The sequence below is a fragment of the Rhinopithecus bieti genome, unplaced genomic scaffold (genome assembly GCF_001698545.2).
Source record: "Rhinopithecus bieti isolate Rb0 unplaced genomic scaffold, ASM169854v2 scaffold_26871, whole genome shotgun sequence".
NCBI classification, from domain to species: Eukaryota; Metazoa; Chordata; class Mammalia; order Primates; family Cercopithecidae; genus Rhinopithecus; species Rhinopithecus bieti.
Genome location: NW_016812402.1, coordinates 582,843 through 654,931, shown reverse-complemented (window position 1 = coordinate 654,931; position 72,089 = coordinate 582,843). Strand labels below are relative to the sequence as shown.

Here is a 72,089-nt window from a genome sequence, read left to right as displayed (position 1 = left end):
TAAGCAAAGAAATGGCCGGTTATACTGTTCTATAGAGGAATCCGCGAAGTGTATGTTGATTTAATACCTATTGGCTAAAATTCCCCTTAGTATCTAAACCCTGTCAGAGCGACTGATTTTTATTGTTTGTGAGACTTACTTCATTCCATTTTGTTTAAAGGTTTCACTGGAAGCCAGCAGTGATTTCTTTAGTTTAAGACTCTAAAAATAATCAAATCTGTTTTCTTTTCTTGTTAGGCCCTAGCGGATTATAAATAAGAAGAAAAGGAATAAAAATCTCAAAGTATATTGATCAGAGTGCTGAATAGTACTTCCATTCTTCAAGGTGGGTATTAGCCCTGTTTTTCCAGATAAGGAAACTTGTTTGCTCTTGCAATCAGCTAGTAAGAAATAGTTATGTTTCAAACCCAGGTTTATCTGATTACTATGCCCATATTTTTCCCTGTACACATTCAAAAAAAGTTTTAATGAAAAGAAAAAAAAAAAGCCTTCATGGTTGGCCAATGTTCACAGCTCTTTCGCTGTGATCAACATTTCAGAGGCTGCTCTCTGCCTAGGATAAGCAAACCAATCCATTGAGTCAGAGGAAGAATGGAAGATAATATCTAGGCCACAAAGCAATATTATCTAATAGTTAAGAAGATGGATGAGGAAATTTCTTCAACCTTACTTATGTCAGTTATTCTCTGTTTCGCTTTTCTTGGTTTCAGTTATCTGTGGTGAACCATGGTCCGAAAATATTAAATGGAAAATTTCAGAAATAAACAATGTGTAAGTTGTCAATTGCACACTATTCTGAGTAGTGTGATGAAATCTCTCTCTTACCCAGGATATGAATCATCCCTTGTCCAACATATCCACACTGTATATGCCACCCACCATTAGTCACTTAGTAGCCCTCTCTCTTATCAGATCAAAAAAAAAAAAGCATAGTATATATAGGATTGAGTACTATCTGAGGTTTTAGGCATCCACTGGGGATCTTGGGAGATATCCCCTGAGGAAATCTCAGACAAAAGACAAATAGTTTGTTGCTGGAATGCATCTAAGAAACCATTTGTTCACCCTTCAGTGCAGAGGAGGAAATAGAGGCTGGGAGAAATTTTATAACTTGTCCAAGATCATATGTGACTGCATTGAAATGTCTCCATTTTTTATTTTGAGGTGTAGAATTGTCTTAAGGTCTTTTAAAAATTCGTTCATGACATTTTTTTCGTTTCAACTTTTCAACTCGTTTTAACTTACTTTGACTTTTGTATTCTTCCCCTTGAATACCCTAATCAGTTCAGCTTATGTATTCTGTCTTGGCTGTGTCAAATAATATTCCACAGTAATTACACACAGATTTTGAAAATTAATCGTTTTATTTGTATTTAAACCTCTAGTCAATATGATTTACCACCTACACTCTTACCAGCCCTCACGTAGTCCATTTATATTTCACAACAGCTTCTAGTTTTTGCTTTTGTCTTGTTTTAGTCCCTTTGGGATGCCATAACAAAAATATCATAGCCTGGGTGACTTAACAACAAACATTTACCAAGATCAGGGCACCAGCAAATTCAGCGTCTGGTGAGGGACAATATTCTGGCTTATAGACAGCCATCTTGCTGTGTCCTCATCTGGCAAAGGGGGTAAGAGAGCTCTCTGGGTCTCTCTCTCTCTTTTTTTTTTTTTTTTTTTTTTTTTTTTTTTTTTTTGAGACAGAGTCTTGCTCTGTCACCCAGGCTGGAGTGCAGTGGTGCGATCCCAGCTCACTGCAACCTCCACCTCCCAGGTTCAAGCGATTCTCCTGCCTCAGCTTCCCAAGTAGCTGGGATTACAGGCACATGCCACCACACTTGGCTAATTTTTGTATTTTTTGTAGAAGAGACCACATTTCACCACCTTGGCCAGGCTGGCCTCAAACTCCTGACCTCAAATGATCTGCCTGCCTCAGCCTCCCAAAGTGCTGGGATTATAGGCGTGAGCTACCACGCCTGGCCTGGGGTCCCTTTTATGAAGGTACTAATCCCATTTAGGAGGGTTCCACCTTCATGACTTAATCATTTCCCGAATCATCTTCCCTCTCCCATCTGACAAAGGCCTAATGTTCAGAATTTATAACTTAAATGAAGAAACAAGCAAGAAACAAATAACCCCATTAAAAAGTGGGCAAAGGACATGAACAGACACTTCTCAAAAGAAGACATACAGGTGGCCAACAAACATGAAAAAATGCTCATCATCCCTAACCATCAGAGAAATGCAAATCAAAACCATAATGAGATGCTCTCTCACACCTGATACCATCACAATGGGCAGTAGGATTTCAACATACCAATTTTTCAGAGGAAATAAATGTTCATTCCATAACAACTTTTAAATTGTGTGACATATAAATATAGGAAATAATCATTAAAATACTATTTTTTAAATTACTTCCTCCTTCATTGTCAATATAGCGTCGAGTCCAAGCTCCTTTTTTTATAGAACAGTCACCTCTATTATATTATCCCTAGTGATGGCTGAGTGTATTTCCCAAGAGTTGCTAGGTTTTTAATTTATAAGCTGTCACAATGCATAAACATACTTATTGAAAATCTCGGCTTCTACAGCATTACTTTGCTTATGTTGAGTTTAAATTTCATCTATCATTGTGTTATTCCAAAATCCTGACAGAGCAATCTGGAATTCTTTCAGTTTCCCTTTAACCTTCACTAACAAATAATTATGTCCTCATAAAAATGCCAAAATCTAGTGTATACTTTTCCATAATTTTCTCACAAAGAAACGCTAAAGATATAGCTTCACAAAATATTCATAAAATATCTAAATATTCATCTAAATTTGTTGTTTGTTCTGCCCTTAGTTTTCTGGTGTTTAAAAGCCATATCAAGGTGTTGCTTCCTTCTTCCCTCCCACTGCCCGCCCACTCTTCGACAGTTATACCAGAGACAGTGAGTAAAGTGTTGGCATCTAAATCAAATCATGTCTTTAGTTTTTATCCCTTTTATTCCTTGCATTTAAAAAAATTACTGCTTTTAAAAGTACCAACTCTTATCTAGACTCTCATTGGCTACAATAACATTCTCATAAGATTGTCAGTGAGGGCACCTGAGAATACAGCTTTTTGAGGTTTCCAACTGGCAATCTCCTGCTCTCAGAACTGCCCTGGGGGAGTGCAGAAGAGCTCTGGAGTCTTACAGCATAGTTACTGTCTTCTTATATGCCCTTCTTCTCTCTAGGTACTCATCTAGCTCATCTAAATGCATATGCATAATCCCATCTATGAAAACCCATACATATCCCTCCATAGGACATAAGCTTAGGATAGTTTGTTTTCCCATAAACCGGCATACCCTAACAACCTAGATGTGCTTTAAGAAGCACAAATAAAGCTTCCTAACCATAGGGTTCACTGGCAACTCACTAGTCAGTCAAGCATGCTGATATCATGTCTACTGGGGGTCTGATGGCCTCCCATGCCCACTGCAGCGGACTTCCACAGGGCTACTCTTTCATTTCCCCAAATTTTTCAGTCTCTCACATTTGTACCCCATTTTCTCACTCAACTAAACTAATTATCTGGGTGTCCCTTTCCCCCAGAATTGGGTGAGAAAAGACTAGGAAAACTAGAATGCTTAGACAGTGTAGCACTAAGAGTATTGTATATAAATATCCAGATACTACCCTGTGGCCATTATTGGGACTACAGATCACTAACACAGAGACAGAACACACATGCTAGAGACAAGGACTCAAATCCATCAACACAGACATTTTTGAGGCCCAGTTAGGATAAAAGCAGTTTGTCTGGGACACCTGAATATCTCCTTCTCAGTGACAGTACCCCTTGCCATAGTTAATGTCATTCTTTCTAGGGTTTTAAAGCACTTTTAAGTTATCTTTATTATAGTATGTACTGTTGCATTATGCTTCATATTTCCATGACATCTTCCCCATTAGACTGTGAACTCACCAAAGCGATATTTCCTTACTCCTGCCATACACTAGGTGTCCAATAAACATTGAACTGAGTGTAGAATAATGCCTGTAACCAAGAATCATTCATGTTTCAAGGTAATTGTTCAGCCTAAAAATGAATCATGAGTTTTATTTTAAGTTAGACGTACTAAAAAAAAGTACATTTTTCTTTGATTTTTTCCATTTAGAAAATTTTCATTCTATTTACAAAATAAATGTAATCTTTAAAAAATTTCCGCCAAACAAGGTAAATAGAAAATCCAGACAACAGCTACATCCAAGAGCCCTTATTTATTTTATTAATTACTCAATTTTTCTTAACCAGGACTATTTTCAAAATATAAGTGGTGCATGCATACCCCCTAGTGGGGAATCTATTCTGCAATGCAAATTCCACAAAGAGACAACTTTCATGGAAAGTTTTTATCAATGAACAAATTTGACATTGTCAGCTTCCAATCCTTCCTGAAAGATTTCTAATGAGAAGAAAATTTAAATTCCTCAATTAAAAAATTGATTAAAGTAGCAACAATTCATTGAGTCAACATTAATTAAGGAGTGTCTATTGCAAACCAGGTATTGTTTTAGGAGCTCTGTTTTAAAAGGACACATTAAGTTTGAGATGCTATTGGATTATTCAAGTGGAGATGTCAGCTGTGCAGATATAATTTCAGGGGAAAATCTCCCAAGAGGAAAAGTAGTTACAGAAGAGTCCTGAGGATTTAGCCGTGGGATGCACCAACATCCGGAGATCTTGGAGAGGAAAAGAAACCAACAAAGACTGAGAATGAGGGGGCAGTCAAGCAGGAGAAGAACTAAGAGAAATTGGATATTTAAAGTCAAGGGAAGAAAATGTTTCAAGGGGGGTAGAAATTAACTGAATTAAGTGCAAAGTAAGGCAAGAACTGTTTCAGTGGAATGGTAGGGTAAAGCAGATTGGAATGGATTCAAGAGATCAGAAGAGAGAACATAGCAATTCAGAAGGTGGACAACTTTTGGAGTAGTTTTACTCAAAAGGATAACCAGTAATTTGGGCAAAATCTAGAGAGATTTGTGGTATTTCAAGATAATCAAAATAGAAGTAAGGCTTTCATTGAAGTAGTGATAGGATACATCTTATTCTATAGTTTCTTTAGAATTTTGTGAATCCTTCTATATTCAACAAAATGATATCTTAATGTAAAATTACCATCATGGTCATATCCCATGTCTAGGAAAAACTATGCCTAATCCATTATTTTATTTTATTTGTTGAGACTTTTTTTTCTCGAGATGGAGTCTCACTCTGTCGCCCAGGTGGGAGTACAATGGCGCAATCTTGGCTCACTGAAACCTTTGCCTCCCGGGCTCAAGCACCTCTCCCTGCCTCTGCCTCTTGAGATGCTGGGATTACAGGCCCCTGCCGCCACACCTGGCTAATTTTTGTATTTGTAAGTAGAGACTGGGTTTCGCCATGTTGGCCAGGCTGGTCTTGAACCATTGACCTCAGGTGATCCACCTGCCTTGACCTCCCAAAGTGTTGGTATTACAAGTGTGAGCCACCGCACCCAGCCTGATCCATTCTTTTAGTCATTCAATAACCATGTCCTAGCTACATATTAATAGGCACTGTGCTAAGTGCTGGTGTCGATAAATAAGGCAGGTTCTCTGCTCTGCAGATGTTCATTGGTAGAAGAGACAAACAAGTAAATAATTACAGTACAATGTGAAAGTCTCCTCTAATATAGGTATGAACCAAAGGTATGAGAGCCCAGAGGAAAGAGATATTAGCTCTGCTTGGAAAGACCAAAGAATTCACAGAGCTAACATATTAGCTCAAGTAGAAAGTTCATTAGAAGACTGGAGGAAAGGAGAATGCAATGCTGACAGGGTCCATAAACACATGGAAGACTTGTCATAGTGGTGGAAAATGGCAAGGGTAGACTTGTTGGGGCAGATCATAAAGAAACCTGTGTGCCATGCAAGGTAGGTATGAGTTTTACTCTGCGCAAGAAGGGTCACATTATTTTTCTAAAATAAGTTGTTGACTGACACTAATTGTTCAATAACACATTTAAATGTTTTCCAAATACTTAAAATCTAAAATGATTCTTAGCTTGCAAGGCATACAAAAACAGGTGGCAGACCAGATTTCACCCATGGACCATAGTCTGCTAATCTCCAGTTTAGACTAACTACTGGCAAGATATTTGTAAAATTCTAGTGTTCCACTATTATCATTTTAAGTTCTCAATACAATGCACTGCTGTTCAAAAACTTCCTTTTGTAATTTTTATTCACACTAGCAGTAGCAATTGAAAAAGGCAAATTAAGCAATATTATCATCAAGTCTAAGGGTTTAAATCAGAGTGTCTTTTTTGAATCACAGTCTTCAACTTCACAATTTGGTGCTGCAATATAGGGTTATTCCATAATTTTCATATCTAGAAACCAGTTTCGGTGCAAAAAAATGGGCTAGATCACTCCTACCTATATGAGCTTCCCAAAGATATAATTTTGTTATATATGAATAAATCTGTTTGTATGCTTTTTTTAAGGGACAAGGGTTATATCATCAATCACAAGAACCAAATCTTGGATTCAGCCATCACTGGTGAGCCAAGATGGATATTTTAACCTTGATGACATTAATAAGTAATTTCTTTCAGCAGCTCAAAATTGAGTTCTCAACATCCACTATAGCTATTTAGGGGATGAACTGTGTGTGGCCCATGGTTAATGCCTTAGCTATTATTTGTATGGCTTTTAAATTTAGAGCTCAAAGTGGTTTCTTGTTAATGGTACAATAAATTGGCTTAAATTCTGTGTCTTGACAAAATCTTGTCACGTTGTGCTTATATTTCATAAGTCTGATGGTAACACTGACCCCTACTGGAGTCCCATCTGTAGCCATGGTTACCAATTCTGAAAAGTGTACTTTAAAATTCTAAAAAAAAAACCTCTTCTCCATACACAAAATAAGCCACTTCCTAATGTGCCTTTTGAAGCACCATTTCCAAAAAAAAATTTTAGTCATTTCAAAATACTCTCCAACACAAATAGCTTTTAGGTTTCTATACACTTATCAGCTGCAATGAAAAAATGCCAGAAATAACTTAGGTTTTTTCATATAACTTGTCTTGCAAGCGCTAAGCCATATTTACAACATACTGAGCAGTAAAAGCTACAGATATTACATTTGTAAATGTTAGTTTCTGTTTAGGACTTGTGCTTTCTTTTGCTTCCAATAAACTTTCTTTTTAAACTTGCCTTTTATGCAAAGTTTTTGTTGCCTGAGCAGTTTTTTTTTTTCACTTAATATGCAACCATTTCTAGACAGCATCACTGTGAAAGTTAATTTTATGTTTCAACTTGACTGGGTCATGAGGTGCACAGATATTTGGTCAAACATTATTCTGGGTGTGTTTGCGAGCATGTTTCTGGAGGAGATTGACATTTGAATAGGTAGACTGAGAAAAGCAGATTGTCCTCCCTAATGTGAGTGGGCCTCATCCAATCAGTTGAAGGCCTGAACAAAAAGCTGACTGTCTCCTGAGAAAGGGAAGATTCCTTTTGCCTGACTACCTTGGATCTGGAACATCAGCTTTTCCCTGCCTTTGGACTCAAATTGAAATGTCAGCTCTTTCTTGAGCCAGCCTACCTGGAACTACACCATCAGCAATCCTGGTTCTCAGGCCTGTAGACTCAGACCGGAACTACGCCATCAGCTGCCTTGGATCTCCAGCTTGCTGACTGCAGATCTTAGGACTTGTTAGCCTCCATAATCACTTAAGTTAATTCCTTAAAATAAGTCTCTCTCTCTTGCTGTCACTTTACACACACACACAAACACACGTTGATTCCTTTTCTCTGGAGAATCCTAATACCATCATTTATTCTATTTGTATTTTTAAAATCCTGTTGAAATTTCAGTCCTCTTCTTTACATTTATTAAGTCTATCATCATGCATCTTTTCCCTATACCAGTCATAGTTCTTCCTTTGATTTCTTTCATAATGGCTCCTGAAAATGTATTTTTTTAAAAATCAGGCACACTGTGCATCTTAAAGAGGTAGGACTACCTTTATTTTCACAATCAAGCATGTTCTTATGCTAATTTTTGTAAATACAAGCCTACATCTGTCTCATTTTCCAATTTTTAATAGAAACATGGGTATAAAAAATATTTCACTTTCATTTAACTGCACTTGAAAGCTAATATTGCAAGCAGGGGCAGATTACCCCAGCACAGAAAGTGGACAAATTTTTATGATATCAGGTCAGTAACGAGTTTCTGGGGAAAGGTAAGAAGATGAGGAAGGAATTACTGTGAGCTGTGAGCAGCTCCCTGGATTGGTGATGTCCTATGGAGTGCCACTAGAGTTCTAGGTTTAGCAATTAACCCCTCTGATCTGCTTTATGAGGGCTTCTGGGAAAGACTGGGCAGATGGTTCACTGCACAAACTTCCCAGATATGTAATGAATAGGGCAACTGTATTGTCAGCCTAGAGTTAAGGCATCTTTTAATCTCCCAAGAGCTCGTATAAGTGTCCCATCATGTGGGACATAGAGGATGGTTCTGTTTCAGTTGCTGGTGTATCATACTAGTGCACCATGTGCATAGTTCAGTGAATTTCTGGCCATGTGATTAAATAATACATCCAAAAGTGCTACAATTCTGTTGATGTGGGAACGAAGTCGAACAAGAGGCCATGAGTTCATTTATTCAATCAGTTACTTTTGGCTGAGTACCACCTACTTTATGCCAGCTCTGGATATACTCTCAACACCCTAGATCTCTGCCTCATGTATGTTCCTCTTCCACTTTCATGTGTCAAAATTTAATTCAAGCATTACTTACTCAAGGAAACTGCCCTTTTTCCTCTTAGGATCTCCCAAACTTACCCCCTCAATTTGGGAGATAAATCTCTGCTTTGTGCTCCCAATACATCTGGCTAAATCATTTTATAATATGGATTTCTTGCCTGGCTCCCCCTCAGCCTTAAGCTGCAAGAGAACAGGTTTGGGTGGAGCATTTTTCAGTTCACTCGGGAGGGGTGAATGAAATAAAAGTAGGATAAGGCCAAAGTCTAATCAAGCACACACCCAAGCCCACACACAGCCCAAAAAAGAGAGCTCTTCTGGGAGGATGAGAAGGGCCCAATGATTGCGTTGGATGTGAAAAATCATCCTCTTTTTCTAGGCTTCCCGCAGAGGAAGAAATGACTCCAGCCATCCTATCTCAGCCCAGGACTTCTACTTGATATAATGGAAATAACAATATCTCTCTCATTGGCTATTACAAGGATCAAATCAGATAACTGGTGTAAAATGCTTAGCATAATTATACAATACTTTTTTTTTATTAAACAGAGTTTCCCTCTTGTTGCCCAAGCTGGAGTGCAATGGTGTGATCTCTGCTCACTGCAACCTCTGCCTCCCAGGTTCAAGAAATTCTCCTGCCTCAGCCTCCCAAGCAGCTGGGATTTTTAAGAGACAGGTCTCATTCTGTCACCCACACCGGGGTGCAGTGGTGCAATCCATAGCTCATTGTATAATAACATCGAACTCCTGGGCTCAAGGGATCCTCCCACCTCAGCCTCCCAAGCAGTTCGGACTACAGGTGTGTGCCACCACTTCTGGCTAATTTTTTTTTTATTTTTTGTAAAGACAGGGTCTCACTTTGTTGCCCACGCTAGTCTTGAACTGGCTTTAAGCAATTCTCCTGCCTCAGCCTCCCAAAGTGCTGGGATTACAGGTATGAGTCACTGCTCCCAGTCTTATACAGTACTATCATCTTCCAGTCAGAAATGTCTATGGTCTTCTTCAAGCTGCAGATTCTTGCTGCCACAGCCATCCCTTCAGATCAACTTCTGACCCCTCTTCCCTATTCATCTCCCCTATTCTGTCTTGTCCTTTTCTTCTTCACACTTCTCTCTCCCCTCTTCCACTTCTTTCCTATCCTTCCTTCTCCCTTCCTACTTCTCCTTTCCTCCACTCTCCTTCTGTCCTCTCTAGTCTCCCTTCTCTTCTTCTCCTCCTCCCTCCCCAACAACTCTAGTCTCTGCTTGCTTTGCTCAGGAAGCAGTACACTAGGCAAGAACTGAAACAAATTGCCTCCATCCACATGTAGTTCTACCACTACTGATGCCTTAGATTTCTCAGATATAAAATGAATATTGATTTTAAAATAAAATAACAAAAAGTAAAAAACAGTACTTCTGCAAGTCTAGATCTGAAAACAGTAATAAAACAAAAATAAAAAACAGCACTTAACACACAGCTGCTTTGAAAATAAGATACATACATAAGTACTTAGCAAGTTTGCTGACCCTCAGTATAGTGCTAAATACTGATTGTTATCTATTCCTATTCTTTCTTACCTTTTCTATTCCTCTTCACCTAGGCTTAGGGTGCAAAGAAGAAAAGAAGTGTATATGGTACAGTCCACAGCAAAAGTTCTGTGACTTTCAAAGAAGCCCACTTTAGTCTCATACTAGCATCAGATAATTAAACCATCTCCTATCCAAAGCAATTAGGCAAGAAAAAGAAGTAAAAGGCATCCAAATTGGAAAGGAGGAACTCAAATCATTCCTGTTTGCAGACAACATGATCTTATACATGGAAAACCCTAAAGGCTCCACCAAAATACTCCACCATTTAAAACTAGCAAGTAAATGAAGTGAAGTTGCATGATACAAAATTGACATACAAAAAATCAGTAGCATTCTGTATGCTAATAGCAAACTATCTTTAAAAATCAAGAAAACAATTCCATTTACAATAGCTACAAAAAATATACCTAGGAATAAACTTAACCAAGAAGGTGAAAGATCTCTACAATAAAAACTATAAAATATTAAGGAAATAAAGATGACACAAATAAGTGGAAAGATATCCCATGTTCATGAACTGAAATAATTAATATTGTTGAAGTAGACATTCTATCCAGAATGATCTACAGATTCCATGCAATCCCTATCAAAATACCAATGACATTCCTCACAGAAATATCTTTTAAAATCCTGAAGTTTGTGTGAAACCACAAAAGTCCTCAAACAACAAGAGCAGTCCTGAGCAAAAAGAACAAAACTGGGGACATCACAAAGCCTGAGTTAAAAATATGCTGCAAAGCTATAGTACCCAAAACAGCATGGTACTGGCAGAAAAACAGACACATAGACCAGTGATGTAACAGAATAGAGAGACCAGAAATAAATTAATGCACCTATCACCAACTGATTTTTTTAAAAACAGATGCCCAAAACACACATTGGGGAATAGACAGTCTCTTTAATGAGTCATGCTGGGAAATTGGATATTCACATGCAGAAGAATGAGACTAGACTCCTACCCCTCATCATATTAAAAAATCAACTCCAAACAGATCAAAGGCTTAAATGTAGGAACTGAAACTATAATACTACTATAAGAAAACAGAAGTGCTTCAAGACAAGCATTGGGCTGGGCAAATATTTTTTAAATAACACTTCAAAAGCACAGTCAGCAAAAGCAAAAATAGACAAATGGGATTAAATCAAACTAAAAAGTCTCTGCACAACAAAGGAAAACTTTAACAGTGTGAACAGACAATGATGATATTTGGAAACTATGCATCTTACAAGGGCTTAATATCCAGAATATATAAGGAACTGAAATAACAACACCAAAAAACTAAAATAAATAACTCATGAAAAATGGGCAACTTGGCCAGGCATGATGGCTCACACCTGTAATATCAGCACTTCAGGAGGCTGAGGTGGGAGGATTGCTTGAGGCCAGGAGTTTAAGACCAGTCTCAGCAACATAGCAAGACTATTGCTATAAAAGGAAGTTTTAAAAATTATCTGGGCATGCATATAGCTAAGACAATCCTAAGTGAAAAAAGCAAAGCTAGAGACATCACTCTACCCAACCTCAAACTATACTACAAGGCTACAGTAACCAAAACAGCATGGTATTGGTACAAAAACAGACATGCAGACCAACAGAACAGAATAGAGATCTCAGAAATAAGACTGCACATCTACAACCATCTGATCTTCGAGAAACCTGACAAAAGCAAGCATAGGGAAAGAATTCCCTATTTAATGAATAGTGCTGGGAAAACTGGCTAAGCCATACACAGAAAATTGAAACTGGATCCCTTCCTTACACCTCACACAAAAATTAACTCGCTTGTTTGTTTGTTTATTAAAATTAACTCATTTGGATTAAAGACTTAAATGTAAAAGCAAAACTATAAAACCCTAGAAGAAAATCTAGGCAATACCATTCAAGACATAGACACAGGCAAAGATTTCATGATGAAAACGTCAAAAGCAATTGCAACAAAAGCAAACATTGACAAATGGGATCTAATTAAACTAAAGAGTTTATGCACAGCAAAAGAAACTATTATCAGAGTGAACAGGCAACCTACAGAATGGGAGAAAATTTTTGCAGTCTATTCATCTAACAAAGGTCTGATACCCAGAATCCACAAGGAGCTTAAACAAATTTATAAGAAAAAACCCCATTAAAAAGTGAGCAAAGGACATGAACAGACACTTCTCAATAGAAGACATTTATGCAGCCAACAAATGTATGAAAAAAAGTTCAACATCATGGATCATTAGAGAAATGCAAATCAAAACCACAGTGAGATACCATCTCACGACAGAATGGTAATTACTAAAAAGTCAGGAAACAACAGATGCTCGTGAGGCTGAGGAGAAATAGGAAGGCTTTTACACTGTTGGTGGAATGTAAATTAGTTCAACCATTGTGGAAGAAAATGTGGCGATTCCTCAAAGACCTAGAAGCAGAAATACCATTTGACCCAGCAATCCCATTACTGGGTATAAACCCAAAGGAATATAAAGCATTCTATTATAAAGATACATGCACACATATGTTCATTGCAGCACTATTCACAATAGCAAAGTCATGAAATCAACCCAAATGCCCATCAATGATAGACTGGATAAACAAAATGTTGTACATATACACCACAGGATACTATGCAGCCATAAAATGTAATGAGATCACGTTCTTTGCAGGGACATGAATGGAGCTGCAAGCCATTATCCTCAGCAAACTAACACAGGAACAGAAAACTAAATACTGCGTGTTCTCACTTATAAGTGGGAGCTAAACAATGAGAACACATGGACCAGGGAGGGAAACAACACACACTGGGACCTGTTGGAGTTGCAGGGGGAGGAAGAGCATCAGGATAAATAGCTAATGCATGCTGGGCTTAATACCTAAGTGATGGGTTGATAAGACTTTGATAGGCATTTCTCAAAAGAAGTCATACAAATGGCCAACAGGTATATGAAAAAATCAAAAAATCATCAGCCTCACTAATCATAAAGGAAATGCAAATCAAAACCACAATGAGATACCACCTCACTCCAGTTACAATGACTATTATCAAAACAATAAATGAAAATAAGTGTTGGTGAGGATGTAGAGAAAAAGGAACACTTACTGTTGGTAGAAATGTAAACTAGTATAGCCATTATGAAAAACAGTAGATGTTCCTCAAAAAATTAAAATAGAACTATCATATAACGTGAAAGTTGCACTACTGGGTGTATAATCCAAAGAGAGTGAAATCAGTATGTCAAAGAGATATCTGCACTCCATGTTTACTGCAACGCTATTCACAATAGCCAATATTTGGAATCAACCTACATGTCTGACAACAAATGAATGGATAAAGAAAATGTGGTATACACATAATGACATACTATTAAGCCATTTAAAAAGTATGAAATCCTGTCATTTGGGATAACATGGATGACACTATCTTAAGTGAAATAAGCTAGACACAGAAAGACAAATACTGCATAATCTCACTCGTATGTGAAATCTGAAAAAAATAATTTTATAGAAGTCTAGAAAGTAAATAGTAGAACAATGGTTAACAGAGTAGGGAGGGATTGGGGGAGGGAGGATGGGGAGAGGTTGCTCAACAAGTACAAAGTTAGGAGGAATAAGTTCTGATGTATTGCACAGAAGGTGACTATGGTCAACAGTAAGGTATTGTTTATATATCACAAAACAGCTAGAAGAGAGTTTTTTGTTTGTTTGTTTTTGTTTTTTTGTTTTTGTTTTGTTTTTTTTTATTATTATACTTTAAGTTCTAGGGTACATGTGCATAATGTGCAGGTTTGTTACATATGTATACTTGTGCCATGTTGGTGTGCTGCACCCATCAACTCGTCAGCACCCATCAATTCGTCATTTATATCAGGTATAACTCCCAATGCAATCCCTCCCCCCTCCCCCCTCCCCCCTCCCCATGATAGGCCCCGATGTGTGATGTTCCCCTAGAAGAGAGTGTTTTTAATGTTATCACCAAAAATACATGAGGTGATGACTACGCTAATTACCTTGATCTGTTCATTGTACAACATATACATATATCAGAACATGAAATTGTACCCTATAAATACATATAATTACAATGTGTCAACTAAAAATGAAAAAATAATTGAACTATCACTTTATTCACCTTCGCCACACATTGGTCATATTTCTGACTAATCTAGATTGTTATGGTCATGGGTGAAGATGCCTGTGTGACCCTGCAAAATTAACACTCGATATTCTCATGAAAAACAAAGGGTTTGCTTCATATGACCTTATTCTATTTGCAGAAGTAGTGTTCTCTTCTACTCCTACTTAGGAAATATCAAGTACTGGAAAAGGCAAAATATCTCTTCTTTACAAAAGTTAACCAAGAAGAGAATTGCATGCTACTGCATGGAACATATCCCTCCTCCCTTCTGAGAACGACAAGAAAATCGCATAAAGGAGTACTAGTTAAGGTGTGGTCCATAGACGAGAGACTGTCTGTGAATTGTTTGTGATCAATAAATAGAGAAATTGATGGGTGGGGCACGGGGGTGGGCGCGTGTGAATCACAGCTAGGAGAGAGGACTGCTTGCGTTAGAGTCCATCCTGGTCAATAACGAGGTGCTCTCTCTAAAAACAAAACAAAACGAAACGAAGACTCAGCAGGCCACCAACCGGGACACTCCCCAGGTCAAATGACCGAGCCTCTAATTCTGTGATTGTTGTTGCTGTGCTCACGTTATTAAAACAAACAAACAAAAAGTGAAGATGTTTAGAACGTTTACAGTACTTTGGCATTGTCCTGATATCCGAGCTCCTGATCAGCAAACTCTATTCAGCCAGGTATAGGGCAGTTCGAGTGTTGTCAAATTTGTGATTCCCATGAGGCCAGGCTGCTTACCGGTGATGCATAAAGGACCACATCCTGGTTCGCGAAGAATTTGGAGGTAGGGGAGAAGGAGGGAGAAACTGGTCCTTTATCACAGGTGGGTTGAGAGCACTGATGTAAACTATCGTCACACTTTTGTAGTATAATTTGCTATTAATCCTCAATAGATCATTTACACTAAGTCGGAAAAAAGTGGAAACATCAGATATGTGGGATATGCGTCACCTTGTACATTTCTCAGCTGGAAAAGTGTAAAACATCTCCATTTTGCACCTCGCTTTTCAAACGTGTCTTTGGCTAAATCAATGTTGGCTGTAACCGCTCGTCCTCGAGCGAGCCCTGCCATCTTGTGGTTGAAGGTGTTGACTGCAACAGAGATTAGCGGTCTTTGACATCAACAGTTCTGAATGGGTAAAAGGACCCTCGTCTTGGGGTAGTTCTCTTTTGAAGTCCTAGAGTCAGTCATACACAAATGCCTTCTTCCCGGAAAGTCCATTGTAAACAACGGAATGGACTTTAGGGAAAGGAAAGGAAAACGTGTTATTTAGGACTCTTTAAATAGCATTCACCCATTAGCAGAATTCTCTGATTCATGAGCAGCGCTAAATAGATACCGTGTGCGTGAATGTTGAACGAATTCATTTCTACACTATTTTACAGGAGTACTGAATAGTGGGGAATTGGAACCCCTCCAGGGGGAACCAAACATTGTCATTCAGAAGAAGACAAAGAGGGACTGAAATGAAGCTGTTGATTTCAACACAAATTCTGGTGGTAGTTGAAGGCAAAGTAAGTTTCTCCGAATCCCTCAACTGGAGGTAGAGACGGACTGCGCAGGTTAACTACAGCTCCCAGCATGCCTGAGGGGCGGGCTCAGCGGCTGCGCAGACTGGCGCGCGCGGGCGGTCATGGGACTTCAGCATGGCGGTGTTTGCAGATTTGGACGTGCGGGCGGGTTCTGACCTGAAGGCTCTGCGCGGACTTGTGGAGACAGCGGCTCATCGTGAGTTGCCCCGGCTTCGCGGGCCGCAGCGCCTGCCCAACCTCATGCCACCCTGACCATCGGGCCCCTCTCGGGAGGAACTGTTTCCTGATGGGTCTCGGTCAGGTCTTCCAGAGTCTCTGGGATGTCCCTGGAATGTCCCTGGAGGCTGATGCCTGCCAAGGTGTTGGTCTGATTCCTAGCGCGGGAAACTCGACGGTTCTGGGGGTTGTTACCTGGTTCAGCTCCTTTCCTGCAATGAGGAAACTGAGGCCCAACGAGGGCGAGGGATTCGCGTAGGGGCCTACAGCTGATAGATGACAGAAACCGGAGCTGGACTCCAAGTGTACAATCTTCTAAGCTTCTAAGTTACTATCAGCCCTTCCTGACTCTCACGACAGTGTCTAAACAAATGCTAGAATTTGGGGGCACGGACAGGAAGCGCCGTGGAGGCTCGGATTAAGAGGAGAATGTGGGAGTGTTGGAACAATATTATCCCGACAGAGAGAGGGTAGGTGGGGACAGAGGATATACACGGCGGAGTGGAGGTGGAGGAGGAGGACAGCATGGCCCAAATCGAAGGGAAGCGAAATCCTTGAGAGACTAGAACGTGTTTTAACTATTGGAGTTAGTCGTGGGTTCTGTATTCCTTAGACTGTAAAGTGTGGGGATAGAGATATTAAAAAGAATCAAGAGGTTCGTGCAGTAACATCTGCTCCTCAGAGGCAGTTTTCAGCTCATTGTGAGTTCTGATTACTGATACTGTTCAGAGGTGGTGCTAGAAGTGACAACCACTTCTTGGCAAAATGAATCACACCATTTTTTAAATTGTCCTCTTTATGAAGTATCCTTGGCGAAATGACTTTGCCTTTCCACTGCTGCCACTAAATGAATGTTATCTCTGTGGTACTTTACTCATCAGCACGAAGAGGAAAGTAGACAAGATGATCTGGGCCATTTAGTGCTAATGTTCTTTGATCCTGTAAAATAAATTTTCCTGGGTGTAGCTCGTCACAATTATTACCTCCTCAATGAGGCTTTTCCTGATGCCATCCCATTTTTAAATAAATCATGAGCTTCTTAAGAGAATTGCCATGTCTTATCCTTTTATTTACTGTGCTTAACATACTCACTTTGCAAGCACTAGTGCATGGCAGTTACTCAGTTAATGCTTGTGGAATAAACTGAACACATTAAAAAAAATTAATACAAAAAAGAAAAGTTATAATGATTTCTTTAGAGAATTTCCCCCAGTTTAAAATACACTTGAAAGAGATGTGGTAATTATGTACATTGTTAGTGGTTTTTTTTTATAAATTAAATGAAATTCATGGCATATGACAAAGTTGCCTCAACTTACAAGTCAGACAAAGGACTGCTATTTGATGAGTCTGGAAATAAATAGTGGACATTTTCAAAGAATAGGGAAGACAGAGCCCTGGTTCTTAGTTTCTAACGTGATATAAGAAACCAATAATAAGCTTCAGAAATACACTGCATAAATTAAAATACCTTAAAGCCTGATTAGGGAAGTAAGTACTCCTAAGCTGCCAGATGAGGAGTAGTCTAGGAAAAAGTTTTGTGGAGAAACAGATCCTAGTTGACATTTCTGTAGAATGGTAGGGACATTGTTTAGTAGCCAAAAGGATATCCCAAATGGATATAACAAGGAAGTTTAGAGCAGATTTGGGAGTGTGGTAAAGAAGAATAGGGAGAAGGTGTGACTGGTTGATTTGACTAACTGGGTGCAAGGTGAAGCCCAAGGTACAGGCATACATGTGATTTTTTTGTTTTTAAGGGTGACTTTCTCCAGGGAGGCTTTTGTGACCCCTATACCGGGTTTCATTGTGCTATATACTTCCATAGAAAACTTACTTTTTAAAAAAATGTATTTATATACAATGACTTGCTTAATTGCCTTATTTGCCTTAGTTCTTCAACAGACTGGGCTGTAAATTTCTTGTGGAGAAGGATTGTATTATTTATCCTGTATGCTCAATACCAGTTTAGGGCTTGTCAAGTAATGGATGCTCAGTAAATACTTGAGGGAGGAAGGGAAGAAGGAAGTTGGACAAACTGTTGAGAGTTTGGCATTGATATGTATTTTAATATTAATATTCTTTCATCCCCATTGGTATTTTTAAAAATTAAAGATAAGAATCATGATTTAGATTTTTTTTTTTGGTAGCCCAAATGCCCATAACAGTGCTAACTGTTATGAGGATAATAAAGCAAGCCCTTGACCTCAAGGAGCTCCCAGTCTGTTGCTGGTGTGCAGCTTCAAATGGGAAGTGGGTAGCAGTGGTGTGAGGGAGTCATCACTCCATTTCTCCCTAGGAAAGGAGTCTCTGAAGGAAGTAGAAGGACAAAAAGCAAAAGAATGAGAATAAAAGTGACAGTGATAAAGTAGGAATTTGATGGGTTGAAAATGAATACAGGGACATGAAAGAGAATGACAGTTGAAAAGGAGAAGCACAAAGTTAAGAGTCTTTAGTATCATTTTAATAATAATTCATAATGGTTAAACAAAGACCTATGTGCCAGGCACTGTTCTCAAACACCTCGTGTGTATTATTTCATTTAAATTTCATGACAGGTGTATGAAGTAAGTGTTATTATTTTCACTATTTGACAGATGAAGAACCTGAAACTTCACATTAAGTAACTTGTAAGTGGTAGTGCATAGACTTTAAATCAGGCAGACTGACACTAGAGTTCACATTCATAACCACTCCTTAAATGGCCTCCTACTCTTGACCTCTAGAGTCAGGATGGACCTGTGTTACAGGAAGGAGAGGTTGTTATATTTAACGAAAGTATTCAATTTTTCTTTTTCAGTTGGCTATTCAGTTGTTGCTATCAATCATATCGTTGACTTTAAGGAAAAGAAACAGGTAAAGTAATATTTCTGAAGTTAATAAGTTCATAAATAAGTATTTGTAATTCTGTTTATATTGGTAATTTGGAAGCTACAGATTAGAATATTTCTTAAATGCACCCCTTTGTGCACTATTCCTTTTCTATTTTTATATGTTAACAGTTGAACTGACGCATATTTATATAAACAGTGAAGATTTTTGTGAGATACTATGATATAGTGTTCAGGATTCCTAAAGTTGATTTGAAATTAAGTTACTTTCACTGTTCAAAAAGTGCATTGTTATTGGCTGGACTGTACTTAAAATATTTAGTCCTTTTTATTTTATTGTCGTGGACTTATTAACTAATTTCTCTCTTAAACATTACTAATAAGTATGTATATTTCTCTTCAGGCCAACAACTGTATCCTGTAGATTATTTCAGTCTAAAAATTAGTTTTCATTCTTCCTATTCACTGATGTTTACAGTTGCTTCTCTGTTTAGCTTTCTTTTAAAATAATTTTAAAAGTCTTTTGAATACCACAAATCACCTTGCTTTCTTTTAAAAATAAGTGCATATTTTTTTCTGAGAACCCCTCCTAATTTTTCCATTATGCCTTGTGCTATTGATGTATTCAATCTGCGGTAACTATTTATCATTTGTTGTAGGAAATTGAAAAACCAGTAGCTGTTTCTGAACTCTTCACAACTTTGCCGATTGTACAGGTAGGTGTTTTGTTGCTTAAGAAGCATAATATCTATGTATTCAGTTAAAAGATACCTAATTATGTGTGTATTCTCTAACTTGAGCTGCACCTTACTCTGAGTACCAGTCTTATATTTTCCTCAAGGCTCAGCTCTTCAGGAAACATTCTTTTACTATCAGTTCAATACTGCTTTGATGATCTTCTTTCCTGAAGTCCTACAACTTTTAAATTATCTCATTATGTAGTTTAAGATACATACATCCCTTTCTGTGTCTGTATTGTAAATTCATAGAGAACAAGGACTGGGTTTTACTGATCTTCACTATCCCTTATAGCCAGTACCTTTTAATGAATACTTTCCACTGGTAAACAGGAAAATCAATCGTTGTCTTTTGTGCTCTTTGACATCATGTTTTTTTTTTAAATAGGGAAAATCAAGAACAATTAAAATTTTAACTAGATTGACAATTATTGTCTCAGATCCATCTCACTGCAATGTTTTGGTAAGTTAATTAATTTTCTTCTCTCCTTTTGGCCTTGTAAGTTGTATTGATTAATGTTGAACAATGTTGCACTTTGTCTTCCCCCTTTTACATTTTCCCTCGCCCCCCCCAAACCATGACACCTGCCTGCTCTCCTTGTCCTCAGAATTCACACAGTGTCATATGTCTGTTCTATTTACTCATGGCACATATGTAGTGATACCACAATTAAAGAATCGCTTGGCAACTGTCATTCTGAACTCATGTGCACCAGACTTGAGGTGGGTGCTGGGGGGTATTGCCATGAATAATATGAGCACAATCCTTGAACTTATAAAGCTTAGAGTTTACTTGGCAAGACAAGCACTGAACAAATAATAATTACAAATGTAAGGAATGTTCCAAGGTAAGGAAGTAGTAAATAAAGGATGCTCCAGGAGTATGTAACCTGAGTAAGTTGATATTCAAGCTGGGAGATGGATGAGTCAGTAAATGTTATATAGGTGACAAGCAGGGAGCTGGTGTTCCCAGATAGGATGGATTATGCATAGGTCCTGAAGCTAAGGAAAACATGGTATTTTCTGGGAAGTGAAACCAAACAATAGGGCTAAGCCTAGCGAGCCAGTTACATGGGATGAGGTTAGAGATATAAACTTGGGTGAGGATTCCAAGAGCAGTTGGAAGCCCTTGAAGGTTTTAACTAAGGGAGTGAAATTATGAGGTTTGAATTACAGATAATGGATTAGAGAAAGTTAAGGAGGGGACTTAAGAGGCATCCAGGAGGGAGAATTGAAAGGATTTGTTGGTTAATTGGATGTAGGATGATTACTCCCTAGGCCTGAGGGAGTGGCCTGAGCAGCCAGGTAGGTAATGGTACCATTTCCTGAGATGGACCATACAAAAAAGCAGGTTTGGGGGCATCCTGATGAGTTACTGTGAGAGTTTCAAAAGAGCCTGTCAAAAAAGATGTGCACGGTGGCTCACGCCCATAATCCCAACATTTTGGGAGGCCTAGGTGGGCAGATCACTTGAGGTCAGGAGTTAAAGACCAGCCTGGCGAACGTGGTGAAACCCCATCTCTACTAAAAATCCAAAAATTAGCAGGGCGTGGTGGTGGGCACCTCTAATCCCAGCTACTACAGAGTCTGAGGCGGGAGAATCGCTTGAGCCAGAGAAGCAGAAGTTGCAGTGAGATCACACCAGTGCACTCTAACTTGGGCAGCAGAGCCAGACTTCATTTCAAAAAAAGAAAAAAAAGATGTGGCCTTCAGAAGAGTGATCCCAATTAAAGATGGTGCTTTGGAAGTGTTCACCTGCAGTGAGTAATTGAAATCATGGGAATGCATGAGACTTCCTGGCCAACGTGCATTGTGGGAAGAAGAAGTTTAGTACAGAGTCCTAAGGAACTTCACTATTTAATGGTATAAAAGAGGATGAGCTAGAATTGGAGACTGAGAAGGGACTACCCTAGAAGTAGAAAGACAACAAGCAAAGGGAAAACAGAAAAGGAAGAATGAAAGGTCAGCAGGGTCACTGTGTAGTCAAGCAGAAAGGCAAAAAAAAAAAGTCTGTCAGATTTATTGATATGACTGTCCTTGGCTGCCTTAGCAACAAACATTTCAATGGATATGATAGAGATGTGAGAAAATACAGACTCTGCTGCTGACTTTGCTTAAGAAATTTGACTCCATAGGAGAATGGGAGGCATAGGGTGGTTGGTGGATAAGAATCTGCTACATAAAGAGATTTTGTTCTTAAATGAGAGAGGTTTGGGTATGCCTGCTATCAGGGGAGAGAGAAAGTGAGATTCTCTGAGAAGGTGAACTGTTTCATCTTTAGCTGGGATAGACATCTCTATCATAGAATAGAAGTAATTAAGGAAAGACCCCCTTTATAACAGTTACTGTTGCTAAAGAAATTGTGAAAAACCAACTTTTGGTGTCTTATACACCTGCAAGGCAGCATTCTGGTTCCTTAGGCCCAGGTAGACATAAATGGAGCTGACTTTTGATAGATGTAAAGACTTTCATTTACTCTTGTTACCAGGAACATCTTGGTGGTTCCTTTTTGTATCCTTCACAAGTGGGAGTGGGCAGGTGAAGGACAGCAAATCCCAGATCCTGGCTATTTCTGAGACCTGGACCTTGCCCTATCTCAGCACAGGTCTTGCCTAGCAGGCCCTCTTACCTGCTCAAGCACAGCACCTGCTGCTTCTCTTATACCCTTCTAACTTTTATTATACTTCTTACAAAATAAGAGATTGCAAAATTTTAGAAGATGCCAACAAGCAGAGAAGAAATATGACACTTTATTCCATAATTGAGAGATTGTATGTTTGTGTAGAAATATATTTTTTTCTAGTCTTTTCATATACAGACTCACACAATTTAGGTTTGAAATGAGATTTTCTTTCTTCTCCTTTTTTTTTTTTTTTTTTTTTTTGAGACGGAGTCTCACTTTGTTGTCCAGGCTTGAATGCAGTGGCATGAATGTGACTCACTGCAGCCTTAACCTATGGGATTCACGTGACCCTTCTGCCTCAGGCCCCCCGAGTGTCTAGGACATAAGTGCCTACCACCACACCCAGCTAATTTTGTAATTTTTTTGTAGTGATGGGTTCTCACAATGTTTCCCAGGCTAGTCTCAAACTCCTGGGCTCAAGCAATCGTCCCACGTCGGCCTCCCAAAGTACTGGGTTTATTTTTACATCTCAAACACAATGTTTGGTACGTGGTTAAAGTATAACCAATGTAGGAAGGAAGGAGAAGAATGATTAGTGAGATGGATATATGTATCTAAATTCTCATGTGCTTAGGTCTTTTCTGCCAACATACACAGCAAAGCAGAAATGTCAGTAGTATATTAGAAGTGTTCCATGATTGAAATATAAGTGTGAGTCAGTCACTAGACAGAATTTCATGTGTACAGATTTTGTTATTATATGATAACATTCTTTTTGTATTCCTAGAGAGCAACTTCTTCAAGGGCCCGGCTCTATGATGTTGTTGCAGTTTTCCAAAGACAGAAAAGCTTTTCATGTGAGTAACAAATAAGTAAAAGAAAGTAGTATTTATATGTTATGTAAGAAGTCTGATGTTCTGATTTTGTAGATGACCTGTTTTGACTCATCTGGAAACCTTTAGGATTTGTTATTTATACTTGGAGTTTCTAGAACCCCATAAGGGTATATATAACTGGAATTTGTGTTTTTTGTTTTGTTTTGTTTTATTCATCCTGCTATCATTTGATGGGCTCAGTTTGAAAGAGCCTGTCTTCCTCTGTTTCTTTATCTGCTTCATTCATTCAAAACTTCTCTTAGGTAAGTGTTTCTAAAATCACTTGTTTCTACCTTCTTACCATTTGCTGCTCCTTGAGAGGGAAAGGAGCAAGGTTCTATTATATAGCATAAAAGTTTCCACCTCTGTTTCAGATTCCTCCTTTGCATGCTCTGAGGTATAGCCCATATGCCAGCATGATTGTCTCAGCTTTTAGTCTTTCAGAAATTCTTCAAAATCAGCCATCTGCTAGCATAATCCCTCTTTTCATCTTGAGAGCCTTTATGAATTGAATTTCTTTTGTACTTTTAAAATTGCCATTTCATTGCCTTTGTAGAAGGGAAAGGAGCTTACCATGTGTGCTTGTTTGTCACCTTGAGACAGAACACCCTGGGCATTTTAAATGATTACAGTAGGGAAAAAACATCAACTGTAGTGCATTTTACTGTGTAAAATGAGGTATAGCTACTTTTAGAAAGTTGGAAAGTTGCTTTTATCTGGGTTCACTAAAGTGTCCATCTGCCAAAAGTATAAAATGAGGTATAGCTACTTTTAGAAACTTCTGAAAGGTGCCTTTTCTAGGTTCACTAAAGTGTCCATTGCCAAAATATAACCACCAAAGGTACTACTCTTTGATTTTTTTTTTAAAAACTAATCAAGTGCCCTATTAAGAAGAGGGGAAAGAGTAGAACAAGGAGTTCAATTTGTAACTGACTGTGAATAGTCAAGGTAACTGACTGTGAACAGTCAATTAAGATAACTGACTACCTTCAGACCAGCCTGGTGTTTGAGATTTTAATGTTACTTCAGTTTTGTTTTTTTTTTTTTTTAGCAAAATTTGTTCTAAAATTGCAGAAAGATGTTTTGCTAGATGTATCCAGTAGATGGAGCTATTAACTAAGGATGCTAATGTGTGTGGTAAAATTAATAGTTTTAAGACATACTATCAATTCTTAATTATTTATATTAACAGAGGGAAACAGCACAAATTATTATGAGTGCCTACTCTTTTTTTTTTTTTTTTTTTTACTTACTTTAAAAAATGCAGTTGTAGCCCGGGCACAGTGGCTCATGCCTGTGATCTTAGCACTTTGGGAGGCCAAGGTGGGTGGATCACTTGAGGTCAGGAGTTCAAGACGAGCCTGGCCAATATCGTGAAACCCCGTCTCTACTAAAAATGCAAAAATTATCCAGGCATGGTGGCACGTGCCTGTAATCCCAGTTACTTGGGAGACTGAAGCACAAGAATTGCTTAAACCCAGGAGGCAGAGGTTGCAGTGAGCTGAGACTGCGCCACTGCACTCCAGCCTGGGCAACAGAGTAAGACTCTGTCTCAGAAAAAAAATTTTAAATGCAATTATAGATATTCTCAAGAATTTTGTTTTAGTTAAAGGGGTAAGTAGAAGCAAGTGATTTTTAGTCATAAAATACACCTGTAGAACTTTTTAAAATCAGGCACATTAGTCTTCACCACTGGAGACTCTGGTCCAATAGATTTGGGGTTGATTCTGGGTATTTGTGTTTTCATGTTCTGTAAGAAAGTATAATTCAGTGCTGAAACCACTAGTGTTTAATAGAAGGCAGACCGTGAGCATTTCCAAATTTGTTAAATAACCAGCAGCAACTTAGTTTTGTTATTAAATAATAGCAACTCAGTTGTGATTTAGAATAAAAGTTGCTGATGCACCAAGCATTTTGTTGTACATTTGGTTTCTGGATTAATTTTGAGGATCATGCAACTTACATTTCCATATCCCTTTACTGATGATTAGAGAAACAACAGAAGGTATACATTTGTAAAACCTTTCAAAAGCTTTTACATATTTATTTCCTTTAACTTTTATAACAATCCTGTAGGATAATTGGGACAGATATTTATTACTATCCCCATTTTATAGAGGAGAAAACTGAGACTCAGGCTGAGCGATTTGTTCTAAATCTCCCAGCAAGTATGTTCTAAAGATAGGACTTTGGGTTTTAGACTATATTGTAATTTCATATAATAGTTTTATTTGTTTATCTTACTGTTTTTCTCAGACTTAAAGTTTGAATTTACTGAACACATGCTTGATGATAGTAGATGGGCCTGTCAAAAATACTTTGGAAGATGGAAGAAAGCACAAAGTATTGACTTTACACATATACTCAAAAGTTATATGAAAATGCAGTTTTAAAATTGGAACATCTTCCTCTTCTCTATCCAAATATTACCCATTCCTTAAGATTAAATTGAAATTAGAGTTCTCCCTGTTTTCTATAGGAAATCAATTTTAACAGACATCTCTTTTAAAGCTTTTATAAGTATATTGTGGTTTGGAATCAGGTCAAATGCAAGCAGTTTGTTTCTTAAGTTACTTTTTTTTTTTTTTTTTTTTTTTTGAGACGGAGTCTTGCTCTGGCCCAGGTTGGAGTGTAGTGGCCCGGATTCCCGATCGCTCACTGCAAGCTCCGCCTCCGGGGTTCCCGCCATTCTCCCGCCTCAGCCTCCCAGTAGCTGGGACTACAGGCGCCGCCGCCAGGCCCGGCTAGTTTTTTTTGTATTTTAGTAGAGACGGGGTTTCACCGTGTTAGCCAGGATGGTCTCGATCTCCTGACCTCGTGATCCACCCGCCTCGGCCTCCCAAAGTGCTGGGATTACAGGCTTGAGCCACCGCGCCCAGCCTTAAGTTACATTCTATAAGTCATTTTATTTGTTTTGTTTGTAAGTTGATTATCTAGAATTCTAACAGCTATCTATCTCTATAGGTATGGTATTCTAAAACTAAGTTAGGTCTCCAAGATGAGTCATCAAGCATACACACACACAGACACACGTTTATGTCAATAGTATAAAATCTAACCACATTAAATAGCATCATTTCCATAGGACATAACATACCATTATATTTTCTACTCAGAGTATCTGGAAGATTTCTCACAGAAACTCCCTCCCCATAACTACTGAAGGAGATAAGGCAGAGGTTAAAGATTTTGAGGGTGTCCATTGGTTAGGGCTCCTTGAAATGTGGGACAGTTGTGGAATATGACACAGAGAAAGAGTTGCATAGAAGCTTCAGGAGCATCTGGACCAATTATTCCCATTTAGGATTTAAAGCAGCTGAGCAGGTTGAGGAGAATTCAGGTTATTTAATCCAGTGGTCTCTAATCTGCTTTGATTGTGCACCCTATCAGTTTAAAAATTTTTTGAGCCTGCTTCCAAATATATATATGTTTTTTATAAATTATTTGCATCTCTTATTATACCGGTGTGCCTTACAAAAACTACATACACACAAAACAAATCTTAAGATAGTGAATTAAAAATTTAGTAAATGGGCCAGGCGTGGTGGCTTGCGCCTGTAATCCCACCACTTTGGGAGGCTGAGGCAGGCAGATCATGAGATCGGGAGATCAAGGCCATCCTGGCTAACACGATGAAACCCCATCTTCACTAAAAATGCAAAAAATTAGCCAGGCGTGGTGGCAGGTGCCTGTAGTCCCAGCTACTCAGGAAGCTGAGACAGAAGAATGATGTGAACCCGGGAGGCGAAGCTTGCAGTGAGCCGAGACCGCGCCACTGCACTCCAACCTGGGCAACAGAGCGAGACTCTGTCTCAAAAAAAAAAAAAGTAAATGGAGGCTGGATCCAGTGCTTTGTGCCTGTAATTCCAGCACTTTGGGAGGCTGAGGCAGGATGACCACTTGAGACTAGGAGTTCGAGACCAACCTGGGCAACATAGTGAGACCCTGTCTCTATTTTTAAAAAATAAAAGTAAATGGAAATAAAAGTTTTATTTTCTTCCTGCTCCTGAAATTCATGCCTTTCCTTTGCAGAGCACTGTTGTAGAGTATCTTGAGGAAGGGAGTGTCCTGGTGTTTCTTGGAGTATGAGGTCTGGCTCCACTGGCTTTAGAATTACCTGGGATATTTATTAAAGTGCGGATCATTAGGCCATACTTAATGAATCAATGGAGGTAGGGCCTGGTTGTCACCATTTTTGATACATTCTTTAGGGGAGTTTTATACACACTAAAGTTGACCGCCACTGTTGATGGGCATCTCTCTTTTTCCTTGGTAAGTCTGATTGTCTCTTCACAATTTATCAACCTGATATCTTTGAAAGGGATTCAGGGAGGAATATGGACCCCTGCAGTCCTATTCCTTTTGTGCCATAGAGGCAAAGATGTGTATATACGTGTGCATGTTAATGGGAATACGTTTTCTTTAAATTGTCAGGGGAGTCGCTGGCCGAAAAAAAAAATGGTATGGACAACTGATGTGAATTCATATGTAACCTACCAGTTTTCAGAGAAAACCATGATCAGATTCTTAACCCCAAGGCTCTATTGGGCATAATTTAATCTTTTAAAATGATATAGAAAGCGTTTCATTGTAGTGTGAACATTAACTCTTATTTTGTGGTTATCTAAAAGTATCAATTAGACATTTTGGTTAATAGAAAACTAAATAACAAAATAATTCAGTTTGGGGCATTCTAAGGTTGAAGTGTCAGAGGGAGCCATGTGGAGCTGTCCCTTGTAACTAAAAGTTTATGTTAGTTCATGTATTTGCACATACTTAAACCAACATAGAGCCATTGTTTAATTGGCCACTCTTATATAGGAGAAGGGAAGAAAGGAACAATATGTATGTAAAAAGTAACCTAATTTAGCTTCATTCTGGGGAGAATGTTTAACAGGCTTTTCAAGAATTAATCAGCTTTTTAAACTAAAGAAATAATTTATATTCATGATGATTAAGTTAAACATTACAAAGGTACTGAAAAGTATGCCTTACTTCCACCTAAAACTCCCTCCCCATTTTTTCCAGAAGCAACCACTCATAATAGTTTTGTGTATCTTTTAGAAATATTATTTACCTCATCTTTTTTTCTTTGTTCTCCCCCTTTCTCCTTTCCTCTTTCCTTCCTACCTAACACCATGCTTCTTTTACCTTACAGTTTCTTAGAGGTTGTTCCATAATATCCATTAGAGATATACGTCATTCCCTTTAACGAGTTGGCATATTCTCTCATATAAAGGGATCATAATTTATTTAAGTAAAATTGAGGGATGTTTAATTGTGTCTAGTCTTTCATGATTGGTATTGCAATAACTGTCATTTTACTAATGTCCCCTGAGCCTTTGTAGGGTATATAGCTACATAATATATTTCTAGAGTCTCTACACTTACAGAGACTTCTCTATAGAAGACTTCACTTATACCTACTACATACCTATAAGTAGAACTGCTGGTGTGTGCGTTTAAAATTTTGGTAGCCGTTGCTAAAATGTTTTTCAAGACCTTATACTGATTTAAAGACCTTGTGAGTGCCTGTTTATTCATTCTCATGTCAGCAAGGTAGTACCAGACTTTTTTATCTTTGCCAGTATGATAGATAAAAAATGGTGAACAGAGCTGAATTTGTTTCAGCTATCATTCAGAGCTTTCCTTCATCCACTCTTATTAAATTTTCAATGACTCTTTTATGAGTTGGACAGCTGTGGCAGTTGGGATGGGGCAGATTCTTTATGAGCCAATTATTTCTACCAAAACAACATTGCCTCCCAGGCTTACTAAGTTACTATGACTGTTTTAAAGCTAGCCAGCCTCTGATCTCTACTTGCTTCCTAAAGCCCTGGGGTTGGAGTAGGAGTGACTGACGTGGGGATTCTGAAGAAAAAGGGCAAGATACGGTATTCCTGTCATTGCTGAAGGTTGACACCAATCCTACAGGTCGTTATTGCTCCCTCTTCTCTGCTCTTCCTTACTCTGCCCTTTCCCCTGGTACGTGCCACTGATGTTGTTTTGTCAGCATAGCCATCCTGGAATTTTGAATTTGTCTGTCAAGCCTGTACACACTAGCATTGTCAGTACGCTTTATTTTTAATGTAATGTATAACAGCCAAATATTTTATCACTATAAATCAAATAATGGCAGAATCAGAGCCAGGTGTATTTCTTCCAGCAGTGTCTTCTGGCTTGCCCTCTACGCTTGTAACCTTTTCCCAGCTTTATTTTTCTTCCCTGATTTTCCATTTATCCTGATTTTCTTATCTGTTTATTTTATCTTGTATGTGGTTTTTATAAGCAGTTTCCAATCTCTTTGAGAAGAAAATGCAGAGTATTACTCAACAAGTCATAGCAAAAATTAAAACAACGGAAAGGGAAATTAAAAGTTGAGAAAATGCATTCATTATCATTTGACTTGTAATAGCTCTGCTTTAACTATTTATGTAGATTCCTTCTATTAGTTTTTGAACAAATGTCATGAGGTGCTGTGTTCATACTTCTTTAGCTGCTCATTAGACTTGATAGGAGCCACAGCCCTGGGACAATTCTTGGCACAGAGTTGCTCAATAAATAGTTTGTGGGATAAATGGACCATGCATACATTCCATTTGGCTTATTTTTTCCTTGGATTTAGAATAGTCAGTTTCTTCTTTCTGGAACAGTCTGAAGTAATCTTCCAGAAACTGAGCCTCACTCCACAAACCATCCTTATGTAGAAGACCATATGAGTTAGAGAATCTCTAGGCTCTATCTTTTGAGAAAGTCTATGGACATAATCTGCTTTTGCTGGATTACAGTTAAACCATTTAAACCCAACCTAAAAGAGTAGCAAAACAGTTGACTTTGTAAAAGGTAAGATGTATTTCAACACAGAACCATCAAAACACCTATGGAGTGAACCATACTTATATTTCATTATATCGGGTTTGACCCTATCTCCCATTCTTACTTGTGCCAATTTTCCTTTTGGCCTTACCTATTTTTTTCTTCTTTACAGATTGCTTGTACACATTTAGATGTGGATTTAGTCTGCATAACTGTAACAGAGAAACTACCATTTTACTTCAAAAGACCTCCTATTAATGTGGTAAGTGTTATGCTTTCCATCCTGTATTTGAGTCTTAGAAACTTACATTAGCAAATTGGAAAAGAAGCAGAAGAAACCAGTGTTCTTAGAAGGAAAAACAAAGGCTAGGGAATAGGAGGCGGTTTTAGAAAAGAGAATTTTAGTTCTGAAAGCTGAACAAAGGGAAAAAGAAAGTTTAAAATTAAAAAATCCCGTTAATTATTAAGATGTTTTTAAAAGGCTATAGAACCCAAAATTTATGAAGGATATTTCTTAAGAGGATAGCTAATAATCATGGATACTTATAACCTGAACATCGATTATTAAGGGAACAGAGCAGTCAAAAAAGAAGGGGAAGGGAGAAAATAAAAAGCAGAGGATCCTTGAGGCACCAGCAAGCTAAAGAGAGTCAAGAGGGAACAGGGCATGGCATCACATAGACATGGTCTATGCAAAATTAAAATATGCGTTGAAGCATGCTTATTCACAAAGAGCCCGGAGTTACTTTTATATTAACCTAATAGGATGGCCATGTGTTCAGAAAACTTTTTTGTTTCTCCCTCTGCTATAGAATTTTTCTCATTCTCCTTCTACATAGTTTTCTCTTGTTTTCCCATACCCTGCATCTTCCATCTGCCATACCTTCTTCTAAGTCTTAATTTCCTCCCATTTCCATCATAAGGTAATATTATTTCACACCAGTAACTATTTTAGTAGCATAAGGTCAGCACAGCTGTTAACTGTTTGCTTTGCCAATCAGATGCTAGGAAGAGTTGAGATGCTATTTTAGAATAGTGGCTTCCAAAACCCTACTTAGTCTCCTGTTCTCAACAACTGGTATCCAAGAAGAAAAAAAGAGTTTAGCAAATACAGTCCAAATGACGTATCCAATCCTATCAGAGTCAGAAGATTAATTTTGTAAGAAGTTTTCAAAGCAGGATGGTTCCCCTGCTCTTCTGCCTCTGTAGAATCATAACTTTCTCAATTTTAAATCTCTTTGGTGCTAAGGCATTGGCTTGAGAATTAGGGGGAGACAATAGGAGGAGAAAATGGAAAATTGGTATGTGAAAATTCAATGTGGCAATAATAATAATTATATTATAATAATAATAATTATTATTATTATTATTATTATTATTAGAGACAGGGTCTTACTCTGTTGCCCAGGCTAGAGTACAGTGGCATGATCATAGCTCACTGCAGCCTCAACCTTGTGGGGTCAAGTGATCCTCCTACTTCAGCCTCCTGAGTAATTGGGACTACAGGTGCATGCCACCACCCCTGGCTAACTTTTTTATGTTTTGTAAAGTTGGGGTCTCACTGTGTTTCCCAGGCTGGTCTTGAACTCCTGGGCTCAAGCAATCCTCCCACCTCAGCCTCCCAAAGTGCTGAGCTTACAGGCACGAGCCACCACGCCTGACCCACCCAATGTGGAAAAATTTAAGTTAGCTTATGTTCTACCCCTAAAAATATGCTACTCAAACTAAAAATATATAATCATATATTTCAAGGGAAAAACATGAAAGCTCTTGTTGGGTAAATTTTTTTTTGATACAGAGTCTTGCTCTGTCACCCGGGCTAGAGTACAGTGACACGATTTTGGCTCACTGCAACCTCCGCCTCCCGGGTTCAAGCAATTCTCCTGCCCCAGCCTCCCGAGTAGCTGGGATTACAGGCACATGCCACCATGTCCGGCTAATTTTTGTATTTTTTTTTTTTTTTTTTTTTTTAGTAGAGATGGGGTTTCACCATGTTGGCCAGGCTGGTCTCAAATTCCTAACCTTGTGATCTGCCCACCTCAGCCTCCCCAAATGCTGGTATTACAGGCGTGAGCCACCATGCCCGGCCTAGGGTAAATATTGACAGTACTAGTGAACATAACAATATAGGCTAAGCTCAAATCATTGGTTCCTTGTGGTGTTGCCAGTACTTATAAATAAATAAGTAAACAGTGAAAAACCCCTGAATCACCACATTTTCGAGTTGGAAATCTATGTTGTGCAGCAGCTCGTTTGTCAAATGTGGGGAAATGAAAAACTGCAAGAAGTCATTCAGCTCTTTAGTCACACAGGATTAGGAAAGTTGTGATTGGTTATCTGTGAAGATCTCTGATGTGCCCCAGGTACCTATGATAAAAGCCACAAATTAATACAGTACTCAAGGTTATGACAATCTTGTTGGCCTCACATATTGTTTATCTCCAGAGGTAGCAATCTCTGTCTTTAGAAGTTTGCCTAACCTTTTTACTAGCCTCAAACTGCCAATACAGTTTCTATGGAAGTAGCACCCCCAGAGTTGGGCAATATAGCCACTCAGCAAATTGCTAGTGAACTTACAACTTTTTCACCTTTGTCTTCACCTTAATGAACTAGGAAGGTCATTTTCTAGACAGCTTTGCCTGAATAAGCCCACATATGATACTATGACCTTGGTTGGGAGGAGCTAGCATGTGATGCTAAGGCCAAGTCCATGGATTGGACAGCAGTGCACAGCACTTAATTCCTCATGTCTCACGACAGTGGTAAGATTCCCAGTGGCTGCTTCGGTGAGAGCTTTTAATTGGGGTTTTTAGGAACTTGTATTATTGTTTAAACCAGAGTGTGAGCTTCTAGAGAACACTAGCTGTGTCATGGTCCTTTTTAAAGTACTCCACTGTCTTGCCTATAATGAGTCCTCCTTACAGTTTGTTGAGTGAATAAGTACATGTTGAGCTTAGCATCTCAGGGTACAGCATAGGGGATGTGGCCAAATTCTGCTCGTTGTTGGTCACTAGCTGGATGTCCGCATTCAGCAGGAAGTATATACAGTGAGGGAAGTGGGGCAGCGGGGCAACATGAGGAGGACAGTGGCACTCAAGATAGTGACACCAGGACACCCCACCCCCTGATTCCATTGGGAAGTTCAGGAAAGCTACTTTTGTTTGATGGGCATTTTTGGCTTAATTCCTACATTTTCAATTTAAGAATTCTGAAAATAAAAAATTTTGTCAAGTTAGAGGGATATGCAGTTTAACACAGTGTCTGCTTTAAAAAAAATCTGGTGTGAACATTTTACATATGTTGTTTAATAAAAACTAGATGATGGAGTGGAAAGAAAGGCTGCACAAGATTATTTTTAGTCTTCATCTGGTAGAGGAGTAGGCTGCACTGTGAATTGGTCAAGAAGCAGAATTTATTCACTGTTAGTCCCTGTTAATTTATTCACCTATTTTTTATTAAAGTGAGAAAGTTGGAAACATACAGGGTCCAGCTTATTGTTCAGAGTAAATAATAGTTGTGGTATAGGTATGTGCGTATTATTTGTAACACAATATCCAGTCTGGCTGTGGAGCTGTTTGTCTACACAAAGGGTGGAAATGTATACATTGTGAGAGCACAGAACATGGAGTAAGTAGGTGTGGATAATAGTTCAGTCTTCAGTCTTGGTCTTTGCATGTTCCTTTGGCTTTGAGGATAAACCTGTTTTTGGCCTTGAGAAGTTCATAGATTGGCTTTAAAAGGATCACTTTATAAGGATTACTTTTTTTTTTTTTTTTGAGACGGGGTCTTGCTTTATCACCCAGGATGGAGTGCAGTAGTGTGATCTCGGCTCACTACAGCCTCTGCCTCCTCAGTTCAAGCGATTCTCCTGTCTCAGCCTCCCAAGTATCTGGGATTACAAACGTCCGCCACCATACCTGGCTAATTTTTTTTTATTTTTAGTAAAGATGGGGTTTCATCATATTTTCCAGGCTGATTTTGAACTTCTGACCTCAAGTGATCCACCTGCCTCGGCCAGGATTACTTTAAATTAAGCACAGATCTTAATTTTGTTACGATTTGGGCCCTTTTCTTTGCTTGTGGTGAAAAGCAGTATAAGAAAGGTAAGTCATTCATATTTTACCAGTAGGCCAGACGCCATGTGAGGATCTTCAGCTTGGAAGGTTGGGATTGTGAAGGAGGGCCCAGGAGCTCTAGAGCATACCAAACACTCCATTTGTGTACTTTGCAGCTCTTCTCCCTTTTGTCATCTTCACTGCATGCTTAGGGCACCATAATTTCAATTATGCAATTTCCTCTAAAATCTCCCACAAACCTCTTCTGGAGTCTAAGTAACTTGTCATTGCAACTCTATCATGTGATAGATGTGTTTCTAAAAAATTGGATTCCACTCCTCTTCTTGGATAATCACATGACTTCAGATTATTTAGCATTTTATGATGAGCAGTTTGATACCTGCTGTGGCCCAGCAGCTTTGGGATGGGTAGATATTAATTATCTCCATATGCAGGTAATACAGTCTTTCTCAGGTAGTTCATGGTTCACACAGTTAAATGACTCTCTCAAGGGGTTGACTAGGGATTTGTACTCAAGCTTTGATTCCAAATCTGTCATTTCCTACTGGGAAATGCTATTTAAAGTTACTTTACAGCAGTACTCTTTGTTAAGCAGAGTAATTTCATATTTCAGAACATGAGCTTTATGAATTCAGGTTGTGAGAAGAAGGATGATCTTAAAGCCGCACGTATCTCTTTACTTTCCCTTTGATTTTTTTACAGTGTTATTTCCATTTCAATGTTATTGTCATTTAACAGTGACTCCAAGCTTATTGAGTTATTTTAGGGATCTTATATGTTTTACACTCTGATGTTTTCCCCTCAGCCCTTCCTTTACCCTAATCCATTTCTGTCTTTGTGGTCCAGTTACTCCCCACTGAGAGATTTTAGTAAGTAATATCTAAAGCAGTGAGGTAGTTCCATGAATCATGCTGTAAATACTTGATTTGGATGTGAGTGTTCTGTAAACTTTGTTTTATCACACATGAATCTAATGTGTAAAGTACTGTGTCCATTCAGTGCCAGTATTAAAAATTTCTGTGGCAAAAACAACAACAACAACAACGGCAAACAACTCCAGAAACAAAGTTAAAAGACAGATGACAAACTGACGGAAAATTTTCACTCATGTCATAGGCAAAAAGCTTACTCCCTTAACACAGAAAGACCAAAGAGTGCTTAGAAATTAGTAAGTTAAAAAAAAAAAGATGAACAATACAAAAAAAATGGATTAAGAATATGAAAAAGGCATTTCACAGTAAAGGAAATGCAAACAGGCCTTAGACATATGAAAAGATGATTAAATTTATCATAGTAAGAGATTTCAAATTAAAATCACCTGTGTGATTAGAGCTACACTCTGTTGTAAGGCTGCAAGAAAGCAGTCATTCTTATACTTTGCTTGTAACAGTGTAAATTGGAACAATCCCTATGTGGAGGGTGTGTAATTTGGCAACAACTCTTCAAATTACAAATACATTTACTGATTTAAACAACAGTTTTAAACTGTATGATCTCACGGTTCTGAAGCCTGGAAGTCTGAAATCAAGGTGTCAGCATGGACTTGTTCCCCCTGAAATCTGTAGGACCACCTTCCTTGCCTCTTTTTAGCTTTTGGTGATTTTCTGGCAATCTTTGGTAATCCTGGGCTTGCAGCTACATAACTCCAATCTCTGCCTTTGTCTTCAGTGTGTTCTCCCTGTTTGTCTCTGTGTCTTCACATGGCCATCGTCTTATAAGAACACCAGTCATATTGGGTTAGGGGCCTACCCTATTCCATTCTGACTTCATCTTAACTCATTACATCTACAGTGACCCTCTTTCCCAATATAAGATTACATTCTGAGGTACTGAGGTTTAGGGCTTCAACATATCTTTTGTGGATGAGGACATGATTCAACCCATTATGACCAGCAGTCCCACTTCAGTGTTATTCTACAGATACACTGAAACCACCCAAAGGCTATCAGTAGAGGTTTGGTTAAATACATGCTATACCTCTACAATATAATACTGTGCAACTGTAAAACAGGAAGTTATGAGCTGACTTGGAAAAGCTTTCATGTCAGGACAGGAACGTAGCAGACTACCTTTTGTATAAGAAAGAAAAATAGTGTCCATATTTGCTTATAGTTTTATGAAGAAACTCTGGAAGAAGACACAAGAAATTCATGTAAGTGATTATTGGAGGAAGGGATAGGGCAGATAGGATCCGAGATGCAAATAGTACTTTTTATTGTTTTCTTATGTTGCTTTGTGAGTCATGTGGACAGATTACCTATCTTAAACACTGAAAGGGTGTCATTCATTTGAATTGAATAAAGAACTAATTTTTATGACATTAACAGGGAATCAGTATATTGTCCCAGTAATCAGCTCCTTATTTTCTTCTCGTCTTTCTCTAAGTCTTTGCTTAATACTTGGAATTTTAGTGCCGGTGTGTCTTGATTCAACTGTCACACACCTGTCCTTAGTAGCATCTTTATACCATTATTTCTCATTATTAAAAAATCTGATCACCCACCCATGCCAGAACCTTTGGTCAGACATGAGAACAAAAGCTAATCAGGCAGGCACTGTTAAGAAGAGGCTGTTATGAACAGTCATTTGATGAGCTTTAGGCAATTTGCATTAAAATGGTCTTACAGCAAGATCCCAGGTAATGAGTCTGTATTTTATCCATCTAAAATTTAAAATGAGATACTGTGAAAGAAATATTCACAACCTTCAATAGCACATTATTTTAATTTTCTTTTCAAGAATTCCTATAGCAGTTTTAAAGTAAACTTGATTCATGTACCAAGATGAAAATCAGAACTTTTTTCTTAAAAAATAATTATGCTGATAATATCCTTTTTTTCTCCCCTTCCCCTACAAAAGTTGTTTTATTTTGATTTGGTCCCCACAAGGGTCTAGAAATTTAGATTCAGTCAATTAGGAATATTTTGAGATCTAGCCATCCAACTCTATGTATCATTCATCTCTTTCATTTATTTCCCCTCTTCATCATCCTATTGCCTTGTATTGTAGTTCCACAACTAGAAGGATAAGGAAAAGAAATACAGGTCAGCCTCTTCAGCTAATTAATAGTTTTGGTAAAATATATAGCCAAGGAGATGGCTGATAATATGGCTAAAAGGGATGTTTCTGTTTATCTGTGGCTTTTGGTTAGCCAGGTGCATCGAGGTTCCTTTGATGATGGATCGTCTATAATGAACAGCGTTATCACAGGACATCTTCTCCATAAGCTACTATTTATTCACTCAAAATATAAATATACACTTTTTATGTAAAAGGCAGTCTAGCTCTCAAGAAGTGTACAAGCTTGGCAGAGAGAATGAGATACACGTTCAACTATAACAGAAATATTATCTTAACAAATGTCATTCCTAGAAATAATCAACACAGGTAAAGAATTAGAGATGGGGAAAAGTCAAAAAATGAGAGAGGGGAAGGTTGCAGTGTGGAAAATAGCATTTAAATTCTAACCAAACTAGAATCAGACAGACAGGAAAATCTAAAATAAAATCTGGGAGCCTTAAAGCCAGAGGAAGAATTAAGGAAATCTGTGTTCAGGAAGGAAAAGTAGAAGGGGCCTTGAAGTGCAAGTGAATTAAATCAAGAGAGACTGCCAGTTCTAGAAAAAGACAAGTTTCTCCATTCCCTGTAAATGCTCAGGAGTAAACCACAGGAGTCACAGCTGGGCCAGTCTCAACTCGTACTCTGGGCAATCGAAACTCATTTGCCAAGCAGAGACTTGGATCATACTGCCTAGAACATGCCTACCATTCTTTATTCATTCGAAAGAGTACTGCCCCCCAAGTGACTTTTGCAATTGGATAAGAAAGAAAAATAGTATCTATTCATATTTGCTTATAGTTGTATGAAGAAACTCTGGAGGAAGACACAAGAAATTAATAAAAGTGATTATTGGAGGAAGGGATAGGGCATATAGGATCGGAGATGCAAACAGTACTTTTTATTGTTTTCTTATGTTGCTTTGTGAGTCATGTGGACAAATTACCTATCTTAAACACTGAAAGGGTGAGAATCTGCTTATCCTCTCTATGCTGAAAATCCTTCAGATGTTTTCTCCATTAGGAATAATCCTCGTCATCAGCTCTAAAGGCCTGCACAGTTGGCCCTTCCCATCCTCTTTAGCCTGTCTTCCTCATTATTTTTCTCCAGCATTTGACCTTCGCTACGTGCTGCCTTGCTGCAACCTTGGAGACTTTGCCAATGCAAAAGTCTGACCTCCCTATGAAAATGCACCTTCCTCTGCTATTTAACTACTTAATTTCTTCCTCACCCACATCCAAACTTCTACTTGATAGCACTTAACACAGTTGAAGTTTTATATTTTTGTGTGGTTATTGATCGTCTCCCCCACTAAACTGTGAACTTTTAGAAGGGAGGAACCATCTCAGCTTTTGCACGCAGTAGGCTTAAAACATATCTTCTGTGAATGGATGAAGACATTTAGGTGCTCATTAGGAAAGCTGAATAGTATGGTGGTTAATTTCAATCTCATTTCCACTCATCTACTTACCTGTGGATCCCTATGTAGTAAGAGTACATTAAATAAAGAAGTTTCTTTTTCTCATGAAAAAAGCCAGGCTTGTATGGTGAGCTGGGCAAAATCTTCAAGGGCACTTCCATCTTTTTTGCTGTGCAGCTATAAGCCCAGTGAAAAACCAGGGGCTTTATTACTAAAGAAAAAGGAGAGGACAGATATCTGGGCAATTAGCAGTCTTTGCAGTAATGCTTTATAAAGATATTATAGTAAGGATTAAATATTATATATAAGACTCTCTTAGCATATAGTCAGCTCTCAATTAACTATGGCTGTTATTCTCTCTTCAACATATAGGTAATAAATTACTTACCTGAAAGACCTACCCACCCTTGGTTCTTTGGGCTTTTTTCAGCTCTTCATTTCTTTGTCTCTTTGTGCATTCGTAGGTCAGATTACTTGGTTTACTATGTTTGCATACAGTTTACTCTAAATGTAGGGAGTACATTTCTGTTTTCCTTTTGATAGTGCATGGAGTAATAGCCCCTCTCTCACCCCATTGGGACTTTGTTCTTCTTAGCCTCTTCATAATTCCTGTTTATGTAAAGTCAGCTTCCCCACAGCCAAGATAAACTCTTTTGATCAAGTAGAGCCACAGATTTACTTTCTTCTCCTTGTGGGTAGTGCCATTTGAGTGTTAATCTGTCTTTCATAAAGCTGTACCTTGACGTGTAAGGGGTGAGTGGTAGGGAGTGAGGAAGGAGGTGAAGAGAGAATCTGTGAAAATGAAGTAGGCCAGTGCATGCTTATCTCTGACAGTTCTCTTTATTTCCTGTGAAGGCAATTGACCGAGGCCTGGCTTTTGAACTTGTTTATAGCCCTGCTATCAAAGACTCCACAATGAGAAGGTATACAATTTCCAATGCCCTCAATTTGATGCAAATCTGCAAAGGAAAGGTATGGTTCTATAATTTTAGGATGTTTTTCGCGTCTGGCAGTTTATTATTAGTGGTACACTGGAATTGTCAAACTGACTCCTTTCCTTAATGCAGAATGTTCTCAAAGCATAGGAACAGATTCTCCCATTTCAGTGAGCTCTGCTAGTTTTCAGGGAAAGAAAAATACCAAGGGAAGAATAATATAAGGGAGAAAAGATGTGTTGGAAGCCATATCTTTTGATAAAATTTGCAGTTTACATACTGTGAAAGAAAAGTCTAGAATAACAATTGTCCTCACTGAGTTGAATTAAGATTATGTGACCTTTTCCTCTTGTTTTTTAAACTTAATTCATCTGTACTAAGATCTGTTAGGAAAACATATTTTGTTTTTTATTACAGATTGCCTTTAGTTTGACATGAAGTCTTTCATTTTTTTCACCTTAATCATTTACCTTATCTTTAAAAGAAGATGGTATTTGAGCCTTAAATGTTAAAATGTGATTACTGGCTATTTATATTATGAAGCTCTCCTTTTTTTTGCATTTATCTAAGATTAATATTAATCACTTTCTATTTTGTAGAATGTAATTATATCTAGTGCTGCAGAAAGGGTAAGTCTAGCATGAAGTACTTTGTTTTCATCTTTCAGGTTATAAAACTTTGCAGTTTCTAGGAGATAAATTAAAATAGTAAATGAATATTTGTTGCTTTTTTTTCTATTTTAACTGCATTTGCTCATTGTAATTGCTAAACAGTAAAATTTATCCCCATTTTCTTTAGGCTTCAACTTTTGTTTATATAATTAGTTTTTCTTTTATCCTTTTACAAAATGCTTTTCAAGCTTCTCTTATATTTTCAAAAACTATAAAACCCATCAAAATTATAAGGACTTAAATTTATGTAATTTTTTATTTTTAGATACTTAAATATTCTATTAATTTGCTGTAAGTTATTGAAATGTTATAAATAGTTTTCTCATATCTACTCTTTGTTCATTTTATTTCAGCCTTTAGAAATAAGAGGGCCATATGACGTGGCAAACCTGTATCCTTTTCTGAGTAAAAGTTGTTGACATTGTCTTCAGGAAATTTTGAATTCGAAGCCGTATTATAGTTGAACGTGGTATTTTTCTCAACCTTTTACTGTAAGTTTACCAATTAATAACTTCAAAAATAAATTATATGACCTTATAGAGATCTTTATGCTTCTGTTTTTTAATTAATCCTGAGATAGAAAAGAGGGAACAAGGGACTTCATATGATAAAAGCTTAGAGTTAAATGAGTCTTTTCTCAGATGCATGTTCCAGTTGGACTAAGAACTGCTGTTGAATTAACCTCTCAACACGACCAGGTTAGCTGGCACTTTCTGTTATGTTTGTGTTAGTCTCGTGGCCTTGGCTGACTCCGGGTTAAAATCTTTAATGCTCGCCCAAGAGGCTTGCTGTTTGGGCTCTCTGAAAGTGATGCCAAGGCTGCGGTATCCACCAACTGCCGAGCAGCACTTCTCCATGGAGGTAAGCAAGTTCTTCCAGTACAAACTGAATGGTCATGTTAGAAGCAAGTCATTTTTACAGCCATACCTATTTTTATTGCCCTATCCTCCTGAGTTCCTTTGGGGTCATCTTTTCTCAACCTCTTCTAACCATAGCCATCAGTGTTTTCTTACCCTCACATCAGGTTTTACTTTCTAAAGTTTGTAGAATGAGTATAGTTTTCATTACAGAAATGGAAATGAGTATTGAATAGTTCCTCCAGCTATACATGTGTGCTCCTGCCCACATTCTGATAGACTTCTAATCTCCCTTCTTCTCCCNCCCGTGGTTGTGCAATTCTCCTGACTCAGCCTCCGAGTAGCTGGGACTACAGGCGCCCGCCACCTCGCCCGGCTAGTTTTTTGTAGTTTTTAGTAGAGACGGGGTTTCACCGTGTTAGCCAGGATGGTCTCGATCTCCTGACCTCGTGATCTGCCCATCTCGGCCTCCCAAAGTGCTGGGATTACAGGCTTGAGCCACCGCGCCCAGCTGTTTTCTTTTGTTGTTGTTTTTTTTTCTGTTTTTAAATAGAGACAGGGTCTCACTATGTTACCCAGGCTGATATTGAACTCCTGGGCTCAAGCAATCCTCCTGCCTCAGCCTCCCAAAGTGTAGGCTTACAGATATGAGCTACCATGCCCGGCCAGACTGTACATTTTTTACTTACGTTTTGTATACATACCTTTTCACTGATTGAATTTCCTATTCATCAGATGTTAAAAATTGAAAGTATGCTGAAACTTTGGAAAATGAAATTGAAATTTTATTAAAACAACTTAAGCTTTTGATCACTGTTTTGTCTTCCTTATCTTTATAATTCTTAGGACTAGTTGTAGTGGTTAAGAAGCAATTTCATTGGTATCACCCAAATGAATTTTAAACTTCAAAGTAGATCGCTACATATAGACTAATATTTGTCATATGAATAGCTAGGTTATTGAGGGCTTGTGTGTTGGGCTTTATTGATCTGATTTCCACTTGAGAGAACTGCTTACTATATTGGCTTGCCATAAATTAGATGATTTTTGCTTTTAGTTTCAGCATTTTTAGTTTGAGTTTTTTGTGTTATGTAGCCTAGAACTCATCACATAAGCTTTGGGAGTGATCAAATTAATTGAGATTTTTTATGATGATTTTCTTGAAATTAGGGAACAGTTGGTTCACACTTTCATAGTTCTGTCATTATTTTGATCTATTTTAAATAAACTATCATCAAGATTTTGAGTAACAGTTGGGGTTCCAAAATGGACTAAACAGGAAACAGTAACTAAAATATAAATACATATATAATTTTATATATAGGAAAATAGGAAGTCCTGCATTTGACTTTAAGAACTCAACTATTCAGCATACAATATATAATATGTAATTTTTTTTTTTAGAATTTCTTTTTGTGGGTACATAGTATGTGTATATATTTATGGGGTACTGAGATATTTTGATATAGGCATGCAATGCATAATAATCACATCATGGAAAATGGGGTGTCCATCCCCTCAAGCGTTTGTCTTGTGTTATAAACAATTCAATTATGCTTTTTTAGTTATTTTTAAATATACAATTAAGTTACATTGACAATGGTCACCCTATTGTGCTGTCATATACTAGGTCTTGTTCATTTTATTTTTTTTGTACACATTAACCATCTTCACCTTCCCCTCAGCCCCCCACTACCCTTCCCAGCCTCTGGCAACCATCCTTCTACTTTCTGTCTCCAGGAGTTCAGTTGCTTTGTTTTTTAGATCCCATGAACAAGTGAGAACATGTGATGTTTGTCTTTCTGTGTCTAAAATCAGGCTTTTATAGGAGCTAAACTTAAAGAAGACTTGTGAACTTCAGGTGGCATTACCATTCACCCCAGTGTACCCAGGACAGTTCTAGTTTGTGCCTGCTGTTTCTGTGACCTTATTAGCACTTCTATTCCCTGAAGAGTGTCCTAAATAGATGATAAAATATGGTTACCCTGGTTTTCGTTGCCATTGGGATCAGTATGAGACGGTAGTATGATGTGTTCTTAAGATTGCTAATTCAGCTTAAGTAATATTATAAATAAAGGATTCTGAGGCAAGGAAATGCAAAGCCTCATTATTATACTCTTATTTATGAAATCTCAGCCAGCATCTGTATCATTCTGAGTGCCACATTTAAGAAGGACAGCAGTGCACTGAAACACTATTGGAAAATGTCTACTCTGTCCTTAAAGGGTGTGGAAACCTCATGATGAGAGGAATCATGACAGTGGTGCAGGCATGGATACCTGGCAAGCAGAAGACTTTGGACACATAGTAGTTGGCTTTCAACTTGGAAGGCTTGCCACAGGAAATCAGAATTAGGTTCCTTGGGGGTCCAGAAATCCAGAAACTAATGAATAGCAATTCTGAGGAGGTTGTATGGAAAGGATAGAGGAAAGAGGCCTAAGGTCAGAGTCTTTGGCCTGTGATTGACAAAGTTCATGTCGTCAGTCAGCCCCTGGACCAAAATGAACCTGTTGGGGACACCTGCCTTAGCCCCTTGTGAACAAAATTATTCACTTGTAAATAATCCTTTAGATTTTCCTCGGCAAGATGATTAAAGGAAATACTATATGTGAAAACATTTTGTAAACTAAAGCATACGCAAATGTAACTTCCTGCTGTTACAGAAATGCATTTATTTTTAAAAGACACTAAAGAAATTAATGCATTTTGTTTAAAAGTGCTGATTTTCACAATGTTTTATTTCAGGTGATTTTAGACTAGACTATATGGGTAGAGAATCAGTGATATAAATTAATAGCTATTAAGTGTGACATTTTCATTTGGTGAAATGGAAATAATTGATAGTTTTTGTTTTGAGGCTCTCATTATATTGACATTTTAATAACCTTGAGAGCAGTTTTATCCCTTTTATAAATAAAAGTGTTTTAAAATAATTGGCAAAGTAGATTTACTAGGTTAATCTTGATAAATGGGAAAATAATGCTTAACACTTTATAGTTGACTTTATTTTTATTACTTGAAATAAGAAATAATTCATAGCTAAATTTCTGGTCAAGTTGTTTTGATTCTGCCACCTTTGTAGCTAATGGATATCTCTCTCGTTCTCCATAATCCCTTTCCCTTTCTAAGAACAGAGTTGGAGTCTATTTTCATGACACTATGGCCTTTCATAAGCTACCCTTCCGGCCTCATTGTTTCCTAATTTTTTCATATTCCTCCTTCACATCAGCCATATTGTCCTCTAAACTGTCTTACCTAGGTTCTTCGTACCTTTCTCTCCGTGGCTTTGTAAAGGAATACCTCTCTTTTTCTTATTCCATTTACCCTATTCAGAGTAGTGTCACCTTTATATAATACCTCATTGCTTTATCCAGCAGTTAATTCTTGTGGATGCCTCCACTCGTATTATATTTGCTCTTATTGTGCTTCTCACATGCATGTATTACGGGGAAAAGCACCGACTGTTAGGCATCTTAATACCCTCTGTATATGGATACAGTACCTAGCCTATTAGTAGGTTTCTAGGAGAAATTGGTTAAATTTTTGAACTCTGCTGCCAACCTAATCTAAGCATTTAATAATTTCTATTAATTCTTTGTTCATTGTCACCATTTAAAGAGATCAATAAATTTATGAGTTTGATTTTATTCATTAACTCAGCTAGTATTTATTGAACACATTTTGCATAGCCAGGCCATTGTTTAGTGTTGGCAATATAATAGAATTGATTCTTCAGAGGTGCCTTGATGTTCTAATGAGAGAGATAGGGTACGTGCTGTAAAACGAGCCAAGCGTGTGCTCCACTTGGGAGCCATACTCTCGATTACTGTGTTTGCTCTCTTGATTTGTCTGTCTATCATATATAAAGTATCTGCTACACCAATGTCTATGTCGGGGTTCTGGCTACATAAGATGCCATGGACAGACCACTGGAGATAACACTGTCCTGCAGTTTTACCCATGAGGTAATCTTCGGGAATGAATTAGATGTTAATAATATACTGATATTTGTTTATGTTGGGAAAAAAGATAATGACAGTAAATGGCACTAGCACCCATAGCAGTTCATTATGGCTTATCATTTACTAGTGCTGTAAGCCAAAGTAATATGTTAAACCACCTCATTTTAAATTATGTCTTAACTTCAAGCACAATGGTTTCCCTGTTTGTTTTATAGAAACTAGAAAAACTGCTTTTGGAATTATTTCTACAGTGAAGAAACCTCGCCCATCAGAAGGGGATGAAGATTGTCTTCCAGCTTCCAAGAAAGCCAAGTGTGAGAGCTGAAAAGAATGCCCCAGTCTATGTCAGCACTCCCTTCTTCCCTTTTATAGTTCATCAGCCACAACAGAAATAAAACCTTTGTGTGATTTACTGTTTTCATTTGGAGCTAGAAATCAATAGCCTATAAAAACAGTTTTACTTCCAATCCATTAAAACAACAAATGAAACCTAGTGAAGCATTTTTTTAATAGGCTGCCAGCTTAATGAATTTAGATGTACTTTAAGAGAGAAAGACTATTTATTTCTCCTTTGTGTAAGTGATAAATAACAGCAGATACACTTGAATAAGATGTTTTAGGTATTTTTGTTTTGTTTTGTTTTTGAGATAGGGTCTTGCTTTGTTGCTCAGGCTGGAGTACAGTGGCATAATCACAGCTCACTGCAACCTCAATTCTGGGGTCAAGCGATCCTCCCACTTCAGCCTCTCAAGCAGCTGGAACTACAGGTGTGCACTACCAGGCCTGGCTATTTTTGTTGTTTTTTTTTCCCTTGTAGAGACATGGTCTCACTGTGTTGCCGAGGCTGGTCTCAAACTTCCAGGATCAAGCCATTCTCCTGCTCTGGCCTCCTCAAGTGCTGGGATTACATGAGCTACCACATGCAGCCAGATGTTTGAATATTTTAAGAGCTTCTTTCGAAAGTTTCTTGTTCATACTCAAATAGTAGTTATTTTGAAGATATTCAAACTTACATTGAAGAAGTGACTTAGTTGATCTTGTTTTAAGCTTCTTTCATGTATTCATCAAATCAACAGGTTTTTCTAAAAGAATTGCTATAGAATTTGTGGAATGAGAAAGGATACATATGTAGAATTACACCTGGCCTCTTCCTTCACTGCTTCATACCTATGGGAGGTCTTTGAAATAGGATTCCTTACTTTTAGTTAGAAACCCCTAAAAACCTAATATTGATTTTCCTAATAGCTATATTAAAATACCAAAGTATCGGATTCAGCCAATTTTGGAAATAATGTATTTTTATAATGGGATCATATTAAGTAGAAGTAGCTTTTTACGCAAATATGTATATTTATGCAATATTAATGTAAGGGCTCTAAAACACAATGGAGTAGAGCCAGAGGTATAACTAAATAAGAATGTTTTTAAAAAAAAGAGAAAGAAAACTGTTCTGTGGGTTGGATAAAACACAATTTTAAAAAGAGAAAGCTTTATAACCTCACCAATGAATATAAATGTTTAAATAAAATATTGATTTAAAAAAAAAACCATTAAAACAAAGTATATCATGACCAGGTAAATTTATTTATTTATTTTTTTTGAGACAGGGCCTCACTCTGTCGCCCAGGCTGGATTGCAGTGGCACAATCTCGGCTCACTGCAGCCTTTGCCTCTTGGGCTCAAGCCATCCTCCCACCTCAGCCTCCCAAGTAAGTGGGACCACAAGCCTGCACCACCACATCCTGGCTAATTTTTTGTGTTTTTTTTGTAGAGATGGAGTTTCGCCATGTCCAGGCTGGTCTCAAACTCCTGGATTCAAGCGGTCTGTTAGCCTCAGCCTCCCAAAGTGCTGGGATTACAGGCACAGGCATGAGCCACCATACCCGGCCTTCCAGTTCTTTTTAATGCAGTATCCTTTATCATATTCATAGGTCAAAGAGAAAATCAGAATATTTTGATAGATGCCAAAAGACATTTAATAAAGTTTAAAATCTTCTGATTTTTAAAATGACAACAATAAAAACCCATGGCAAAATTAAAGTAGAAGAATATTTTATGCGTACATATATATGTTCATATGTGTCTATTTTTTGTGTATATTAAACATGATGGCTCCAAAAGCATTTTTGACTACCACTTGGCCAATTTGATGGATTAACCTACCCATTCCTTCTGTAAAACTGAGGCCAGTGCTGCTGAGCCCACACACCAAAAGTCTGCCACTTCCTTGTGTGCAGTTTGCTTTTGCCTTCACCCCACTTAAGTTTAGTCAGCTGTGTTTATTCACAAATCTGTTTATGCCAGCTGTATTTAACATTTTATGTAAATTAATTTTTTTAATATGAAAATTGATTAACTATTGGGGGCAAATGAAGAATTCCCAGGAAAACTAAGTCAACACTTTGGAAAGGTTTGGAAAAGAGTCATTACAAAGAACTGCTGTCAAATTAGGTGTGAGAAAGATAACAAATTTGGGGGTGATCAGTAAAAACTGTACATTGGATTGCTTTGCTAATGTCAGGTTCCTTTTCTGCTTTAAAGGGACTAGAATTCAAAAAAGATAACTTTGGATCTCTCGTCAATGTATTCATACTCCCAAGAACAGCCTTTGACCCTTCTTTAAAATTGGTACCCAAGTATACATATATCTATTTTAAACTCAAAATGCTTAACAGGATGTGTGTTCAGTTTTTTGTGATGTCCCACCTTAATTTATGAATTAGTGACGTACCAGCTACAGTTGCACCAGAAACAGTAAGATTTTCATGTTATAGAAAGGAGACAAAATTGTTTGCAGATATGACTGTCTTGGAAAACTCGTGAAGTAAATGGGAAAAAAATAGAAATAAGGTGCCTTTCAGCTTATGTCCGTTTACTACACATTTGTGTAGTATGTGTTTGCAGTTGTGCCTGCTCTCTATTCATACACGTTTATGCCATTGTTCACAATAGTAGGGCATGATGGCTGATCACCAGTGAATAGCAGAGGCAGGTTTCCTTCTAATATTTACTTTTGTTAAAATGAACCACTGATTTAATTGCTGCAAGATGATAATACCTCTGCCAAACTAAGATGAAGTTTGGCAGAGTGGCCAATTATGTATAAATACGCAAAAAACAGTTTTGATTAGTAACCTGCTATATAATTTTAAAAGATGATACTATTCACAAAGACGTAAATTACCAAGAAATGTGTAGGGCCTCTATAAAGAAAACTTAATGAAAGTAATAATAAAGGGAAAATAAAGAATACATGGAGAGAGACATTCTGTTTTCTTGAATGAGACAAATTGCAAATCAAAATCTCCCCCAAATTATGCATTTAACAAAATTTAAAATCAAAATGCCTATAAGTATTTTTTGTTTTCTTGTTTATGTATTTGGTCTTTGGACTTGGTATTCTGAAAGAATAAATATGAGAACTGAAAATTTCAGAGAAAAATCTAATGGGAGGGACTTACAATGCTGAATATTACAGAGTATAACAAAACTAAGTACTGTAATTAGAACTAATCGGTGCAGAAATTCAGAACAGTGAAAAGAGCAGGAAGTCTAAGATCACACTTAAGATATAAGAAGAAATGATGGATTGATTGTTCAGTAAATGATACTGAAATGATTGGTTATCTATTTGGGAGAGGCAGTACAGTGTACCAGTTAAGTGCGTAGGGGAAAGAAAAACTAAATGCATTAAAAACCCAACTTGCTAGTACTCATTAGCTATGACCTTGGGCAAATTATGTAACCTCTCTGTGCCTTACTTCATCTGTTCTCCCTACCTGTGACATTATTGCAAATGTTAAATAGGTTAATATTTGTAGAAGGCTTACTTTGGACAGGGCCTATCATATAAAATGTACCAACTATGGCCAGGTGCCATGGCTTACCCTTGTAATCCCAGCCCTTTGGGAGGCCAAGGAGGGCAGATCATTTGAGGTCAAGAGTTCAAAACCAGCCTGGCCAACGTGACAAAACCCCGTCTCTCCTAAAAATATAAAATTAGCCAGGCGTGGTGGCACAGAAATAATCAGAATGTCATGAAACCAGGATTATCGGTGATGTGTTGCTTCCTTTGTTATTCATTCTGTATTGGCATAATGAGTATTGGGTGTTCAAGAGAAGAGGGAAGGCAGTATGACAGATGTTATGACATGGGGAAAAAGCAAAGTACAACAGGAAGACACCTAGGGGAAAGTAATAGAATCTAAGGACTCAAGGATGGCTTCCTGGAGGAAATACAGCTAGACCAAAGGGGAGGAATGAGGAGAAGTGATGCGATGGGGCGGAGTGGGCTGTAGTGGGAAGAAGAGACTTCCAGGGAGCTGGCACAGTATGTGAAAACAGTAAAGCAAGTGCTTGGATTTTTTAAGGAACTGAAAATTTAGTTGAGTTGAAATTTAGAGTTTGGCTAGGAAAGTAATGAGAGATAAGAATAAAGAGTTAACAGCAGCCAGATTTTAAGGATTTTGTAAGACATTTTAGGAGTTTTATTTCATCCTGAGGGAAATGTGAAGCCATCGAAGGGTTGGAAGAGGAGAGTGAGTTGATCAGCGTTGCATTTTAGAAAAATCACTCTGGCTGCAACTTGAAAAACGTTCTGGAGGTAAGCAAGCCTGGAGGCCAGGAGCTCGGGAGGACTGTTTGAGTGATCCAGATGAGAAGTAATGGTGACCTGAACTAGGGCAGAGGCACCTACGATTGGAAGACACAGACAGATCACAGCACTACTTACGTAGTATACTTGGTAAGACCTGGTGGTTAGTTGAAAGAGAATGGTGAGGGAAAGAAGGTCAAAAACTAGGACTCTCCATTGGCCAGTGTGATGTGCCCTTCACTGGAGAGCAAACACAAAATGAAAGATTGTGGACAAAGAGTTGAGTCAGTGGGAAGGCAAGGAGAGAACCTTAATTTAAAAAGAAAAAACGACTGTGATTAAAACGTGAAAATTTCCCCAATGTCTTTATCTTTTCCATTAGCAGAGATAACTAAGAGTTGGTCTTACTCTAATGGGATTTATTCCGTATTGTCTCTCATGCCCTCTAACTAGTTATTAGTGCAATATTTATATGTGGCAACACAAAACTTTTTAACTCTATTCTCTTCTCTCATGTACCTTCCATGAGGTACTCTTTAGGGGAGTGGATTTGAGGCAGATACCATAAAGAAAAGTTGGTCACATGGTGGTAACACACTGAAGTTATGCCACATCAGCACTAGCAGTAGAAATGTCTGTGTTGTAGGTGCTTCACTTGGAAGAAATTGGAGGACCTTGAGCCTTAAAAGTCTGACAAACTTAAGCCAGGACCCCTGTGGGGAAGGTAGATGGGTGGACAAACAGGATTGGGAGTCAAAAAGATAACAATGAAATCCCCAATGCCTGCGGGAGGTGGACTCCCTGGATTGGTAAAACACTAGATAGAAAAGTCACAAAAATATTTCAAACCATTCTCACAACTCTGTATGTGTCTATGACCGGACACCTGAAAGCCTTCTGGTTATGGACTATGCATATACACTCTTCCAGATGGTTAGAGACATATCTAAGAGGTTAACATATATGATCTTGTCCAAAATGGGTCTCTTGGTTCTAGTGTTTCACATCAGATTTCACTGGCTTTCATGTATTTCCACAAGGGCCAAACATTTCTCATATCTTTGCTGTATTCCAGAAAGCAGTGTTCCTGCTACCTGGAACACTTGTTGCTTGAATAATTTCTGTTTATCTTTCAGACAAACCCTAAAGGTTACCACCTCAAAGAAGTCTTTATGGAAGCCTCGTCATCTCAGACACTCACAGCAATCTGTATTGTTTCCTTCATCGTATTTACTACAGACGGATACTATGCACTTATGCCTCACTTAACAACAGGTGTATGTTCTGAAAGGTGTATCATTAGACGGTTTTGTTGTGTGAACATCACAGAGTGTTACTTACAGAAGTCTAAATGATACGGCCTACTACACACCTAGGCTATATGAGCAATACAGCCTATTGCCCCTAGGCTACAAACTTGTACAACATGTCACTGTACTGAATACTGTAGGCAACTATAACACAATGGCAAGTGTTTTGTGTCTCTAAACAAACATAGAAAAGGTAATGCACTGTACTATGATGTTATGGCAGCTAGGATGTCGCTATCAATAGAAATTTTACAGCTTCATTTTAATTTTATGGGACCACCCTTGTATATGTGGTCCATTGTTGATGAAACATCATTCTGTGTCACATGACTATATATTTATTCCTTATTATTCCTTTAATATTCATCTCTTCCAGGAGGGCATGTCAGGGACAATCTCTTTTTCTCACCACAGGTCTTAGGACCTGACCTAGCACCTGGCCAAGAACTACTGGCATACTTCCTTTTATTGTGCTTCAATTTATTGTGCTTTGCAAATATCGAGTATTTTACAAATTGAAGATTTGTGCCACCTCTGTAAACAGCAAGTCTATTGGTGCCATTTTTTCAGTCATGTGCCTGTTTTCTGTCTCTCTCATGTTGCATTTTGGTAATTTTCACAATATTAAAAACTTTTTCATTATTATTATATGTGTTTTGTTGGTTAGTGTTCTTTGATTTTACTATTATAACTTTTAGATAGCCACAAATTGCACTCATATCGGACAGTGAACTTAATCCATGAATGTTGTGCGTGTTCTGACTCCTCCACTGACCAGTTTTCCCCATTTCCCTCCCTCTCTCCAGGCCTCCCTATTCCTTGAAACAAGACAATATTGAAATTAGGCCAATTAATAACCCTACAATGGCCTCTTAAGTGTTCAAGTGAAAGGAAGAGCCACACATCTCTCACTCTCAATCAAAAGCTAGAAATGATTAACCTTATTGAGAAAAGCATGTAGAAAGCCAAGATAGGCTGAAAACTCAATGTCTCTCAAGTTGTGAATGCAAAGGAAAAGTTCTTAAAGGAAATTAAAGGTGCTACTCCAGTGAACACACAAATGATAACAAAGCAAAACAGTCCTATTGCTGAATGGAGAAAGTTTTTGTGGTCTGGATAGAACACCAAACCAGTTATAATAATGCCTTGATCCAAAACCTAATCCAGAGCAAGGCCCTAACTCTTCAATGCTATGAATGCTGAGAAGTGAGGAAGCTGCTGAAAAACAGTTGGAGAACTGCAGCAGAAGTTCGTTGATGAGATTTGAGGAAAGAAGTCATTTCTGTAACATAAAAGTGCAAGGTGAAGCACAAGTGCTGATAGAGAAGCTACAGCGAGTTATCCAGAAGATCTAGCTAAGATAACTGATTAACATGGCTACACTAAGCAACAGATTTTCAATGTAGGTGAAACAGCCTTCTATTGGAAGATGCCCTATAGGACTTTGATAGCTACAGAGGAGAAGTCAGTGCCTGGCTTCAAAACTTCAAAGCTTTGATTCCCTTGTTAGTTGGTGATTTTAAGTTGAAACCAATGCTCATTGACCATTCTAAAAATCCTAGGATTGTTAAGAATTATGCTAAATCTACTTTGCCTGTGCTCTATAAATTGGACCACAAAGCCTTGGTGATAGCACATCTTTTTACATCATGGTTTATTGAATATTTTAAGCCCATCATGGAAACCTACTGTTCAGGGAAAAAAAAATAAAATACTGCTTTCACAACATCAGTGCTCATTGAAAATGCACCTGGTCACCCACGATTTCTGATGGAGATGTGCATCTGATGAGGATGTACAAGGAGATGAATGTTATTCTCATACCTGCTTACACAACATCCATTCTGTAGCCCATGGATCAAGAAGTCATGTTGAATCAAGTCTTATTAAGAAACAGATTTCATAAGGCTGTATGCCATAGATAACGATTCCTTTGATGGATCTGGGCAAAGTAAATTCAAAACATTCTGGAAAGGATTCACCATGCTAGACGCCATTAAGAACATTCGTGGGTCATTGGAGGAGGTAAAAATATCATTAACTGGAATTTGGAAGAAGTTAATTCCAAACTGTGTGGACTTAGAGGGGTTCAAGACTTCAGTGGAGTAAGTAACTGTTGATGTGGTGGAAATAGCAAGAAAACTAGAAATGGAGCCTGAGAACGTGAATTGTTGCAATCTTGTGATAAAACTTGAACAGCTGAGGAGTTGCTTCCTATGCAAGAGCAAAGAAAGTGGTTTCTTGAGATAGAATCTACTCCTAGTGAAGATGCTGTCAACATTGTTGAAATGGCAAAAAAAAAACAGGCCGGGCGCGGTGGCTCAAGCCTGTAATCCCAGCACTTTGGGAGGCCCAGACGGGTGGATCACGAGGTCAGGAGATCGAGACCATCCTGGCTAACCCGGTGAAACCCAACCCCGTCTCTACTAAAAAATACAAAAAAACTAGCCAGGCGAGGTGGCGGGCGCCTGTAGTCCCAGCTACTCGGGAGGCTGAGGCAGGAGAATGGCATAAACCCGGGAGGCGGAGCTTGCAGTGAGCTGAGATCCGGCCACTGCACTCCAGCCTGGGCGACAGAGCAAGACTCCGTCTCAAAAAAAAAAGAAAGAAAGAAATGGCAAAAAAAGGATTTTGAATATTACATCAACTTAGTTGATAAAGTAGTAACAGGGTTTGAGAGGATGTACTCAATTTTGAAAGATGTTCTGTTGATAGTAACATGCTATCAAATAGCATCAGATGCTACAGATAAATATTTTATGAAAGAAAGTTAATTGATGTGGTAAGCTCATTGTTGTCTTCTTTTAATAAATTAACGCAGCCACTCCAATCTTCATCAACTACCACCCTCATCAGTCAGCAGCCGTCTACATGGAGGGAAGACCCTCCACCAGTAAAAAGATTATGACTCACTGAAGGCTAGGATGATCGTTAGCATTTTTTTTAGCAATAAAGTATTTTTAAGTTAAGGTATGTGCAGTGTTTTTTAGACATCATGCTATAGCACAATTATTAAATCACAGAATAAAGTAAACATAACTTTTGTATGCACTAGAAAACCAGAAAAATTGTGACTCACTTTATTGTGATACTAGTTTTATTGTGGTGGTCTGGAGGTCAAAAATCATGGACCTGTGTGTTCTCTCCTGTGAGGTCTTTGACATTGCCAGTCCCTGTCCACAAGAATTGTTAAATCTCTAGTTAATTTGCATTTTTCTAATGATCATTGATCTTGAGCTTTCTTCTCCAGATGTTTGTTGGCCGCATGAATGTCTTCTTTTGAGAAGTGTCTATTCATGTCCTTTGCCTGCTTTTTTGATGGGGTTGTTTTTTCTTGTAAATTTAAGTTCCTTGTAGATTCTGGATATTAAAGCTTCGTCAAATGGATAGAGTCTGAATGGCAATTATTAAAAGTCAAGAAATAACAGATGCTGGCAAGATTACAGAAAATAGGAACACTTTTATACTGTTGATGGGAATGTAAATTAGTTCATCCATTGTGGAAAATGGTGTGGTGATTCCTCAAAGATCTAAAACCAGAAATACCATTTGACCTAGCAAGCCCGTTATTGGGTATATAACCAAAGGAATATAAATAATTCTATTACAAAGATACATGCATGCATATGTTTATTGCAGCACTATTCACAATTGCAAAGACATGGAACCAACCCAAATGCCCATCAATAATAGACTGCATAAAGAAAATGTGGTAGATATACACCATGGAATACTATGCAGCCATAAAAAGAATGAGATCATGTCCTTTGCAGGGACATGGATGGAGCTACAGGCCATTATTCTTAGCAAATTAACACAGGAGCAGAAAACCAAACACTGCATGTTCTCACTTATAAGTGGGAGCTGAACAATGAGAACACATGGACACAGGGAGGGGAACAAAACACACTGTGACCTGTAGAGGAGTGGGGTGGGAGGAGGAAGAGCATTAGGAAAAATAGCTAATGCATGCTGGGCTTACTACCTAAGTGATGGGTTGATAGGTGCAGCAAACCACCGTGGCACATGTTTACCTATGTAACACCCCTGCACATCCTGCACATGTACCCCAGAACTTAAAATTTAAATTAAAAAAAAAAAATCACTCGTTAAGCCCTGATGGGAACTTCTTAAGGAATGCGGGTTTACCATGCAGAAATCATTCTGACCACCAGGGGTCTCTTTCTACACACCACTGGGACTGAAAGGTCGCTAGAATTCCTTTGTGTCTTTACGGCTCTCAGCCCAGTTGCTCAGTGGCATTTCGTGGCCTGTCACCTTGGAGCTTATCAGAAAAGCAGAATCTGAGGCCCCACCTGAGACCAGCTGAATCAGAAATCTGCATTTTAACCAGATCCCCAGGTGATCTGTATACATAATAAATACTGGGAGTGCTGTTGTATGGGACATTTCTAATCTGCAAAACTTGGAAAACAATGGGAAAAAACCCCTCCTATAGAGCTTTTTTTTCACATAGACATTTCCACCACACTTATGGAAGGATTTAGAGGTTTAGAGTTTGTTTGCTTTTATTATGAATATAAAATGTACATACAATACAATATACATTTACACATTTACAGTTTGCATTTCCTTTCATCTTTTTTGAGCAAATTCAATTTTGCATGTCCCAGTTTGCCGCTCCTTCCACTGCCTTGCACTTACACTCATGACGTTCTCTTCACCTGCGTACTCTGTGTACTTGGTTAAAAAAAAAAAAAAAAATCCTGCCTGGGGGTAAAATAGCTGGCTTCACTGTCCTTTTCACAGAATCACTTTCCTTCCATTGTTTCCTTTCCTGTCCCTACATGCCTTCCCTTGCTTCATTCAAATTTCTGCATTAAAAATTCAGGAGAAAAGAGGGCTGCAATAATCAGCCCTCTCTTAAAAACTCTTACATAAGTGAATGACACGTAAGTAGGCACTTGAACTTTGCTCTTTCAACTGGTTTAAGAACTACCTATGGGAGGGCTCTGAAAGTGTTATATACAAATGAAGCTCTGCTCACCAAATGGATTATCAAGAAGGTCTGAATATCAGTAGCATGGTAGTAAATAAATAAACAGGAATACATAAAAATAAATAAGAGTTTCACTAAAGGAAATTTAAACACATAACCCTGTGCTTTCTCAAAACTTCATTAGGTACATCTTCACAACACATTGATAAATAGTAACTAGATTTTATGGCTAGTGTCTCTTCTCTTGGGCCATGCCTTCAAAATGCCAGTGAACATTTACTGATCAAAGAGTCTGTCATTTCCCTCAGAATGTAGCTATGCGAGAGGTCTTGTAGGAGTTCTCTTTGAGGCTATCGAATATTGCTTTGGTTCCATTCTGCCAGTGTAGCACCAGATCCATCGGCGTCTTCCCAGCCTAATCAAATGAGATAAGGAAACTTGACTTTCAGGTGGGTGACATCTGTAAATTCACATTCTCTGTGTGTGTTTCATGAGGTAAGGATTAGCTATATAACAGTGTTTTACAGTTTCCACTAGTGATCTGCAGTTTATACTCAAACCAGCCCTTCACTGTTTCTCAGAGGGATGCTTTTGCCATTTTAGAGTAGAAATCTTTTTCATGTGGGACCATCCCAGGTATTGGTAAAATCCATTGTCCCTAGACACTAAGTGTCAAGAGCATCTCAAGTCATTTTGAAATTTATAAAATGCCTCCATACATCTTCCAGTATCCTGTGGAATGGGTTCCCGGAGGTGGCAGCATCCTTCTTGGACCAAGAATCAATGCCTATCCATTTGAACGATAGTTCTTTGATTGATAAGAAATGGTAGTAAATGAGCTGCATCAATAACTTGGCTTAAGTACTCAGGTACTGCTTGGGTACTATTACTGTTCCTGGGAGCAGATTTTTCATAACTTGTCAGAATTTTCAATGAACTCTCCCAGGAAATTTGTTTTTCTTGGAGTTGATGGCAATGACATGTGGGAACAAATCATTTTTGAGATGAAATTTTGATCTCCCTTATGCACGTGTCTCAAGATTTAAAAATATTAAAACCTTATCATCTCTCAATTCTTCTCTATAGATCTGAGAAGTCCTAATTTTTTCCATCTCTATTCATTGAAAAGTTTCTTTTTAACCCAGTGACTGCAAATTGGCAGCTTTGAGATGCAAACCAGAATAGAGACCTGTTTTGTTTTGACCCAAACAGAACTTAGATTTTTGTTAAGATTAGTATGAATTGGCAACAGTTGGAAACCAAGAGATTTCCCAACTGGATTTGTGACTTCTATGAAAAAATCAGAAGAGTTAACAACATGGTACCCATGGTTCTACAGAGCAACATAGAGTGGGTTGGGGAAGGGCCACCTTTGAAAGAGTTATGTGCACAGACCCTGACAACCACACATTTGAAGTCACTTATGCCATTTGCCTGGCACAGTGGGGTCAGCCTGCAGTCAGATTATGCAATCTGTAGGTATTTAAATTAGTGGCCCTATAACTTTCATTTTGGAACTTCCCCACCTCAGTGTCTTTCTCTAGGAACAGTCATCAGTAGACATGAATATAGAGTTTTGGATAATAAGAAAATACTGTATGCTGCTGCCGATCTCCTTAAGATGGTATCAATAGGTTATTAATCTTTGGGGAAAACATCAATCCATTGGGTCAATGACATTAATAGTTTCATAAACCTGATACTAAGATCTAACTGATAATTCAGAGCCCTATTTGTATATTTTGGGCTACTCTTCCATAAATTCCTTGCACTTCTCTCCATTGAAATTTATATCGTGATTTTTCTGGCTACTTACACAGTCTCCCTAAACCTGTATGCTGCTATTTGTCTCTGCTGGTAGTGTCTCACTGCCTGAAAAAAACTCTTCACATTTTCTGCAGCTTTCAAGATTTCATTGAACCTGCTCTTTTTCTGATAGTTTAAAAAAATTACTAGATAAGATCAATTCCAATATCTAGACTGAGGGAGCCCTACTGTTAACACTTTCCCATTCCAAGCAATCTTCATTTATCACCATTCTTTGTTCCTGTCACCAAGCCAGATTTTTTTTAAATGATAAAATATTCTTCTCAGTCTTTGCAACACAAATAAGGGGAGAAAATTATTTGCATTTGTATGATGACTGAGTTTCCCTCCCCCCCTCCTCTTTTTTGTAAAGTGATTCTTCAAAGCTTCTTTAAATTTATTTCTTCAGAAATTTATACCTGTTCCTCTGGGAAATATTTTTTAAGCTTATATTACATGGTGTTTGTCTGGAAATTGAGACCATGAGGAAAAGTTGGTTATGTTCCCTGCTTACAGATGAAGTTAAATTAATATGTACTTATACAAGAATTTTCAGGGCCTAAATATAGGAAATTATTTTGAGAGATGTGAAGACAAATCCAAGTGGAGAATGGATAGAAATTATCTGAAAAAAATACAGGCAAAAGCACAGCTACCCCTGGAAGAAAATGGTGACATTTCACATTGCTGTAAGGAGGAAAGGGACTTTCTGAATTACTCAGATTGGATATTGATTAACCTTAGTTCACTGCCTGCACTGACCCTTGTGGAATTTTAGGACATTTTGGAAATGGTGGATGCCTTTATTTCTAACTTCCTCAGCCCTTGCACAGACAGAAATGGCCAAGGCAGATTGGACTTCTAGGTGTTTGTGGGGATGAGCAAATTTTGACTATCTTTCATTTCCAAGACCAAATTGTAAAAGAATTATTATGCGCTGTATCAGGCATTGAGGTCATAGAAGTATCTATGGCTTCCCCCATCTCTGGCCATGTGACCTGAGTCCTAACCAAGATAAACACTGTCCTTGGGGAAATGGGCAGGGGCATTTAGACCATTGAAAACCCCTCAAATACTGCCACTGTGGGAGTCGTTTCACCTATTTAAGAAATGCTCCTGGAAATTGGAAAGCTTGCAAGCGGTGTTTCTTGTTTCCAGTACTTACACAGTTCTTGATGTTGAGATCCGCGCCATACATAATCAGGAGTCGGATCATCTTATAGCGGTTCAGTCTCACCGCATCATGCAACGGGGTATCTCCTTCCTAGAGAAGCAGAGTCAACAGGTTCAAGCTGGGTCTGAGGCCAGGAAGTGGGTCCTGCAAGGGCACCCAGGCTTGGGAGAGTGATTCCAAATACAAAAGCAGTGAAGCTTTGGGAAACCCGAGCGTGTCCAGCTACTCACTCTGTCTTTGGCGTTGAGGTCTGCCTCACAGGCGATAAGATGCTCCGCGCACTCATAGTGGCCAGTCCTCACTGCCACATGCAGCGCTGTGCTGAGCAACTGGAAAATTGGAAAACGCTGCTGATTCGCTAGGAATGAGGACAGAGGCTGTCCCAGACCCCAAGACATGTGCGAGGAGGAGAAGTGGTCACTAGGGTGCCTGCACACAGCATGGGCCTCCAGATGACTTTAATGGAGAAGAGAGGTTAGGAGATGAAGGAGTGGGGAGGAGGAGGGGCGGGTAGGGGAGAAGGAGAAGTGGGGAGGGAAGAATGGGAGAAGTGGAGAAGGGGTGGCAGGGAGGGGAAGGGGTGAATGAAGGGAAGGAAGAAGAAATACCTTATCTCGGGCGCTAATTTTTGCTCCTTTGTTCAGCAACAATTTTAAAACATCTAGGTTTCCTCCACGGCTTGCCCAGTGAATGGCCGTGGATTCAAGCTACACCGGGATGGAAAAAGACCCAACAATGTGAAGGAGAATGTGGTCTGGTGAATTAGAACCTGATTGCTAGGGCATCCGTGATAATACTGAGTTGCCCCCATCTAGATTGCCAATTCTAATTGGAGTCAAAGGTTCTTACCAAATGTGTTAGCTAAATTACGTGTGTGTGTGTGCATATGTGTGTCTTATTAGTAGGCTCTTAATAAATCTAATAATGTTTTAAAAGAATAAGAACGGCCATTTATTGAGACATTTCTCATACCAACATGGTGCTACACTCTAGACACCTTGATTCTTCCAGCAACATTTTGAGGTAGATGTTACTATGCACATTTTGCAGATAAGAAAAACCAGGTTCCAAAAAGTTCAAGTTTCCAGCCCAAGCAAACACAATTAATAAGAGGCAGAATACATAGTCCAACCCCCATCTGCCTGGAACTTCTAACTACTTTTGTCAAATGTACTCAAAAGTTCGAAACACATGTATTTAAAAATTCTAGCAGAATAAAAGTAGTCCCTTCCAAAATATTTTGATCTGAATCTGACACCTCATCTAGGGTCCCTGTCGCTCTTTCTCTACCTCTGTGGGTTTTCTGCTCTCATTTTTGCTAGCACAGCCTCTGTACCTCAACTACAGTCACTTGTGTCTACAGTTGTAACATGTATAGTTACACCTGAGAGACCCTCTCCTCACTGATCTATGTGGTTGATATGCCCCTGGCCTTAATCCCACACTCATGATTTTTAGTTTCCATGCAAACTTCCTATTTTGTTTCTTTATTTTTTTTTTCAATATGTTTATGTTTTGGATTCAATTTTGGCCAAGTCCTTTGGATTTCTTTGCTATCCAGTTTCTGCTTTGCTATAAAGTCAAAATGAGCTGCATTTAAATACATAAAGAATTTTCCCAGCTCAATCTGCAGTTCATAAATTATGCTGCATACTGGTCTTTGTAGAAATTACAGTGATTGAATTATTGAGGTCTGAATAGCAGCTACTTTCCATAGACGCAATTCATTTCATATTCAGTCTAGCCCTAAATCTCATTGGTAACAATTGGCATCCATCATATAAAGTGTACAGCTAGAGAATTCATATATGTTGCTGGCAGCCAAGGGACCATGAGCAGGCTGCCCTGTGAACAATGGAGGGACACGGCTGTCGAAAGGCAAGTGTCGAAAATGAATGACTAACTCACTGATGAGGATATTGAATTCAGCTGAACAGCTTTCACTTCCTTCTTTTCCCTGAAATATTCCTCTATTTTCAGTATGTATGGAAAATATTTTCACGTGACCTACTCTCATCTCCCAACTTTTCTTTATTTGGAGAAATGAGCTTTTGCCTAGTTCTCTCAGATCAATTTTCAGTCCAATCAGTCCGGTTTTGCATTGGAGGTTTTCCGGAGCCTCATATAGTCTACTTCTTTTGGCTCATTCCCAAGCAAAGAAATATATTTACCATATCACGGAATTCGATCTGGGCTCCAGCTTCTATTAACTTCTCCACAATTGCCAAATGTCCTTCCAAGCATGCTCTATGAAGAGCTGTCCGTTTATACTGTCAGAACAGAGATTTTAAAAAGAGATAGCAATAAATATAAAAATGTGCATAAACCCTTTTAAGAGCTATGAAGCTGGAGATTCTGATGACCTAACTGATAGAAACTCAAGTGCTTCTTTATGAATAGAAATGTCAAAGTTAACTAAAATTGCAGAATCAGAACAATTATCCTGCAACTAATATTTGAGCTTCCTTTAACATACATTTCTAAGGGCTCAAAGGCCTACGTTGAGGAATGTGAACTTAAAGGCTCAAAACTATCTAAATGCTGACATCTCCCTTTCTTGTATCTTGCACCTTCCTTGTTCATGTAACATTACCATGCAGATCAGACAGTTTTCTTGTGTCTGGGACTGTTGCTAGACTATCAAAAAGTTTCCATTCATTTTAGGAGAATGGGAGACACGTTTTTAGTTCAACTTCAGAAGCAATCCCCAATTTCACTTCATGGGGGAAAGAATACAAAAGGATTAGTGATTTCTGATAAATTGGCTTTATTTGAATGGGCAAATGGACTATTAGAGCTGGAACAACTTTAGGCATTATTTCACCCAATGCCCCATGTTTTACAGATAAGGAAACCACAGCCCAGAGGATGCAAATTAGCTGCTCAAAACCAAATAGCCAAGTAGTGGTACAACTGGCCCCTGAACTCCAATCTCCAGATTTCCTATCTAGTGTTGACATGTTTGGTTTTAATCAAAGATGATACTAATAATATATCTCTAAAGGTGACTTTTGGCCCACATTAAAATCTCATCACAAGGATCTAAGAAGTTAAAGAAAAACTGAAAAATCAGCCAGATGTATGTGAGTGCAAAAGACAATACAATCCAATATCTATTTATTTTTTGGATCACTGAACTCTCCTATTAGGCTCCTGGCACACACAGCAACAGCTGGGGAAACTGTTTCAGGTGGAAGGACTTTGGCATTATATTAGCAAGACTGCAGTAAAGCATAAGAAACATAAAATTAATGAGCTGGATTTTGCAGTGCTTTGCACGAATCTTACCTCATCACAAACATCTGGGTTGTTCTTGTCTGACAAGAATTTTTCTACTACTGGCAGTTTATTCTCCAGAGCAGCCTTCAGAAACATAGGCACATCCACAGGTTCCGTCTAAAGCCAAAAATTATAGATAGATAGATAGATAGATAGATAGATAGATAGATAGATAGATAGATAGATAGCATGAGAGTTACCATGAGCTTGCCAACATTCAATCAAACCCTCCACAGATATTTGCTCCCCTGTAGCACAACACTGGACACGTACTACTGGAAACCAAAAAAAGTCCTTACAATGATTTCAGGTTCTGGTTCCTTTACAACGGGAACTTTAGTTTTCCTGTATTTTTTCCTTTTCTTCAGTTGAATGATTATTTCAAGGTCTTCTAAATTTTCAAGCTTTGATCTTTGTTCTAGTTTTTTCTTTTTGAGCTAAAAAAGAAATTCGTATTTCAAAAATATGGTGAGTTCTACTGACAAGCATTCTGGTTGTGTCTAAACTAAATCTGCAAGGTCTGAGATAAACATGTGAACAGTTTGAGCAAAAACATTTTTTAAAAATGATATAAATCTTTGACTTCATTTTAGGGATTTCTTATTCAGATATCTATCTGGGGGTCTAATTTTCCGCTAATTGCCATCATCTTTACTTCTGTTGCTTGTAGAATCAGCCCTTGCCTAACTGAGGACACAATCTGGTCTCTAAGTGATGACTTTGTAATTAATGCCATAAACAAGCTCTAGATTTTGAAGGATTTTAAAATTATGCTCAAAACTTGGTTTATTTTGAGCATGATAAAAAAGAATCTAACAATAAATGTTAAGCTCTGAAATATCAATGTCATTCTCTGTCACTAGGCAGAGCCTTCTAAAACAGACTGTCCAGGTACCACAGCTAACTAAAGCAACTTTTATCTGTGTTAGTAATTAAGGAAAATTCACCCAGAAACACAGATTGTGTCAACACAGACAGCAGACAGTTAAACAATGATCCTAGGACCACAGACCATGTTATTGAGAAAAAGAGATCTCCCTTGCTTGGGATTAACTACATGGTGTGTAACATCAGGAATTCACTGGACATGTGTATCTTTCAATCAAAACATGGTCACAGCACATTTATTCATTGATTCAGAATTCAGAGGTCATAGTCTTGTCAAAGAATTATTCCCAAAACCTGCTCCATACAAGTTGCCTCTTTATGGGTTAGAATCTGGTAAATAAACATCTTAATGATTGGGTTTGCTTCTCTCTTCTCCTTCCCTGGCATTTCCATTCCCTGCTCCAGCCCCAACATCCTACTAGTGGATTCCACAGATGGCTCTCACCTCTGCCTCTCGTTGTTTCTCGCTTTTCCACTGTTGCTCCCCCAGGGTCACAGGGTGGGCTGGAAGTGTCTTCAGATCCTCCTGCTTCTCTAAAGTAACAGCAGCCTCATATTCTCCATCTCTGAAATCCTCAGGAAGGAATTCCCCTGCCTCCCCATTGCCATTCTTCTTCCCAGTGACCTATGAGAGAAGAAGATGGCAGCGTCAGAAGCAGCAGCCTTGTCCTGGGTCCTTCTTCACAGACAATGCTAAAGGAGGCTCTGGGTCCTTCTTCCCTGGGAACAGCCACCTTTGAGCAGTGCACTCTCAGATCTCAAGCTGCGACACACGCACGCTGCTACAAATGTCTCAGAATTAACTTCAGGTGCTTGTCCTACTCTCTTGGTTAAATCAAAGCTTGGGTTAGGTTGACATATTTAAATCTACTTTTAATCTGCTTAATCACATTTCTTTTAGGAAAGTCACAAACCTTCTCTACTTAATTAAAACTCAACTTTAGGTACTTTTGTTGACGCTTCACCTTGTTGTAAAGTTTCCAGACTTACATTCTTGCAATAAAACTTCTTGCCTAAGACATTTTGATAACTACATGTGATTCCACACCTTAGTAATAAAACCAACGGAGAAGATATTAAATAGGAAATATGCAGAGAATTCATTGCTGGTAGCTCCATTTTTTTTTTCCAATTTTACTTGTTTCATCACATCAACCTTTTTCCAAAAATATATGATATTTTCAGAGTTCCCTTGCATTATGCCTGAAAGCAAAGGGCATTTCCATTTTCAAACAAAAACCAAGATGAACCAGTTGTCAATTTATTAAATTAATGCATCTTACATACCAGTTCCTCTACTTTTAGTACCATCATGTTGGCTGAAGGAGTCTTGTATGTTTTTCTGTCGTGGAAGGAATCCCTGGAGTTGGCCCTGCTCAGCCCCTCCACACCGGTCAGCTTATATAGCTGGGGCCGGGTGAGATAATCTTCCAACCTGGGAACCCTAGTAACACCCCCGCCCCTACTAGGAGCCAACTCAGAGGCAGGTGAATTTTCATTCCAGACTCAGTGTCTGGGAAGCTGAAGAGGGAGGGGAGGACAAGCTAACCCCGCTGAATATGTGAATCAGGAAGAAATGTGAGAGGGCCATTCCTTTGGTGGTGATCACACCGCTCAGCAATGCAAGTCATCCTATTTGTCAAGAGGCAGGGGACAGCTGTCTGTTGACATTGCACCACATCACTGCCCTTTTTTTTCTTTGTCAGCTTTCATATGACTACCTATCAAGAAAATGTAGATGCCCTACATATCACACCCCAGTAATATCTTTCTGATAAGCAGACTTATCAACACTTCACTTAGGGGAAACTTGCCTCAGGACATCCTATTCCCTGGGTAAACAGCCTATGGGGAAGGGATCTGGGCCCTAAGGGCACTTGTCTATATCTGTTTGGAATTCTTTGGAGTGATGTCTGGGGCTAAATAGGCCCCATGACATGCCACCTTACCATCATTATAAGAAATTGAAAGCATTCAGTAATGCACTTGTCTTTTATGATGTCACTGGCCACAATTAGCACATGACACGCTTACCGTGTTCTTAAACAGCATAATAATTGCAGCATTTTTTCTTCAAAATGGATCAGAGAGGTCAAGAAATAGAGTATATGAAACCAGCCGTTGGCCAGGCACAGTGGCTCACACCTGTTATCCCAACACTTTGGGAGGCAGAGACAGGCAGATCACTTGAGCTTAGGAGTTCAATACTAGCCTGGGCAACATGGCAAAATTCCATCTCTACTAAAAATACTACATATATTATATATATATATATATATATATACACACACACAAACATACACACACACACACATACACACACACACATATATATGTGGAAAAAAAATGGGACCATTTATTAGCAATGGCAAGACTCTGATTAGGTCATTGGGCTGAAGTTCTCAAATGCTATGGGGAAAGGAATCACCTGTGGGAGCTTGTCAGAAATACAGATCCCTGGGCCCCACTTCAGGGGATTCTGAGTCGATTTATGGAATCATCTTGAGTTTCAAAGCACCCAGATGATTCTAATGCATCAAGATTTGAGACACGTGGCCAGAGGGATGATGCACTTTGCTTCAGGAAGGGTTGAAAAAGGTCTCTATTTCTGGTTTCTAATCTTTGAGGTATAAATTATGTAAAATACTGGGGTCTTTTATAGTTTCAGGAAAACTGGGTTTACTATCCTTAAGTTGTTTAAAATCTTACCTTTTTTTTCAGTAAAAGAAAGAAGAATGGGAGAAGGGAATTGTGAATGGAGAGGAGGGTTAATTAGGAAGTTATGTTTGATTTTTGTGTGTCTATTTCTCCCCAAACTCACCCAATCAACAAATGTGGCTGCCATTCTCCTCTTCCCCCTTGAATGCTCAGCCAGTTGATGGTGTTTCTGGAACTTTCAGAAGACATCGACTCCCCACCCCAAGACAAAACACTGACAAGGAGGGACCCCCCCCCAGTACCTCCTGCATCATATGTTCTGATCTCCTAATGTTCTATCTTAAAAGGGGGTTAATTAAAGGAAATCTCCTGGGCTTTTCTTTGAGATGGACACAGCTATCACTATTTTCTTTTTAATTTTTTTCTTTTTTCTTTATTATTTATTTATTTTTAATATATGGAATGTTTCACAAATTTGTGTGTCATTCTTGCACAGGGGCCATGCTAATCTTTGTATAGCTCTTATTTTAGTATATGCCCTGCTGAAGCAAGCAGAGTCATTACTATTTTCATTGGTCTCTTCATCTAAGTCAGAAGTAGTCATGGACACTTTTTCTACCATTTCTTATACCTTTTTGTTCCAGGCCTGACCCAGACTGGGGGAAGTATTAGGAGGAGAAGTCTTTAGGGGAAGAACTGTGGGATGTTTAAGGGTCTTGGATATGAAATCCCAGAGCTGTCCATGCCCTCAAAGTTGGAGCAAGACTAGTGCTCTCATTTTACAGAGAGGATGCTGAGGCACAGAAACGTTAAGTAACTTGCTGCAGATGCATAGCTAGTTGGTGAATGCTAGGTTGAAGAGTTTTGATCCCATGCAACGAAGCACACAATCATTGAGCCCAACAGATTTCCAAGGCCAAGTCTCACTTAGATCCACTCAGGATGCAACCAAAACTGATTAAAAGGCTCTTTACTGTTTCAATCACCTCAAAGAATGCAAGTGAAAGTGGGCAGGGAGGCTTACCAAGCCCTTTTCTTTCTCCAGTCATTTAATTATCCCTTGAAACCTAGCTGATTCTATAGAGAGGCTCCAGGAAGTCTTGAAGAAAACTTCGCACAGGATGACACTTGAAGATGAGTTGACGGAATGGGCTGGACTTAAAGGCGCACGCTGGTGGATACAAGGATGTCAGGGCTGGTGAAATCACTGCCAGTTCAACCTTTTCCCATGTTGATTCAGTTTGTCATAAAACATGAGAGGTACAACTTGAGGACAAGTGGTCAGAAGATGTAAAAAGAATATGACAACAAATTAAAAAACATGAGAGAATCTGCTTTTTGAAAAGAGATTCTGGGCACCTTTAGCTCTCTAACAAAACAAAAACAACAACCATTGTATTTTCAAATCATTCTTATTCATCAAAGTTGAGAACAAAATTCCCCTGCCGGAGAGTTTTCTGTCATTTGTTTTTCAGGAGTATCCTTCCCATAAAAGTTCACCCAGGGGTGTAAATTCTGACATTTGTGTATTTGGCTTTATCATAGCCTCGATCCAGACATCATCTATCCTTACTAAGATGAATTAAAACAATAAAGGTCCTAGTCAGTTCTACAATCATGAAGCAACTTGGCATCACCCATCTCCAACCAGAAAGAGGAAAAAAAGCATCCCTGAGCTTCTCCAGTGTCACCCCATGAGTCTCTTCCTACTCCCCTCAGGATCACGTGGGTGAAATGACATGTGACTAGAATATGACCATGGTTACAGTTGGAGAAAGTGAGAAGCAGAGAAGTAGCACCTAAAGTACTTACTGCTGTCACCTAGGGATTAAAAGAGGTGCTTCGACCCCACCCAGATCCATGTACCATAGCTCAGCTCCAAGTCCAAGGGCAGTTTTATCTTTCTGTATAAAATTTGAAGTTCAAGACATTCTACTTCTACTCCAACTTTTCATTCTTATATTTTAACTATATAATAGACACATTATTGTTAAAAATAGTACAGAGAATGTTACTTAGTTGAGATCTCACTGTTGATTTGATACTTGATTATTTTTCACCCAGTAACCATGTCTTGGAGATTGTCTCCTATCAGCACAAACAAATCTATCTTTGCTATTTTAAACAACTGCATGAATTTCCATGTATGGATGTACCATTTCTTATTTAACCACTTTCTTATGTGTGGACACGTGGGCTGTTTTTTATAATGGGCATTTTTATTTTTTAAAAAGGCATTTTATAGCACATAAAACTGTATTGTTATTAACACTCCTTGTCCTCAGAACACCCACCTTGATACTAAAAGGAAGTGCTCCAAGGGCTGTAGCCAGATTCTGACTTGGAAACCTCCTTGTTCTACTGTTGTACTTACAATTGCTCATTTTGCCATCCCTTTTAATAGCCTTCCCAGACCCAGCTGTTACTCACCTTCCTTGGCCCAGAGAAGTGGCTGACTTAGCCTGACCGGCAAGCCATGGCTCAGTTACATGTTTGAAAATGCCAAAGGAAGGTCACAAAAGTGAAGCAAATAAGGTTCAATGTTGGAATGGAATAACCTGTATTTGAAAAGCAGAAAAATGGCCGGGCGCGGTGGCTCAAGCCTGTAATCCCAGCACTTTGGGAGGCCGAGACGGGTGGATCACAAGGTCAGGAGATCAAGACTATCCTGGCTAACATGGTGAAACCCCGTCTCTACTAAAAAATACAAAAAACTAGCCAGGCGAGGTGGCGGGCGCCTGTAGTCCCAGCTACTCAGGAGGCTGAGGCAGGAGAATGGTGTGAACCCAGGAGGTGGGGCTTGCAGTGAGCTGAGATCCAGCCACTGCACTCCAGCCTGGGTGACAGAGCAAGACTCCGTCTCAAAAAAAAAAAAAAAAAGAAAGAAAAGAAAAGAAAAGCAGAAAAGTACTGGAGACATTTTCAACAGGATTGTGGCACCTGCCTTCATCTCCTCTGGAAAGGCAGAGTCAAGACTAAAGTCCTTCTGCCCAGGACTCTGGATAAAAAGAGCACAAACTTCCCTAACACAGTTGGGCTGCCCACAGTAGGTTACTTTTTGCAAATATCGGTGGCCTCCTAACGTTAGAGGTAGGTGAAGGCTGTAGGTCTCACCTCCACACCTTACAGCACGTGCCTTGTTACAGTAAATAATGTATCTCAGTGCAAATTCTGCCGCACATAAGAACTCACGTCAGCCAACAGGCACAAAAGGCCACATGGACTATTCAGTAAACTCATGAAGCCTAACCCTTTGTCCATTTAGGCCCTTGGACAGTGTCCAGCACAAAAGATTCACTTGGCTAGGCACAGTGGCTCATGCTTGTAACCTCAGCACTTTGGGAGGCCAAGGCAGGAGGATCACTTGACCCTAGGAATTTGAGACCAGCCTGGGCAACATAGTGAGATCCTGGCTGTATGATTTTATTTAAAAAAAGAAAAGAAAAAGTTTCACTTGAAGCAAATGAAACCACCACCACATTCTAGCAGCATATTTCAGCTAATTTTCTAGTCTGCTCAAGATGATTACAGACTCCTCCACATACTGCCTAACACAAAATATGGACTCCTAGCACTCACTGTAGGCCTAGGACTCCAAGGACATAGAAAAGTGCCTGACACATAATGGGGCTAAATAAATATTTACCTGAGACCCAGCAGGACTCATATTCTTGTCTAACCAAACCACATATTTCAAATTCTCCTTTCAATGAGAAATAATTGGTAACATTTCTAATGCTAATTAACCATTAATCCTTCAATACTACTCAAAGGTAAAGACAGGTAAAGTGCTTGGGATTACCTCCAGGTAAAGTGCTTGGGATTACCTCCACTGGAGTGGGAGCAGCTGATTAGCGTCTTTCAAATGCTAACTAACCCCAACAGTTGTAATCGCAGAGTTAGGGCTTCTCAGGTGTGAACTAACATTTCTTGGAACAGTGGTTCTCTAAGCTGGGTGCATCTTAGAATCCTCTGTGAAGCTTTTAAAAAAATGTTGATGCCCAGGCTTCACCTCAGGCACATGAAATCCAAATCTCTGCTCTAGGGTCCAAGGAATTGGTATTTTTTAAAGTTTTCCAGCTGATTCTAATTTCCACCCAGCGTTGAGAATACTGCTCGAGGGCGTAGAATTAAACGAATATGTATCTAAATACACGTGTATTTTCTCGAAGTTGTAGTGGACAGTCAAGCTATTGTTATTCTGGTCTCAGAATTTTGATTGCTGAAGACTTTGCCTATGCTAAGACCATGGGAAACACACACATACAATTTACTCATTTAGTATTCTTTTTTTAATTATTTTATTTATTTGAGACAGAGTCTTGCTCTGTTGTCCAGGCTGGAGTGCAGTGGCACGATCTCGGCTCACTGCAACCTCTGTCTCACGGGTTCAAGCAATTCTCCTGCCTCAGACTCCTGAGCTGGGACTACAAGCGCATGCCACCATGCCCAGCTAATTTTTGTATTTTTAGTAGAGATGTGGTTTTGCCATGTTGGCCAGGCTCGTCTTGAACTCCTGGCCTCAAGCGATCCTCCTGCCTTGGCCTCCCAAAGTGCTGGGATTACAGGCATGAGCCACTGTGCCTGGCCTACTCATTTAGTATGTATTTAGCTCTACTTTGTGTCAGGCACTTTTCCAGAGCTGAGGTGTACTTATGCTCTCAAGAGACAAATGCCTCTGCCCTCATGGCATTCACACAGTTTTACTGAAGTATTTAACAAAAACTACAGACAATATAACATGCTTCTTCTGCCACAAACCAAGAAGAATAAGGTGAGACAGTAGTTTTGTGGGTCTGGTGGACATGGGATGAAGAATCAGGAGGCTTGCCTCTAAATCCTGGCTTTGCCCTATGTTCCCTCTCACCTCTTACCATTTCAAATCCTGAAGTTATAAAAGGAGAGCTGTGAACAAAATGATTTCTAGGGCCCTAAAGTTTTATTGAGGTCTCAAAATCACTGAATCAAAAGGTAGAAATAAACATTCATAACTGCAGCATCACTGCAGACAGTGAAGTTGATTCTCCAATGCCTCTAAAAGAGGAAATGGTCCACAAAGCTTTCGCTAGCCCAGGGTATTTCCACTATCTTTAAGACATTCTCCCATTTGATAAACATAAAAATTTCACACTCTCTGTTACATGGATAGAAATTTCAAGAAGATCAACTTGGGGTCAAAATGAAATAAAAGCAATGGCAATTTTGATTATGCCTCTTCAAACCTTCCAAGACCACAGAGATTTTTATAAGGCCTTGTCCCCTTTCTTCCCCTTCTAAGAATCCCTGCCCAGGCTCTTGCCTAGGCTGGCATCTGTCCCCATAGAAAAGGTAGTGATAAGTGGCCAGGAAGGACTGTCAGTGACTTTCTATCACATTCTTATTTCCCCAAATAATGGGTTCTTGTTTAGGCCCCTTAGACTGATTCCCAGAACATTAGGAAGGCAGAGCCTCTAACAATCAACATTCTGGGACTGTGATAAGGACAACTGGCCTGTCTACTACAACCTCAAGAAGAATGGGTGTGGGTGGGAGAATCAGTTAAAATATGAATGCATAATGGTTCCCCTCCCACCCCTCAACTTTGTGAAAAGCCAAATTTACTTCATGAGATTAAATTTCACTCAATGGACGGTGGGTTGATGGAGAGTTTGCATTGAGATGATTTTTTAAAAGGAAGTTTGATTGTCATAGTAACGCTCTGAAAAGATTTTGATGCAACTTTGGAATTACTTCACACCCAATTACACAGGACATCTACTTGGAATGAGAGATAAGTACTTCTGTGACTGCAAACGTAGAAAGAAAATCCATTAACCTTTTTAGCCATTTATTAAAGCAGACAAAATTATCTTAAAAATGCAATTTCTGACTTCAAGAAGAAGTACTGAAAAAAAGATTTTCTTGGTGTAGTTTGGAGTTTCCTAATAAAAGGAAAATGCCACAGAACATCTTAACTATGGATTCTTTGGGAATCAGAGAAATTTAGGGCCAGTAACACACTGAGTGGTCATTGAGTCCATTCCCTGACCAGGAAGGGCCAGAGTTAGGCAGGTAGAACCCTATTACTTTAAAAACTAAAACCTCCCTTGGTCATTATCCTCATATTTAAAATCTTACTGTAATACAGTTTCTTGTGGCTTGCTTAAAGCTAGGCAGTTTAGTCCGTTTGTCTCATTCTAGTTTCAGGAATGATCATCACCAAAACACATATTGAGCACTTTTATGATGACTTTTGCTAGTTAAAGGGAAAAAAGCTAAAAGGTGAAATTACTGCCATTGAAATCTTACTTGAACTACCTTCATCCACTGGATCAAACCCCTTTTCATAACTGGCTATTGTTAAGCTCTCCAGAACATAG

General features: G+C 38.6%; 2 protein-coding genes across 3 annotated transcripts; one reads left to right on the top strand and one right to left on the bottom strand.

Moving 5' to 3' along the window:
* Positions 1–15,846: 15,846 nt before the first annotated feature.
* RPP30 (ribonuclease P/MRP subunit p30) lies at positions 15,847–45,684 on the top strand. The gene is made up of 11 exons (XM_017896332.1): positions 15,847–16,184; positions 19,002–19,057; positions 19,692–19,748; positions 20,158–20,232; positions 23,180–23,249; positions 30,251–30,345; positions 39,492–39,608; positions 40,171–40,200; positions 40,596–40,633; positions 41,024–41,103; positions 45,277–45,684. Exons 1-11 carry the CDS (start codon positions 16,103–16,105, stop codon positions 45,384–45,386), a joined length of 810 nt encoding a protein of 269 aa, XP_017751821.1. The 5' UTR covers positions 15,847–16,102; the 3' UTR covers positions 45,387–45,684.
* Positions 45,685–55,476: 9,792 nt separating this feature from the next.
* Positions 55,477–64,630, bottom strand: ANKRD1 (ankyrin repeat domain 1). 2 transcript variants are annotated; one of them, XM_017896357.1, is made up of 9 exons: positions 64,360–64,630; positions 63,518–63,697; positions 62,484–62,621; positions 62,194–62,301; positions 61,077–61,175; positions 59,514–59,612; positions 59,136–59,234; positions 58,897–58,995; positions 55,477–56,340 (listed from the first exon to the last, which is right to left on the bottom strand). In XM_017896357.1, the coding sequence occupies exons 1-9, from the start codon at positions 64,384–64,386 to the stop codon at positions 56,230–56,232; spliced, it is 960 nt and encodes a 319-aa protein (XP_017751846.1). In that variant the 5' UTR covers positions 64,387–64,630; the 3' UTR covers positions 55,477–56,229. The 2 variants fall into 2 exon arrangements, with proteins under 2 accessions (XP_017751846.1, XP_017751847.1); XM_017896358.1 differs by lacking the exon at positions 59,514–59,612.
* Between the last annotated feature and the right edge of the window lie 7,459 nt (positions 64,631–72,089).

Excerpts from the sequence above, each read along its gene's own strand:
- ANKRD1 (XM_017896357.1), bottom strand. The coding sequence starts at position 64,386 with ATGATGGTACTAAAAGTAGAGGAACTG. Across the intron at positions 63,698-64,359 it reads TACTAAAAGTAGAGGAACTG|GTCACTGGGAAGAAGAATGG; the intron begins GTATGTAAGATG and ends CTTCTCTCATAG. Across the intron at positions 59,613-61,076 it reads AGATCGAATTCCGTGATATG|CTTGAATCCACGGCCATTCA; the intron begins GTAAATATATTT and ends ATCCCGGTGTAG.
- RPP30 (XM_017896332.1), top strand. The coding sequence starts at position 16,103 with ATGGCGGTGTTTGCAGATTTGGACGTGCGGGCGGGTTCTGACCTGAAG. Across the intron at positions 39,609-40,170 it reads TGCAAATCTGCAAAGGAAAG|AATGTAATTATATCTAGTGC; the intron begins GTATGGTTCTAT and ends TCTATTTTGTAG. Across the intron at positions 40,634-41,023 it reads CCATATGACGTGGCAAACCT|AGGCTTGCTGTTTGGGCTCT; the intron begins GTATCCTTTTCT and ends TGCTCGCCCAAG.